Source organism: Haliotis asinina, chromosome 9 (assembly GCF_037392515.1).
Source record: "Haliotis asinina isolate JCU_RB_2024 chromosome 9, JCU_Hal_asi_v2, whole genome shotgun sequence".
In the NCBI taxonomy this organism is placed as follows: domain Eukaryota; kingdom Metazoa; phylum Mollusca; class Gastropoda; order Lepetellida; family Haliotidae; genus Haliotis; species Haliotis asinina.
The window spans coordinates 11,013,904-11,085,992 of record NC_090288.1 but is presented as its reverse complement, the minus strand read 5'-3'; the positions used below and the strand labels follow the sequence as shown (position 1 = coordinate 11,085,992).

The following is a 72,089-nucleotide window of genomic DNA, read 5'->3' as shown; positions in this document are numbered from 1 at the left end:
AATATTTATATAATATATGTATTTAATATTTTAATATTTTTGTTAACAAAACAGATACATGAGGCAATAAAATGTTAGTGCCTAACTGGAAGTGTAACGGTTGTTTTTGTATCAGTATTGAGAGATGAAGAGAGTTAAACGTTCCAAGCCAAAACAAACAAGACGTAAGACACACTTTTGTTATTTTTTTATAAAGAAACAGGAAATTCTTTTAAAACAAAAGCATGCATGCTGATAAATATTTACTCAAACAAACGGCGTAATTATTAACAAAAATGATTTTGAGCGGGGTCAGTTTAGGCTGCCTAAGACATGATGGCACCCTCTTTGACTCGACACCAATCAGCACTCCAGTACAGGTCACAGGTTCCTTATTTCGTGGACACCTACCTGCAGGTGTCTTGTATTTGCTTGGAAATGCACCCATTTTGGATTCAGTCCAGAATCAGTTTCGTTACATCGCCAGAAGTGTTTACAGATCTTGCTCAATCATCTGACAACCCTTTAGTAAAGGATGTATGGGCGTGTAGATGTTAGGAGCTTTGGCTATGATAAATCTAATTATTGTTTAACTAAAGTGCTGTAAACATGCATCGGGGGCTTAGAGCAAATTACGTAAACATCATCATCATCATCATCATCATCATTTTTGAAACTGTGTCTCCTTGAAATCATTTGGATCTCTCTCTCTCTCTCTGTACCGTAAACTCTGTTTTTCATTTTCGATTCTGAAATGTTTTACTCCTCTGTTCAATGAAAACCCGGAAAAGACACGAATTTTTCAGATACATAAACTAACGAGCAAAACAAACCTTACCAAGTCGTAATCACTGATATTACAAAACGACAAACCAACATTGTGAAAAGGTAAAGTGAATTTTGATAACGTCTGTACCGTTTCCTTTCCCGTTAGTTTATTAAAGAGTGAGTGAGCTTAGTTTTACGCCGCACTCAGCAATATTCCAGCTATATGCCGGCGGTCTGTAAATAATCGGGCTTGGACCAGACAGTCCAGTGATCATCATGAGCATCGATCTGCGCAATTGGGAACCGATGACATGTGTCAACCAGCCTGACCAACCGATCCCGTTAGTCGCCTCTTACGACTCTTAAATCAAATTTTACACATACATTGGTTACGCAAACCGGATTCCCGGATAAGTGAGTAATTTTACAACGTTGTGAATTCGTTTTAAGGAATTTTCGGTCGGTGTTTTCCGGATATCTGAGGTGCGGATATGTATTTTAAAAGATTTCAAAGCTTTGATAAAATCTGCTGAGAGGTAACGTTATTTCCTCAGTTCGTTTGAGTAATTTACAATATTTAACATTTGGACTAATCGGAACAGTTTCTTCGCGATTTTTCATCCTCTTTCTATATAGATACATGAAAATAACATTTTGAATTTTGCAAAGTCATCTGCAAGACGGGAATTTCTAGAAAACACGGGTTTTCGGTATTAAATTGTGACGTGCTGTTAGTGAAAATTGATGCGAAAAATCAACCTACCTAGCCTACCGCAGCACCACTGATATTAGAGATACAAGACACACGAGCACGGGTACGGAGTAGAAAACCTATAAGCATAATCTGATATTTGAGATTCTGGTGTAAATAAGGGAGATAACTCGACACAGCGAAATCTTGAGTCTGAGACGGCCGGGTCACTTTTGCCGCAGATTTCTAATCGGGTCATAAAAATATTGTATATTGCCGAGATCCATAAACATCCTCTACGCTCCCAAAATACTGGTTTGAAAGAGGCAAAATGTCGGTTTACGGTTCCTCTGCTTTATCGACTGGCTATGAAAATAAACGAAACTTTCAAGACACCCGTTGAAGAAAGATGTTTTCACAGAGTAGCATCCAGCAGTACATAACAGCCCTTGAGATGTTCTTCATATGATACAACTCGGGCAAACGAGAAAACAAACACTATGTTCCTCAACATCTATGGGGAAAAGGGTATCTGAGCTAGGTTCTTGAATCGCCCCAGTGGCAGCGACAGACACAAGTGTGGCCTATCTTCCTTAACTCTTGTGTTTTTGAAGTCTGGAAATGCCAACGCCCAGCTTCCACAACAGACTTCCACCTGCGGTTCCATTGATGCCAAGGTCGTGTGATGACCTTTCGAAGACGTCGACGTATAATTTGTGGGCCTTACTCGTCAACGCCCGGAGTCCCTTTAATCCCATTGATAAGTACGACACGTAAGCCTGTAGTGATACATCAATGCCCTTTTCGGGAATTTGTTGAAAGATAAAAAAGTGAAATAAAAACTTAATGCTGCAATATTATCGAAAAGCATATTCTTTTCAAAACACATGTAGATAATGATATAAATTTTTACTTCCATGATAGTTTTGAGAATCAACAAAATATGCGGTCGAGATGGCATCACTTGTTTCTCTGAAAAATAATAACCCTGGAAGTGTGTGTACATTATTCAAAATAAGCTAACATACTCAATAAAGGGCGTCTATGTACACGTTCTAAATTGATGTGTCACAAGAGCAGACGACGTCCGGTGGGAAGCAGTGACAGGAAGTGAAGCCATCTTCATCATGGGGAACAATGACGGGGATGTCGCATCGCTGTGACTCACGCCGTGTGCTCTTCAGATCGCGTTCATTCGTCCATTTCAAATCCAAAGGAAACAATAAAAGCGTCGGACCTACAAGGTCATGCAAGTTTTGATACCGACCGTTTAACAAGGTACACTAGGTTTCACAAATTATACTCAAGTCAGGAATCGAACTCGCGTTTTCGGCATGACGAGCGAACACTTCCACCACTGGGCTACCCCAACGCCCCAATGTAGTCAACAGTGAGTGTCTGTGTTCGACCGCTTTCAGTAATATTCCAGCAATATAACGGATGGGAACACAGGAAACTGACATCAGACATCGCCCGATCTTAGAATCGAACCGGGCCATTTGGCGTGACTAAAGAGCACTTCAACCTCTAGGCTACCCAAAAGATATCGACGAAAAAATATATCGATGTAAACGAATTACCGACATGAAGGCTCAACATTAAATGTGGTTGTGTTGGAGAATGTTTATTACAAAGTTAAATGTTGCAGACAAAAACCTTAGCGTGTGTCTCTAAAAATAAACACCCGATTGGCCAGATGCCAACAGATAAAAAAGACGCTAATGAGCGCAATGAAACCCAAGGCACGGAAGGTCCTAAGTTGGTATCGAGTACTTCACACTCCTTTGTGACCTGAGCCTCACACCGCGGTGTCGTATTAATATATCTGTTTATAAACGGATTATGAGATGTAAACATGATTTGAAAACGAATAATCTCAGGAAATATCATATAAACAAGAATTGTGGCAATGCCTTTGCCAATATGGCACAGGAACCAGTCTATTTTACCGCAAAGAAAAAACGTGTGTATCGTGAAATGATTGTTGATACAAAATTATCCACTCAAGAATGGATTCTATGGAGTGAGCGCGAATTTGGCACCGGTGCCAGGTAAAGTGCAGCGCCAGGAACGACTGCAACAACGACTGCTATATAACGGTTCTCCAGCCTCCTGTAATAAATGTGTCAGATTTTTATGAATATGTGTATCTCTGTATATTCTGAAAAGACTAGCGAATAGATTAACGGTTTTGTAGATATCTGACAACTGGTTTATAGTCACACTTGTATCTGTGGTATTTTACGGTTATTTCTTCAACAGCCACGTTCTAGTTAACGTGATTAACGGTCAATTCAATGTCCGTTTTCAACATTTGTTCATGCAAAGACATACATTGTTCCTAGCCCCGTGGAAAAGGCGTGTGCTTCTTATGATGTTCGTGACATGATTTTCATTCGATTTTGGAATATATCAGTTCTCACGTAGATCTCATTTTGCGTTGTAAAAAGACCGGTGAGTGAGTGAGTATTTGGGGAAGATGGGTGGGTGTGGGGAGGAACTGATAGAGGTATTTAAAAGGAAAGTAAAATTTATGTGAGTTTGTCTTGAACGTTCATTACTGGTTTTTAAAGGCAGCTGCACGGGTTGTCAGGCCAGCTCACCATACTTCAATCTCAAGTTGGGCGCGTGCAGAGTGCGTCGTAAAACAAAACTTACTCACTCAAGGTGGATGCCAATTTGACAAACAATTTCAAAACTGTCTAAAAGGGGTATAAAACCTCACTCACAAACTCACCCTCTTACTCACTCTTTCATATTTATTTAGCCTATATATTGTAATGACTAACATCACTTATCATCTCTGGATGAATATTAGCCCAGTGGTCATAGCTTTGCAGCCAAGCGTCAAAAGTACGAGATCGAAACCAGCCAAAACTGTTGTGTAAACCAACCCAAGTACGACTTCTCCCACCAGCCTGTGACGTCCTATCCTCTTTATAAGTCGTCTAATACTCCAAACAAATCTACTTTAACTTCAAGTTTACAAGCAAACTACCGAGGTATTAGTGGTTATTGCTTAGCGATTTGTTACTTGTAATGATCTTGACACACGATTGTGGTCTTTACTAACGGTAAATCTCCAACTCCGAAATACGTGAAATTCACAACGTTCCCAGGCCGCGGCGTCCCACCTCACCTCTCCAGAACTAGGTACGACCTTTCCGGGGCTTGAAGAAGGAGTGAGACAACACTGGGGTTAACATTCCACAAGATTCAACACAAATCCCCGTGTCGGCTCAGGCACCCAGGGCTGTTGACTTCGGAAGTGGATTTCGTGGCGTCTCCCGAGAAAAAATGTCAATCAAAGATTTGTCACGTGATGACTAATGCTTCCTAAAGGTACCACGCAGTTACCTGAGATGTTTAAGGGAGGTCATTTCGGATTTGCTTCTACGGTGTCAGACAGTAAACTGTTGTTTATGAAGACTGTTTACATTTCATTGTGATAATAGGAACTTTTCGTCTTTAATAACATTTTATTCTCATCGAGGGCAGAAAAAGTGATGTTTTCGTTGGCGACGCTGGTACGAAACATGATGTTAACCCACTCAGGCGGAAAGGCGAGAGCGGCAGGTTGTTTTGGTATTTTTTTAAAAAGTCAAATTGTCTCTTTATTTATTTTTTTTATCACAAACGTAAACATTTTTGACTTGAAAGGCATTGTGTCATTTAAGCAAAATTAAAAGTAGTTCCGGTATGGGTGTTATTTCTCCCAAATGGAATCTCGATTTTATGTTTGCAAACAAACATAATATTTCATCCCTAAATACACAACAAATATCGGCTTGCCGATCCTAGTTATAAAACAAACACTCTATGATTTTTTGTCATAACTTCTGTCGCCTCTCAAGGCGTCACTGAATCGACCAGATCATCTTGGTCAAAGGTTATAGACCAGGACTACTTAAGGTGAACGATTCGTTAACTCAATAAAACATAGACTAACGCTTAATCTCTGATTATAATATAATTTTGATTGTAACAAATATACCTATTCAAATTAAAAAGCCCCCGTGATATGGGAGACTGAGATCCTGAGGAAATGTACACTTGCTTCAAATACGGTTTTTACCCGTGAAGGTCACGGGGTAGAATAGGCCTTCAGTAACCCATGCTTGCCATAAAAGGCGACTATGCTTGTCGTAAGAGGCGACTAACGGGATCGGGTTGTCAGGCTCGCTGACTTGGTTGACACATGTCATCGGTTCCCAGTTGCGCAGATCAATGCTCATGTTGTTGATCACTGGATCGTCTGGTCCATACTCGATTATTTACAGATCGCCTCCATATAGCTGGAATATTGTTGAGTGCGGCGTAAAACTAAACTCACTCACTCACTCATATAGGCTTTTAGTAATGTAGGGAAGACCAGGCAGTAGGGCAAATAATGTGGTTCAGGGGCTGTGAGACAGACTACCAGTTACTCTGAACTCCAGATTTCACTGATCAACAAGGTTTTATTGTAAACTTTGAATATATATTGTCCTGTAGAAAGTGGAATATTTTATTGTACCATGCCATGTAATCGTAACACTGAAACCAGAGAAATTTATGGCAAAATACATCTTCATTGATGTCAGTTTGTAACACCATCTGGAGTATCTTCTCTCTCCTTCATCGTGGTGTAAGTTTGTTTTTCGTCTGACTCAGCAAAAATTCAAGCCTTTTGATGGTGGTCTGTAAATAATCGAGGGTCTATCAGACAATCCAGAGACGAACATAATAAACATCGATCTACGCAGTTGGGATACAATGACAGGTGTCAACAAAGTCAGCGAGACTACATCTAATGACAAGAATAGTTTATTGAAGATAAATTCTAACTGAATCTTCGCGTGTCAGTACTCTCCAGATATCCTATATAGCTGGTGATTGACATAAAATGTTCATCTATGCATCTGGGATTTGATAACATGCCATAAAACACACTGCAGCAACGCAACTTCACAACGGCGGCATCCATGTTGACATGGAAACGGCCAAGAAGAGCGATGAGCCGGATATGTCTTCTGACTGAATGACTCTCAGAAGCGTCTAGATTTTATAAAGTACAATATACCTTCAATCGATTCATTGTACCCGTCCCTCATCTCCGACACCCCCTCCCCTCTCTCCCCGTCGCATTCCCTTCATTTTCTCCCAAACTAAAGTTTATCGATGTGGTCTGTAGCTAGAGTCCATCGCACCGGGGTGTTAAATCCAGAGATAGTTGCCCCGTCTTCCCCATAAACAGTGAGTGTATTAGCCCCCGACATCAACCACATCCTTGACAACAGAGACTGGGTACACTGAGTGCCATTTAGAACCGACATGGCAATAAATACCGCCAGAAGGCAAACTTGTGACACTGTCGGTAAAACATTCATAATCAAATGTAACGGTTACACGGTATACGATCAGCAATTCAAAGGTCAAGCTTCTGAAAGAAAGGTTTGCGTTCAAATAGTAAAAGTGTGGTCGGCTTGTAATTAAAATCTTTGACATAATATAAATATTCATAACAAAAGCTTGCACCTTGGAGTGAACGAGTTAGTGAATAGAGGGAGGTCATTAAATTGGTGGCCCCAATACATGCGAATGAGTGAGCGAATATGTTGTTATACTGCTTTTAACATCAATATCACGGCAAGGGACACGAGAAATGGATTTCACACATTCACACTTGAACCCGGGCATTCGGCGTGACGAGCAAACGCTTTAACCACTACGCTACCCCACCGACCTTTCACGGTGGAAGATAACGGCATGCTTCATCAGCCGCCTTACGATCATACACGTCTGAGGGTCCATGTCGATGAGAAGAGTTGTATCCCTTAGGTGTCCCAGAAACCTATGACCGTGTGTTTTGAATACCGTCACGGGGTAATTATGTTTGTAGGTATGTCAGCATCATATAATTGATGGCAGTTTCATCAAGGAGGTGAATGTCTGAGACTTGCTTTACTCCGGTCTTCACTCCCACGTAAATTTAAAGCTAGCATACCGTGATGATGTAGCATATTAATCAAGATGCGTTAAATTCAGTCTGTCACTCTTCCAAACATATTTATTTGGCATTCTGGAATATTTCTGCACGCAAAATTAAAACATCACTCACTCTTTCTCACCCAACCACATACTCACTTGTCAAAAATATCTTTTTGTTGTGGAATATTTCTGCAAGCAGCATTAAAACATCACTCATTCACTCACTCACCCAGCCACCCGCTCACTCACTCTTCAAAACGATTCGTTATTCTGGAATATTTCTGTGAGCACTATCACTCATACACTCACTCATGGACACTTATTAAAAAGTATAATAAAAATTATAATGATTTCAAATATTATTATTATTAATATAGCATAATCACAAACAATGCGTTTCTTCAACAGATGTCTCTGTGCGAGAAATGATCTGTCAGCAATATTACACATAAACGTGCTTCTGTGTTTTGTCACAGTGCCTCCGAAATAACGGTAAACCTTAAAAAACGCTGCTTCTGGCTTCATTGTGGCTTTTCAGACAGTGTGGATTGACCGTAGTTTGAAAACCATTTGAATGTGCTAATAGTCTTTATAGTCTTTTAAGGTCGTATATACTCAGGGCAAGATAATTATGGACAACTGCTTCCTTATTATTCACGCGTTTTACATCTCGCTTTTACTGCATTTCACTTCCCTTCTTGGGGTGAATACGGACGTTATTGTCTCTTCCAGAGCCAGCAGAGCTTTTCATCTTACAGAAAAACAGAGGACGCATGCACCTGCTGTATTCGTGTTTATAGGGCTTAGGATTTCATGTTTCCCTGCCTGCAGAGACGGAAATGAAGGGAGACGGACGTTTGGGTTCATTGAGTGAGCTTGGCTAGTTTTACGCCTCACTCACCAGTATTGCAACTGTACATAGGGGTGGTCTGTAGGTAATCGAGCCTGGACCATAAAGTCAGTCAGCAACAGCGTGAGCATCGATCTGCACAGTTGGGATACGATGACACGTGTCAACTATGTCAGCAAGCCTGAGCACCCGATCCCTTTACTCGCCTCTTACGGAAAACATGGGGTACTGGAGATCAATTCTATCCCGGATCTTCACGGATCGTTTGGGATCATTGATATACATTCATTTGTAGTTGCTAAGGAACACACGTACATGCGTCATCCATACTCATGTACAGGTACCATAGGTGCACGTGTAAAGGTACCGCCCATATCATCTGCACTCATGTTCAAGTGTCCCACGAGCAGATACCATTCGTACACCTGTACAGATGTCATACACACACACAGGTATCGGTATCGTATGTGCATATATTCTGCATAATGTACGCTTATCATGAATATTCATGCATACGTAAGTGAGTGAGCGAGTAAGTATGGTTTTACACCGCTTTTAGCAATATTCCAGACAACAGAAATGGGCTTCAAAGATTGTACCCACGTAGAGAATCGAACCCGGGTCTTCAGTGAGACGAGCGAACACATTAAACAAAAGGCTACCCAAAAATTCCTCGTACCTACCATGCGAACATATGTAAATACTTCATGTTCAAGTACTGCAAGTTCAAGTACTTCATGTTAAGGGGTCTGTCTGTCGACAAAAACAACTGAAAAATACTTCACTGGAAAGCGAATATAAAAACCCGGAAAAAAGATACGAGATCTAAAACGGAGATTTCATCCGAAGTGAGCGCTCTTTGATATAGTCAGAATCCATAACTCCAGTTCTAAACTGTCCTTTTTTAAAAACTTCTTTCCAGCTGTCACTGAAAGCACATCATCTGGAAGTCATCAAACGTTCATCGTAAGCAATAAACAATACACCAGACAACAAACATTTTATATTAAGCTTCTCCATCTTCAAGCATCCCCTTGGGCACAACATCTTCAACCTCAACAGAACACGCAACGACATCCCCACGATGCAGACGCCTAGACGTCGCAGACAGTTGCGTACACTTTTTATCCATGACTATTCATAATGGACTTCTTACTGTAAGAGAGGAGGTGGGTAGCTTAGTGGTTGAAAATCCGGGTTCGATTTCGCACATGGGTATAAATGTGCGAAGCCCATTTCCGGGACTCCAGAAATAAACCTAAACCCGACCCCTTAGCTCTGTGCAGGTAGTGGGTAGTGATGGTTTGTTTGTGTGCGTGCGTGCGTGCGTGCGTGCGTGCGCGCGTGCGTGCGTGTGGTGGTTGTGGTGGTATGGGGTGTGTGGGGGTTTGGGTTAAGGGTATAGCTTAATATTAGCCTATGGTTAAAGCGATGGCTAGTCACCCCGAGGACCTGCGTTCGATTCCACACGTGGTCACGATGGCGGCGTAAAACCATACTCACTCACTCACTCACTTAGCACTATATACACCGCCTCCATGATGTCATTGATAGTGCGACTACCTAGAGAGTGGAAGAGTGGTGGTTCGAGTCCCCGTATTAAAGCACGTTAAAAGATGATACTTGTTCTTACTATGCCTTGAGTGAGTGAGTTTAGGTTTACGCCGCACTCAGCAATATTCCAGCTATATGGCGGCGGTCTGTATATAATCCAGTGATCAAGATCATAAGCACCGATCTTCGCAATTGGGAACACATGACATGTGTCAACCAAGTCAGCAAGCCTGACAACCTGATTAATTTAGTCGCCTCTTACGACATGCATGGGTTGCTGAAGGCCTATTCTACCCCGGGTAGACGTGCACGGCTTTACTATGCCTTGAGCTGTACATTAGGACAATGGCTAGAACAATTGTATCTGGGTGAGATATCCAAGTTTACTGCTGCACGGACTGACACCGTAAAACCGGTGACGAGAAACCAAACGTGACGACACGAGACAAGACTGTATACTCATTTTACACCACCTCCTTCAAGCCGAACATCGCTCCTAATTTGGGGCTTTTCCCTTGCGTGCTAAAAGACTTTGTTTGCTCCCTTAAACCTTATCACCAACAACTTCTCCACTCGCAACAGGTTAGGAGCACTTGAAAGTAGCTTACGCCCTCCTTTGACGGCGTCAAGGTTAAGGCGAAGGGCAACGTCAAGGTAAACAGTTTGCAGACGCTAACAGTTGAATCGTGTGAATATGTACCATTAACTTATACTGACAGAAATGTCCTGTAAAAAGCACAAAAGCACAAAGCCATATTAAAAGAAAAGAGGGCAAAAGAAAATTTCTTTTAAATGTATATGACAAAGAAATTTCTAACGTTTATCAAAGCGCTAACAGACACGGCAAAATAGACAAAACATTCGGCAAAATTCAGGACAATCAACTACAAGATCATCATATAATAGTTAATTATATTTCATATGAAATCATCTGCAAACATTTGTGTTCAAAATGATTTTGACAGCTGATATGGGGACTTAAGTGAAGATCCGGGTTACAAATGGACTTCAACATCCCATGCTTGTCGCAAGAGGCGGCTAACGGGATCAGATGGTCAGGATCGCTGACTTGGTTGATACGTCATCGTATCACGGGCCAGTTATGTATATCGATGTTCATGATGTTGATCACTGGATTGTCTGGTCTAGATTCGATTATTTACAGACCGCCGCCATATCGGTGGAAATGTTTTAGTGTGGCGTTGAATAACAAACGAACAAACAAACGGGGCGGATAATAGACCATAAAAGATCAGCTTACCTTTATAGCCTAGATTCGTAGTCTGCTGAATTAACCGAGGATTGAATGGACTTAGTGTGTGACTTTGGTTGAAACTGTAGTGTCATCTTGACAAGGCCTATCTTGCAGGTAAATGGTTGAACAGATATCTGGCTTTCAATTTATTTTATGGATTTAAGCTTCTATATTCTTGCCTACTCAACGTTTCCGGACCAGCATTAGTACCCATCGAAAGTTTAGACTCACTAGCAGTCTAAGTAAATTTAAACCTCAGTACTTCTCGTTAAACTCCACTACTGGGTCTAACAAAACCTTATGGGAGGTAGGTCGCGTCAGGTAACCTTTGAGACTGATGACGAATCAGAACAGGTAACCAAATCGCGAAAGTGGACATTCGCACATACTCTTTCAACTTTTCATCTCGAAAAGGTTCGTACCCGAACGATTCTGAATTATATTTAGCGTACGATCGCTTCCGGATGATGCACACGGCACACGTGAAGACCATGACAACGGTGAGTAAACAGTCGCTGAAAATAGTGTTTTTGGCAATATTCAAGGATGTCATCTTGCGGAAATATTAGATAATGGTAACCATGTCAACAGAAACCCCAAAACGTATATACTGCATGTCAATTAACTGTGTTATATAATATAAGGATTTTTGTTTGTGGAGAGATATGTGTCAGTGACCTGAATACTTTGTAAGTCCCTCCGATACCTAAATAGTTGCCGTTGTCTGCTTGGTTAAATCTATTTAACCGTCTCGCGTTTGACTGGACGGTCATAGGTCGCTCAAAGGTTACCTGACGCGACCTTCTGCTAGGGTTTGTTAGACTCAGTGGCCAAGTGTAACGAGTAAGACTGAGACTAGTTTTTTACTCAGACTGGACTCACTAGTGAAAACGTAGCCACTTACATCAGTCAGCTGTTCTAAACTAGATGTTCTGTGTGTGTGCTAACATGATATGTAGTCCCTATATTGCGGATCCAAAACAATTGTCTTTGTTTTACTGTTACACTATCTCAAGTGGTTACGTCCCCTTTCACTACAAGCCTCGAAACATCAGTCATAAACCACAGGAAAATAGGGCCGCAAAAGTTAATACAACATTTTATTTAATTTATTACCTAATGCGTGTTTATTTCTTACATGTGTGTTACCTCCACGTAGATTATGTTAAACTGGGCAGACAGTGTTGGTTTCCACGAACGAACCTGTCAGGATACTCAAACTTGAAACAGACCCTTCCATGAGGCAGGGCATGCACTCGACCACCATCACTATCAACGCTATGCCTGTAGTCTATACATCACTATGTGTTGATAACATATCTGCCCATCCCTCCAGACAAGCTTCGTGATGACGTTAATATGACGTTGGGACAAAATGGTCAAAGGAAGATTGATAAAGTGAGTGAATATTGTTTAATGCCCCTGTCCAAGACCAGGAATATCAACAGGGCCTGTAACTCTCGCGAGGCGCGACTTTCGGTACAAACCTGGTTCCCGGCTCCCGTTGTACGCATTAATCTGCGTTATGCAAGACGGCACCCAGCTTACTTCAGGTACGCGATTTCCGGTGACAACCCATCCTGGTTCCCGGGCCTCTCATTAAATACAGAGGATGGTGACCAGGATGGTGACAGCCGTATGTTCAAGAACTAGGCTTAGAGAGGGAGATGAGATTTCAAGGTGAAGGGGTGGGGGTGGGGGTGGGGGTGTCACCCATTGTGTTCTAGTCAGTTGGGGCGTTAGTGGCAGCAATTTTGACTACATGCAGTGTGGGGGTCAGCAATTTTGTCCATGGCATTGTAACACATAAAATGGGTGGGTGGGAGGGTGCGGGGAGGGGGTGTAGTCGTCGTCATTGTATCTGCGTCACCATAACAATCATCATTCCCCTCACTCATCATTCCACTCACTCATCATTCCACTCCTCAAAGTCACTGAAAAAGAGCCCCAGTGAGGAGGAAGATTCAGAGCCTGAGATCTCGTATTGAGACAGACGGGAATGGGAAAATAATGCGGTACGGGGAGGCAGGCTAACAGTCGGTCTGTTAGCTCCAAAGTAAATTGCAAATAGGTCGTAAGTTGGATCGTTGTAATAGCTGATGCCGCGGCGTAAAATAACATTCATGACTGGATTCGCACTTCAACCACGCGAGAGCGACGCGTTGTGCATAGGTTCGCGCAGGAAGCTACTCGACCGCGTGAGGTGAACAAAAACATCCTAGTCTAAAAACAACACGGATTCCAGAGAATATCGCCGGCAAGTATCAAGTTCGAATAATATACGGCTAATTTGATTTCATGACATGAATTTGGGAACGGAAGATCGTTTCCAATGTAAATAAAGACACTTCTGACAATATAGTATCAAAGTGCAGGAGTGTTTATTTTCATCTGCAGTAATGTGTCTTATTTACTTGAACAGAATTCCAAAGCATCAAAGAAAAGATTTGGTCAGGTTCCTGAGAACACCACTGTTTAGGAGACTGGTCTGATTACAATGCAATCATAAGTGACATATACATGGTTTTGGGGCCAAACTGTGCACTGATGGAGATTGGGTGTTGTCACGTGATCTGTCAAACTCACACTTAGCTGGACGGAAACCATAGCGCGTTTCGTTGCCAAACGGATCAGATCGGATTTCTCCTCACGGGACATTGAGAACAGCTCAGAAGAAGCTTAGACTAATGAGTTAATGAGTTTGGTTTTACGCCTTTATTAGCAATATTCTAGCAACGTCACGGCGGGAGATGTCAGACATGGCTTCACACACTGTACCATGTGGAGAATCAAACACGGAAAATGACAATTATGGTTCAGGGACTGTTAGACACATTAAGGTTAGGTCACCCTCTCCAGAGACTACAAACTCCATTGATCTCTGCCGACAACGACCATGTTAAGCCACTGAGTCAGTGACAAAAAATTGGGAGACTCTGTGATACCCACGGTTTAGATCGAGCAAACGCTTTTACCCATGCAGTAGGCTACCCCACCGCTCATCAGTCACAGAAACCTGGATGCCTTTTTTTATTTTTTATAGATTTACAGCAGAAATACAAATAAAATAATTGAAATGAATTGTTTTTGATATATGGTCCAAATGTACTTTTCTAGAGTTTGCAAGAACTCGCATGAACTCGTATACATCATTAAAATAATTTTTTAGAGCATACATCTGGATTCTATCAAACACCATCCCAATGCGATATCATCACTTTTCGTCTCATTAGAAAACATAAAAAATGAAGATTATTTTTTTAAAAAACGGAACTCGGGTTCCGACTCAGCAACGTGAGCTAACTCATACAAGCGCCCCGACAGACCACAGTAGCAGTTACAAACGAGCGTGCCTTGATAATGAGGCGGTCAACTTCAAAGCACAGGTCTGTGTCGAAAACCTCGTGCAAAGCGATCTGCACGTGGGAGGACCTATGAATCATGCTGGATGACATCACGTGGGCGGGATCCTCTAAGCAACGACCTGTTGTGTGGTACTTGTCAGGTTTGAAATATATGTTGATATCTGTCACCGCAGGAGGCGGAAGCAGAACAATAATAGTGATACTACCGATAACAATTGGAGTTTTGGTATATCTTGCTTCTCGTTTTAAGGGCTAATTAGTTAAGTGATCATTTAACAGATTCGTCCATGACCTTTCAACCACTTTAAGCGAAAGACAGAACGGAGAACATTTGCGTAGCCTGAGACTTTACCCTTACAGCTCATCAGCTGAAACAGAGGCTCTGCTTGAAGCAAAATATATATTAGCATTTTCTTCCACACAACAATGACAATTCTGAATCAAATCAAATCTTTCATCTCTGCTGATTTATTAATCTTAATATTATATTTATTTTCTTTTTAGGTTCGTTTGATTTCGCATGATATGCGATATCATAGTGTTTTTGAAAATCAAAAAATAAATCCTGGTTTATACATATGAGTATTGTATTGACTGTATATATTTACTTAGCTGTTCAGTCGTATTATGATATCAGAAGTAACTATGCATCGAACTATCAATTGATTGTTGAGTCTCCGATAGCAATTAATCGATGGTAACGAGAGTAGAAACTATCGATGCTTCGACAGTATGGGTGACTATCGATAGTTTAGTAAACTGACTGGTTCATAAATGCGCAGCGCTCAATACAAGAAGTACCAGGTTTGCAGCTTCTTTGAGTTTATGTTTTAACTGTTTACTTGACCTGGTTTTCAAGTTCCTTGTCAGTTATTACAAGCACTTTTCATGTTTTCATACCACCTAATACATTCACTTTGGAAATGCCTTTAAGTAAGACAGCGATTTTCATGCTATTGACCACTTTCCAAGTTAGATTATTTACCGCCAAACGCCAAACAGAGAGAATAATAGTTGAATAGTTGTGGATTCATATAGTGCTTTAATTAATAAATGCTCAATGCACGTTCTAGCGCACATATGTGAAGGTATTGAGTTAATCTAAAAAGGGACTTTTTGATAAGTCGATTTTTAGCCGTGATTGGAAGGAGGCACGAGGTGAGGACAGAGGTGTCTGAGATTAAGCGCGAGAGTGTTCAATTTCTTTGCTGCAGAATATTGCTGAGTTAACAACTTTAAACAAGAAACGAAAATTGCTCTGCGAGAGCCTGGTGGCAAAGATAGACAGCGAAATGATGGTAGTCAAGGAATAACTGCTAATCCAGATTCACACGATCAGACTCCATGACTTAACGGTGTGGGTGTCATGGCAACCCTATAATCACTGTTCATGCAGTTGACCACTGGCTGGCTTACTAGCTGTAAGCGTGATCACGTAAAGCCTTAGACCTTGAATATTGCTGAACCTATCGATAAATAACTCTCACCTACTCAATCATCAACAGATCGTAAGGGAAAAATGTCTAAAAAATAAGGGCCGCTTTTATCAATGAGAATCCAGTAATATGAAGAACATGTTTCAAATATCTGATCGCCTACCTCACTCGACAGTAAATGATCTTAACGTTGAAAGAGTACATACATAGAGATAAGCTGTCTTGTACGGAATGTCACGTAACACTGTCATGTCCGCCGGACTCGCCGCCGACAAACGCCGGGGTTTCCGACCAGCGTCGGGTACTGTTTATTTTTTTGTTTCACCTTTGGCCCCGAACAAACAAATACATTGTAACTTGAACTTGTCGCATATCACTTTTATTTGCCCAAGATAACCTTATCGAACAATCATCACAAAACTACCGCCGGAAATAACCCACATTTGAGCAAGTCTCGTTACAGCATACTTTTGGCCATATTCGTGACAATTCGGGTAATGCAGGTTCAAGCCGAATGTCAACTGCGAGGTACGGAAAGTACCGAGTTGTGCCGATTGATTATCTGTTTACCTTTCTCGTTGAAGCGGCATGTCCTTGTTGGAACTGATGAGAACTATATCTCTTAACAAAAGGAAATAACACAAATATATTTGTCTGTTTATTGAACAATGTGGGATACGACACAAGCTTTTACATACTATTGTCATGACGACTGATGTTTTGGATGCCTGACCGTGTAACTGTTGGCCTTCAACATTATTCTAATATGTCAAGAACAATGGAACTGAATGCTTGGCCAAATGGATCGCTGACCCTCTCAGAACAATATTTGGAAGGACGAAGTAACAGATCAGTCGTACACACCAGAGATATGCTGTCAATGTTCAATTGGTAGGGCAGGTTTTCAAGCTAAATTTGACTGTCAGTGTCAAATGATATTCCGCCTCGCTAAAGTATAAAAGGGTAAATTACTAAAACTACTAATATCATTTAAACATGTTTTCTATCTGTCTGTTATATAATTTCCTAGTCTCAATTATTTCAGCTTTGTGACGGCTTTCTGTAGATTTAGTACTAAACTGGGCATGTAAAGTCGTCAGTGAAGATGAAGGATGTAATGAGAAGTCATTTGTGCTGACTGGGGATGTTATGTGAAGATATGAGTGATGATTAGAGATGTACAGTGAAGACATCAGTGATGATTGGAGATGTACAGTGAAGACATCAGTGGTGACTCGGGATGTAATGTGATGCCCTGTGAAGTCATGAGTGATGATTAGAGATGTACAGTGAAGACATCAGTGATGATTGGAGATGTACTGTCAAGTCATCAGTGGTGACTCGGGATGTAATGTGATGCCCTGTGAAGTCATGAGTGATGATTAGAGATGTACAGTGAAGACATCAGTGATGAGTGGAGATGTACTGTCAAGTCATCAGTGGTGACTCGGGATGTAATGTGATGCCCTGTGAAGTCATGAGTGATGATTAGAGATGTACAGTGAAGACATCAGTGATGAGTGGAGATGTACTGTCAAGTCATCAGTGGTGACTCGGGATGTAATGTGATGTCCTGTGAAGTCATGAGTGATGATTAGAGATGTACAGTGAAGACATCAGTGATGAGTGGAGATGTACTGTCAAGTCATCAGTGGTGACTCGGGATGTAATGTGATGTCCTGTGAAGTTATGAGCGATGATTGGAGATGTACAGTGAAGACATCAGTGATGCCTGGTTATGTACAATGAAGTCATGAGTGATGATTGGAGATGCAGTGTGAAGTCAGTGATAATTGGGGGATGTACCGTAAAGTCATTAGTGATGACTGGGGATGTGATGTGAAGTCATTAGTGATGACTGGAGATGTACACTGAAGTCATTAGTGATGATTGGGGGATGTAATGTGATGTCATTAGTGATGATTAGGGGATATACAGTGATATCGTTAGTAGTGATTGGGGGATGTACAATAAAGTCATCAGTGATGACTGGGGATGTACATTAAACATAGTAAATCGGTTTCAGCAACCGATGTTTGTCGGTGATGCAGCTAACAGGATCGTGTGGTCGGATAAGCGGACTTTGTTGATGCGTTCTATCGTATCCCAACTGTTGGGTGATGCTCTTGATGTCTGTCATCAGAATGTCTGCCCCATAATTAAGCTGCAACATCGTGGAATGATTTTGCGCTCTTGTTCCTTTAAATTTTGAAAAGAATCTATCTTTTTATATTTCGGGTTTAAATGCAAATTGTGCTGACTTGCAGCTTGGACAATTATCCTTTCTTAGCAGCCGAAGAATAGCCAAATGAGTCCCATGTTGTAGGAAAATTCTTCGAATTAAGCCATTTTATCTCCAGGAATAAAACCGAAATAGACTCCAGATGTGCGGCGTATTTTTAATTAGATGTTCTACATGCGTTGTTACAATCACATGTAATTGTATCAGCTACTGCCTTAAGTAAAATACTTTAAAATGAGACAAGCGTTTCAAAAACAACACAAAAATGAAACAACACTGTCTCAACCGCTGTTGTTTGGGTTGTGGGTATCAGAGCGCTCGCCTCATATACGGCGGCTGATAAGGTTTTTCAAAACCACTATGAAAACAAAAGAACTGTATCGCGCCATCAGCGGTCGTTTGACACGAGTCGAGCCGAGTTGCCTCCCTTATCTGAAATCCCTCCGGCTGTGGTTTATTCCTTCAGCAAGTGCAAAGCAATTTATCTGTGATCTACCCTTTCTGAAATTATTTGCAATGACACATACCAGAACCAGTTATGTTCTATTACTCATATGATAAAATCAAGTAAAATATTATTCTTAATTGCAACACAGGCTGAATGCATCATATGTTTGTTGATTCGTTGTATCAGTGTTTATGATTCAGCTGGCATTTCAAAGCATGCTTTTGTTTTTTTTGCACAACATATTAACACTGTTACCAAATGTATCCGAGTCTCATATACGAGGGTTGTGTTTTAAGGAAATATGTACACGAGCCGAGGTAAGGTTAAAGGGAATCTGGCATTTACGTGTGCTCTTGCGTGAGCGTGTTTGCGTCTGTGACAAGTGAGTGAAGTTTTACGCCGGTTTTAGCAACTCTCGACGACATAACGGCAGGGGGCACCAGAACTGGTCTCCATGCATTACCCATGCGAGGAATCAACATCGGGTTTTCGGCGTGACCAGCGAACGTTTTAACCATGCACTTGACTACCTGAACCTCCGCGTTTGTTTATGAGTATAGCCCCGGACTAGCGCAAGTTTTGTAGTGCTGGCCCACTGAGATACAACTTTGCAGGTGCACATAGATGCTTCACTTACACAAAGGCTACTGATCATGACTCCAAGCGGAACAGCACAAGGCAGGGCAACATCAAATATCATCTTTTAACGTGCGATTAAACGTGCGGTTAAACCAAATGGCGCAGGTAAGGTGTTGATGCATATATGTGGGATTCGAAACCAGGATTATTTGGATTCTGTGCAGTACTGTAACAACACACATGGTTCAAAACACCATATATACTAGTTGAGATGAGACAGGCGATATGTCAGTTTATATTGAACGCCCTGTCGAAGGTTCAGACAAACGTTGTAACAGTGTATATCACACACCATGTGTACTTGTTCAGGTAGGCAATATTGCGGTGTTTATCACACACCATGCTTATTGCCTCAGACAAACGTTGTAGCAGGGTGCATTACACACAGTGGTTACTGGTTCAGACAAACAGTGCGGCACTGTATTACACACAGTGGTTATTGGTTCAGACAAACAGTGCAGCACTGCAATACACACAGTGGTTACTGGTTCAGACAAACAGTGCAGCACTGTATTACATACAATGTTTACTGGTTCAGACAAACATTGCAGCACTGTATTGCACACAGTGGTTACTGGTTCAGACAAACAGTGCAGCACTGTATTACACAGTGGTTACTGGTTCAGACAAACAGTGCGGCACTGTATTACACACAGTGGTTACTGGTTCAGACAAACATTGCAGCACTGTATTACATACAATGTTTACTGGTTCAGACAAACATTGCAGCACTGTATTACACACAGTGGTTACTGGTTCAGACAAACAGTGCAGCACCGTATTACACACAGTGGTCACTGGTTCAGACAAACAGTGCGGCACCGTATTACACACAGTGGTTACTGGTTCAGACAAACAGTGCGGCACTGTATTACACACAGTGGTTACTGGTTCAGACAAACATTGCAGCACTGTATTACACACAGTGGTTACTGGTTCAGACAAACAGTGCGGCACTGTATTACATACAATGGTTATTGGTTCAGACAAACATTGCAGCACTATATTGCACACAGTGGTTACTGGTTCAGACAAACAGTGCAGCACTGTATTACAGTGGTTACTGGTTCAGACAAACAGTGCGGCACTGTATTGCACACAGTGGTTACTGGTTCAGACAAACAGTGCGGCACCGTATTACACAGTGGTTACTGGTTCAGACAAACAGTGCGGCACCGTATTACACACAGTGGTTACTGGTTCAGACAAACAGTGTGGCACCGTATTACACACAGTGGTTACTGGTTCAGACAAACAGTGCGGCACCGTATTACACACAGTGGTTACTGGTTCAGACAAACAGTGCAGCACTATATTACACACAGTGGCTGCTGGTTCAGACGAAACAATCGGAACCTGCACATGGCATGAAATAAAAATCCCACTAATTGGGTAATACAAGCCAGATGTCCCTTCCTCCATGGAAACCACAGACTGTGTGAGAGGAAATGAGAACTCCCCAAGTCATTCCTAAACAGTTTCCTTAATTCATATTCATATTCACAGCCTCACATTCCCCTAACACCCATCCTAGCTAAATAACTAGCGCACCGATTGAAGATGTCATTCTACACCTTTGCAGAAACATAACCCTGTTATCCACAAAGCCGTTAACAATTGTCTGGGGTCAAACGAAACTCGTTCAAAATCTTATTTTCAAATTTTGGGCGTGGTGGCGTAAAAGTATAGAGACAATTATCGCCACAAAATTGATACAGAGGTTGTTTCTGAACATAGCTTCATCTTTTTCATAGCAAGCCGCTGTAACGTCGATATGCTATGCTTAACAAATCAGTTTTACAAAGATGACAATGGCACTAATCAGCCTCTTAACTAAGGACAGTGTAAGCAGGCAAAAAAACGATACCAAGTCGAAATCATTCATATTAAAAACTAACTAGCACCATTGTGAAAAAGAACAGTGGATTTTAATAACAGGTGTATGAATAATATGCACACAGTCATTTCATTGGAGAAGCCAAAATAACAATAACATCTCCATTGGGTAACTGTATAGATGCAGGAATGGAGTAAAACATTTCAGATTAAATTTGGCATGGTAACTTTTGCCCGTTCGTTTATGTGTTGTCAAACTCGCTTGGAAATTAACAAGATGTATTTATCTCCACAGGGATTCGCATTTTGTCCCCATGGATTATATGCAACCCCCCTTCTCCAAAACATTGGATCCACCCCAGCTCATGTATCTTGCGAGACTCGGACGCGATTCGCGCTTCGAATTTTGATTTTGGGATAGTTTGATATTTCCGTTATTTCATGGAAAATGAAAAATATTGTCAGCATGACGAAACCACAGGAATCTCTTCACTAGTGATATGCAAACTTCAAGTGATGGGCGGTTACGGGACATAGCGATATATTTTGAAAACCTCTTCTTTTTCCGCCCAAAAGGCGTGCATTATGCACCTGTACTTTTAACATCTCTAGTTACTCCCACGAAAAGACTTTCAATACTCAGTGCAGATAAGATATGTTTGAGTGTCGCATGTCATTGAAACTTCAACCCCCTTGCAACGCTTAACAAGCTAAATGCGAACAAATGGGCTTTAAACAGAGTTGTTGAGCAAATAGTCCATTTCCCACCCTCTTCTAAAGCTATCGACACTTAACAAGTAATACGGATTATGATACTGATATCGCACCTTGTTAGTGAACGGATTAAGGTTTAAATGCAAGGTTTATGATTAGGATTCGTTTTTTAAATTATTATTTAAACTTGATAATCCACATTGAAAACATTTCCTTGTACAGTGTAACTGAAAAGGTGAATGATATATATAAAATAAAATTAAATCTCTGAAAATATGAAATTGTGAGTATATTTGTGGTGTGTGTTTCGTGAATGACGTGATAGAAATATAGGTAGGTCAAGTCAAATATGTTCTTACCTCAAAACGGCTACATCCAACCACTAGAGCTGTTCTGTTGATAAACAGCGCCCAGTTGCTTTCCCCTGCTCCTCCCAAGCTCCGAACATTGATGTCACGTGCACCGATTCAGACAGGAGGCCCGAATAAGTCACACAGTCACAGGTCACGTATCGCGCAATGAGTAACAGTGAGTTTATGTGTGATTTATAATGGGTTATGTCTGCGTCACATTATGCATGAATTCTTGTCGTTGTCAATCATCAGTCATGATTGTTAACATACGTTGTTTTCTTCATGAAGTTGATATACGTATGTGAAAGTGATTTACTCGTTTTTAGCAATAAAGCATCCATTTTACATTTTAGTCAAGGCATTTCTCATTTTAACACATTTCTCTAACGGAAAAGTCGAACCCTGATTTTCCGACATTACTGGCAAACGGTTCAATTGCTTGGACACATATAACTTTAACGCTCTGTGTAACTATTAGTTCGAGATAAGTTTTTTTGTTATTATTTTTAAGTAAAAGTGAGGTGAGGTGATATTGTCATCCTGAAATATTGACATGTGTATTGACATGCCAGGATGTTCGTTCGCGTGCGCATGACTTGTGGCTAGTGCCTACTAGTCTGACCTAAGTCAGTTCTGTCTGTGTTAGAGCGCTAGCCAACTGGGACAACAGTATCATCACTCTTTGTTTTAATCCTTAAATGGAGACCAAAAGGCAGGGCAACAACAAGTAACATCATTTAACGTGCTTTGGTGTTATGTGGCCGGGCTCAAACTGCCAACTCTCCACTTGAACAACCACTGACAGCATGTACATGTTATAGTTAAGAACATCCGAACTACACTAAATCGATAAATGATTTAAGACGAAGTAAACCGACTTATCCAAATTGTTTCGGTGTGATGGACACTCGATGCTTATCTCGAAGCACGGTTAACTCGAATAAATCTGATTTCCCTTTCATTTGTATGCAAGAAAGAGGAACTTAACTAATTTATACACTGTTTAGTTTAAAAAGGAAAACTCTTTCCAAATCTGTTCATTTTTATCCTGTTCTGTGTAATTAATGGTACAATGTGTGACAACACCCACAGCAAGTTCATTAAAGTGGAAACCACAGATTCTATAATACAACACCCCTCGGACATGAAAGACTTAACATCGCAAAGGACGTTATGTGACTTTAATGAACATTTAGCACATTCAGTGCAGTTTATTAATATTTCCTCATTCAGCTTGGCTCAAAGTGTTGGTTCGTCTATTCTTAGATCTTAAACGTGTTAAGAAACCGCAATGTTTTTATCATAAACGCATAATATCATATCATAACGCTGAGCAAAGGTCTGACACCAAGCTTGTATAAGTCTCTTAGGTAAAAAATAATAGTGTCTGTTATAATTTCTAAAAATAACAGCGTTCGCTTATCTAGATTTGCCTCTTCGAGGATAGATTATATTTACTTTTCATTCGTGGGTTCAGCATTCAGTACAGACTTTGAGCAAGGCTCGTCGGACACAAAACCCTTAAAACAGACGCGTTAAGCTGAATAGTTGTGCAAGGGGAGGTAATTACTTCGGACTGAAATGTAATTCAATTTCAACAGCTGTATCACCGTTAGATTCTGACCAACCATTTCGCTGTCCCACCCACGGACGCTAAGCGAACAGATCACTTTCCCTGCTCCAATTTCTGTCAACCTGCAAAAACCGCTTTCAGCCTTTTATTTCCAGTCACACATTATTTAGTTGCGTCATATGGGATAACTGGGCCCAAGTTGAAAAAACTGTCCTCTCGACAATAGACTCACTGTGTGCCTGTATTTCTACACTCTAGGTCTCTCTGTTAAATTATCTAGTTTCGTATTGTGTTGATTCTGTTGGCAAGTCTTGATTACATTATCTTTGAGACGCTTGTGGACTATTGGTAACCCAATCAAGAAATCAAATACAAGCAATTTATTCTTTACTGTTATATTTTATGAACTTCAAATGTACTTTAGGAGTTGACGCCCGTATACCAGTGAGTGAGTTTAGTTTTACGCCGCAGTCAGCATTATTCCAGCTATATGGCGGTTGTTAATAACAATCGAGTCTCGACCAGACAATCCAGTGATCAACAGCAACAGCAACGATCTACGCAGCTGGAATAGGATGAAATGTTAATCAAATCAATGAACAAGACCACCCGATTCCGATATATTCTCCTATTACGACATGCATGGGGTACTGAAGATCAATTCTAACATGGATCTTCACGGATCCCGTCAGTGTGTAAACTTACAGATTATTAATAACCCTGTTCGCATTGCATATGTGAGTATCGTACCATTGACGTTACTCAGACAGCATGTCAGCATGTCCTTTATATTTCGCTATCAACTCCATGGGGAGTCTACACGAAAATTTTATGGCGCGTATGGCTGCTTGACATATGTTGTCATGGCTCTGTAATGCCCGGATGCTGGAATATGACATGGTTTTCAATGTATGTCAGCAATGTACAGGAGTAACATGTATCTGTACAGGTGTTAATGAATGGATCTACTCACATATATGTAGGGACTGTGAGTGCAGCACGCAGTGAGTAAAAGCAACGAGGAACTTAAACTTTGTTTGACAAAACCGTCTGACAATATCATATAGAAACAATCTTTTAATGGCATACTGTCGCCTGACCACGCACACACTTTTATGCAGCGGCATGACAATACCACCGCTTTGATGCAATTCTTGACATTGTTGTGCAGAAGATATTCCCCTTTGTTCATTCCACACGGAGTGTCTCCAGTTTCAAGCAAGTCTGGACCCTATTATACTGAATCAATGTAGTATACACAGTGTCCGGACTGTGAAGCAATTTACCGTTAATCTTAATGACTGGTTTAGCTTCCGGTTCCGGAAACTGATTATCGAGGCAAATTAAATAGGCATATACGTCAGTGGTAACAAGGTGGCATCTTTCGGGAGGCATCCGAATTATCGGGGTCCGGACTAACGGGGCTTCACTGTAATCGTATGTTCACAGAGGGCGATGTGGATGGCTTAGCGGTTAAAGCGTTCACGCCGAAGACCCGGGTTCGATTCACGACATATGTGAGGCTCATCTCTGGTGTCCCCCGCCGTGATAATGTTGGAATATTGCTAAAACCGCGCTAAAAACCATACTCGCTCCCTCCCTCCTTCTTCTGTATGGAAGAGAAACTATGCTCAGGACCACACACACACACACACACACACACACACACACACACACACACACACACAGAGAGAGAGAGAGAGAGAGAGAGAGAGACAGAGAGACAGACAGACAGACAGACCACCACCTTCCCTTCACTTGCGATCAGATAAAAGTACACATTGACAGCGTGTGTAAATTCTAGAATTGCGAAGTGACTGAAATCTCACAATTGATGATGGGAAAAATGGCTAGCGACATTTTTCAAATTTACCTATACAGGTTGTTATTGCAGGCAAGTATAACATGATGCAACTTCCTGCTTTAAAGTGATGCCTGATATATCATGAACTCAAACTTCCAAGAGTCTACATAACATTTTCAGTCATGATGTATGAGTAAAAGAAGAGTGTATTCTAAGAATAGAACATGTTTTCAGGCTTTGACAACGTCGAAGATATGTTCCATATTCATATGTCCCAAAAACTAACTAAGCAGTTCCAAAATTATTTGAGTTCGATCATGAGAAAATGTGATCGAATGTTTGGTCGTCTGGTCACTGTTACCAATATTTAATTATTTCAATTAATCGGATCACCACTAGTAAATTCAGAGTACCTTAAATCTTCAAAGAAAATACAACGTTGCTCACAACTATAAGCATTCGAGTTTGGACCAGACGAACCATTTACTAAAATCGTCAGTATCGATCCCGACCATTCTGCCAAGCGTCCGAAGGAGGAGAAACCTAAGTTCCTCAACAGCTTTAAAACAAGGGACGCCTAGAAAACTAAACTTTCCTTCCACGGCCACGTGGGTGTTCATAGTTAAACAATTTTGTTTGGGAAAAAACAACATGAGTCATCTTATCAAAGTGAATTGTATATACAAGGGATATTAAACAACGGGCGCTCCTTTCATCTGACATGTGAAGAAACAGAAGCAACGGCATCGCCACTGACATCGGATTGCAGATCACGTGCACCTACGGCCGTGCATGACACTGTTGATTTTGAACAATGGGGTCTATTCAATGTTTTTATTGTATCGTTTTTCAGCATTGGAGATTTACGACAGCTTAAGGCAGAAACATCCTAAAATGCATTGCCGACAATGACAGATTACGCGATAACAATTTTTTATTTGGTGCTTTAGAAACAATTAAATGCTGAATAATAAAAAAACCGTACTTTTCGGTTTGGATGTTGGGGGCAAAGACATTATTTCCAACGAAAATTTGAAACTTAAAATTGGCTGTTATCAGATACAGAGAGGAAATTGTTGTTCCTACTCTTCGCGACCTGGTTCTCTTCTTCAGGAGACCCGTGAAGGTCCGGGGTAGAATAGGTCTTCAGCAATCCATGCTTGCCATAAAAGGCGACTATGCTTGACTTTAAGAGGCGACTAACGGGATCGGGTGGTCAGGTTCGCTGACTTGGTTGACACGTGTCATCGGTTCCCAAGTGCGCATATCGATGTTCATGTTGTTGATCACTGGATCGTCTGGTCCAGACTCGATTATTTACAGACCGCCTCCATATAGCTGGAATATTGTTGAGTGCGGCGTGAAACTAAACTCGCTCGCTCACTCTTCTTCAGGATGATATGCTTGGTCACATCGGGCCAGACTTGTGAATGGTATTTCTCAATCAAAACGGCATTGTGAGAATGGCCTGGCCTGCATACGCTCCTGATATGCACCGATTGAGTAAGCCTGGAACGCGTTGGGCAGGTGGGTGAGAAAAAATAATCATCAATCTGGTAATCTTCAAAACTTGGTCTTCAGGCAGAATTTCAGGCTATCCCACAGACGTTTTTTCGTCTTCGTCTCGTTCGTCAACGATGTGCTGCGTGTTCAGGAGCATACCCATTGGTTCCATAATCGATGAATTTTCAGAGGATGATTACAGTCATTGAGTTTCCATGGAACATACGATCTGCTCGCAGTGCTAAGCTTTAAGACCGAAGAAATCATTTCTAACCATATTTGTGCTTGGAAATTGCCTTATATATGGTTGCTATGCATAATTAAATGTCACACTGATATCTATAGTTGACTTTTTAATGATCAATCGTTTGGGCAACATTCCAGTAATATCACGGCGGGGGACACCAGAAATGGGCTCCACACATTTTGCCGATGTGGGGAATCAAACCCGCGTCTTCGGTGAACACTTTAACCACGAGGCTACCCCACCGCCAATTTAACTTTATAAAGGTAAAGCATCCGACTCACACATATGGCAATGTCATGGCCGACATTTCAACATCTGTACCACATGCATGTACATGGCATGCACTGGGTCGATGGTTCAAATAGGAGACGTTTCCGCCGTTTTATATCAAGCGTCGTATTCGTAAGCCACATTTATGACAACTTCGTAAGCTGAACAGACGGAGTCTGTTCACCACGGTGTAGCGGTTCATTCATATTGATGGCAAGAGAAGGAGTCGGCGGCACTGTGAGTCATCGCGACTGTACACCAGCGTTGCAAACTCATGTCAACATGAAGGGGTTGGGGGAGGGGAGGACTGGGGGGAGGCTCTCGTGTACATCTACATTCACATGTCGCCAGACGCCGAGAGGACATTGCAGACAGGAAGTTGGTGGCTACGCCAGCCTTGTTTCCAGACATTCAAAGAAAGCACAGGCGTGTTGTTCTAACGATTATTTATCCTCACCGACATTTTGCTTTGACGGAATATATGTCATTGCCCCGTGCATGTTTACATGTCAGTTGACTTCCTCCCAGAGTGAGTGAGTGAGTGAGTGAAGTCAGTGAGTGAAGTCAGTGAGTGAGTCAGTCAGTCGCTAATGTCAGTCAGTACAAAGTACAAATCAATCAGTCAGTCAGTGAAATACGTCAATGAAGAGAGCCAGACAGTCAGACACAGTACAAGTCACTCAGTCAGTGAAGTCAGTCAGTCACAGTACAAGACACTCAGTCAGTGAAGTCAGTCAGTCACAGTACAAGTCACTCAGTCAGTGAAGTCAGTCAGTCACAGTACAAGTCACTCAGTCCGTGAAGTCAGTCAGTCACAGTACAAGTCACTCAGTCAGTGAAGTCCGTCAGTCACAGTACAAGTCACTCAGTCAGTGGAGTCCGAAAATGAAGAAAGCCAGGCAGTCAGTCACAGTACTATTTAGTCAGTGAAGTCAGTCAGTCACAGTACAAGTTACTCAGTCAGTGAAGTCAGTCAGTCACAGTACAAGTCACTCAGACAGTCAAGTCAGTCAGTCACAGTACAAATCACTCAGTCAATGAAGTCAGAAAATGAAGAAAGCCAGGCAGTCAGTCACAGTACTATTCAGTCAGTGAGGTCAGTCAGACACAGCACTACTCAGTCAGTCAGTGAAGTAACTCAGTTAGTCACAGTACAAGTCAGTCAGTAAAGTCAGTAAATGAAGAAAGCCAGGCAGTCAGTCACAGTACTATTCAGTCAGTGAAGTCAGTCAGACACAGCACTACTCAGTCAGTCAGTGAAGTAACTCAATCACAGTACAAGTCAGTCAGTAAAGTCAGTAAATGAAGAAAGCCAGGCAGTCAGTCACGGTACTATTTAGTCAGTGAAGTCAGTCAGTCACAGTACAAATCACTCAGTCAATGAAGTCAGAAAATGAAGAAAGCCAGACAGTCAGTCACAGTACTATTCAGTCAGTGAGGTCAGTCAGACACAGCACTACTCATTCAGTCAGTGAAGTAACTCAGTCACAGTACAAGTCTGTCAGTAAAGTCAGTAAATGAAGACAGCCAGGCAGTCAGTCACAGTACTATTTAGTCAGTGAAGTCAGTCAGACACAGCACTATTCAGTCAGTGAAGTCAGTCAGTCACAGTACAAGTCTGTCAGTAAAGTCAGTAAATGAAGACAGCCAGGCAGTCTATTCTGTTCCCTTTATTCAGACTGAGTACAAAGTTATGGGCCATCGGCCAAATGTACAACATGGTCCATACAATATACAGAAACGTATAAACACAGCAAGGCTATATGACGATGTTGCTGAATATCTATACATATATGTTCAGCAGGAGAGATACTACCAATAATGCTTAATTTTACACTATATAGTAAATATGCATAAGTTTTAAGACAGAGCCCACTCTACAAGATGGTCACGAGAACTTATACAAGTACAACAAGGTTGTGTACAATATCATCGGTTATGCAGAATGTTTGTACAGGTGTGTCCAGGCCTCAGAGACGCAATATTCCACGAACAATGATGCATAAGTTTACATTACAGGATAGATATACAAAAAAATTAAGGGAAAGGCTGCAGTCCCAGGGGATATAACAGACCATATAAAATACTACCAGTTACAATGTTACCGTACAGGGAAGCAAGATATGAAATATAAAACGGTTCACAACCTGTATTGCATGGGTTTAACAAGGTGTTCATGACACATAGGTAATACTTTTATACGTTATATAACAAGTCCCCGACGCATGGAGGATATACTCAGACCACTGTCAATGAAATGAATATATTTTACTGAAACAATTTCATAGTAAAAATATAATACAATGAAATTAATCCCTGAGACTTTCTTCATTCCTGAAGCTAAAGAAAGCTAGACTTGCCACATTTTCTAGACTTGCGTAGGCTTTCTTGGATATATTTGCTTCGGGGTCTGTACGACAGAATCTACTGGACATGAACCTATGATTTTCCACGTCTTGATGACTTGTATGGGTGCTGTTGTAACAGGTAACATTGGAAATGGTCTGTCATGTCTTCTAGGACTTGATTCTTTGTGTTAAATTGTTTCTATATCTACTTTGTAACCGTTACGTAAAAACAAGCATGACTGATCGTGATATTATGTTTTTTTACTATAAACTAGTTCATTTCAGAGACCAGTTGTTAGTCTAATATCCAGTAATGCACGGGTTTATCGAAGTACAGATTATCGTGGTACGCATATATTGATATTATACGATATACGTATATAAACAAGTGCTTGTACTTTGCCGCACATGTATGGAAGAGAAAGTATGCTCAGGCCACCATCAAGCCAAGACCTAACCTAGCACATCAAGGGACAAGGATAATATTTCTGACCATGGTCGATTTTACATAACGAAGTCGATATACAAAAAATTTAAGGCAAAGCCAAGCAGTCAGACACAGTACTGTTTAGGTAGTGAGTTAGGTTTTACTCAAGTTTCAACAGATCACCAGTCATATCGGGTTGTGCTTCGAAATTTTAGAGGAAAGCCCGACGCCATGTCAGTCTCAGACGCCCACCACTTCGGTGAAAATCGCAAGTACGAGTATGGTGCAGTTTCATTCTCGTCGTTTCATACTTGGAAAAAAACATATTGATTTCTAATCAGGGGATGAGTCAGTTGCTTTTTCAGCTTTATTCAGTCACTTTATTTTGAGCTTCTGTGTCTATGCATTACCAGTTTCGTTCTGAAATACCTTGTGCGACGAATACTTTGTGCGTCCGACTGGGCCGAGCTCTATGCGTTGCACACAGTGATACCGTATGCAGCATATGAAATATTCATAAAACACTTTTTAGATACGGTTTATCATGCTAAAAATGTCTTTAGTTAGATACTGTTTATACGTTTTAGGGTTCATTATGGGATGCACTTCTGGGGTTCGCTGTTAGGAATATTATCTGATGCATATTTAGGTTTATTGTGAGAAGACCCGTGAAGGTCCGGGGTAGAACAGGCCTTCAGCAACCCATGCTTGCCATAAAATGCGACTATGCTTGTCGTAAGAGGGGACTAACGGGATCGGGTTTTCTGGATCACTGACTTGGTTGGCACATGTCATCGGTTCCCATTTGTGCAGATCGATGTTCAGGCCGTTGATGACTGGATTGTGTGGTCCAGACTCGATTATTTACAGACCACCGCCATATAACGCAATATTGCTGGGTGCGGCGTAAAACTAAACTCGCTTAATCACTCATTGTGAGAAGACCTGAGGTACAATGTAAATTGTACTACGTGAGCTACAAACATGACTCACTGTATTGTCAGGTACATTGTACCATGCGTTCAACTGTACGTTCGGTCGTGCATTACATAATAACATCGTGTTCGCTGTTAATTCATTGTTAAGTACGCACCACATTTACGGTTAACTGTACGGGGCTTGTGACTGTGTCCTTTACACACATCAGAGAGTGAAGACAAATCAGTTACAATAGAGAAACATGGCTATGAAACCAGGAATCTGCGTTCATGTCAAACTAACCAGTGAGACAAGTCAGTCCCCGAGACCAACAACCTTGACATCGAATCGAGCCTACACGGACATTTTTAAGTGTGAGAAACGACAACAACATTTAGACTTGTTTTGTCTGAAACTGAAGCAAAATAATGTTTATTGCAGTTTTTAACCTATTTCTTGCTGCAAAAACTTTATTCTATGATTAATATCATTGGAATAAACTGGTCGGACTTCATGTGCCAGATTTGTTACTAAACTCTAACAAGAGAACGTAAAAAAGTTGGAGAAACGAAAAGCACGTTCTTTAAAATTGGACTAAAACACAAAATAACGAAAGTTTACATATCACATTGTTACTAGGTAGAGAGTTACCGCAACCTGTGACCTTAAAATATAAGTCCAACACGGCTGTTTAACCGCATCATTCCATTTAAACATTCCTGACTCTTGTTTTTTTTCTACCATTAAACATCAATTAAGATTTTAGTTGTTGCAAGAATTATTACTATAACACACTGCGAAAAATTGGGAACACTTTCGTATATCAGCGGGCAGCCGGTTTGTGTATAAACAAAATTGTATTGGAAAATCTGGGCCCTTCTTCACCAAGGTTTGTTTGTATCTTCGTTGTTTAACGTGACACTCCGCAATACTCCAGCTATATTGGGGCCGAGTGTATAAAATAAATCAGACAATCCAGTGGTCAACATCATGAGCATCGTTTTACGAAGTTACGCAGTAGTGATCGAGCACGGGTGCACTCACGTATACCGACCGGAAATTGAACTCGAGTTGCACCTCTGAGTCAAAACAACAGGCAACAGCTGAAAAGAAAAAAAAGCACCAATAAACAGACTAGAATTATCTGTTGTATTCAAATCTCCGCAGATGTAACAAACACATTGATTTCAAGTTTATTTCATCTTGATTTCCAATCCCATCGCAAACGCAAACGAAGTGGTTGTTTTCAATTCAGTGATTGCTTCTGTTGGGAATTTAATCACAGAGATTCTCAAAAGTTTACACTGAAAATATAATAACTACAAATTGAGTTAATGTCCCTCAGCAACGCAACATCGACAACTAACACTGCCCACACAAGTTTTAGTGAACGGTAACAAAACACACGGAGAGTCCTGGTAACCAAGGTGTTTTCTAATCTTTTGTCGGCGAGCGAGATCGCCCGCAGGGGTTCTGGACTGTTTCTACGTTGTAAACATTCCTGTTTGGTATAGCGGTTAGTTAATGTGGCATGTTGATGAATCTATGGAAGAGAGGATGCATTTGGTTAATGGTCGAGCTAATGTTCATTGGTATTTACATACAGAGCTCATACTTTGTGAGATCGGTGTAATGGATCGGTGTGCATGTTTTTTCTTACATTTGTTAATAAGACAGCTGTTCGGCCAGATTCGGGTCCAGGCTAAATTTGGATAAAGTTGTGGATAATTTATAAGGTCTGTAAAGTTTGGGTCTTCGCGTTGTTTTTAAGAAACTGAAAGCATGTAAATATTTGTGAAACGTCCTTCCGTTTTAGGTTTTGAATTAAACATTGTGCTGATATTTCTCATTAGGTTTTGAGTAGGGTTATAATGTTGCCCGTAATGTTTGCCAGAGGCGACTTATAGGATTGGGTAATGGCGATGGTCATGATGTCTGTCACTAGCTTATCTGTTCAGAACCGATTTTTGACAGGCCGACATCGTTGTGTTGGAATATTATCGAGTGTCGCAATAATTCTTACATGAAGCTAACACGGGATTCTACGCTACCCAGTGTTGTTTTTTCTCTGTCAAGTCAGCCATAGTTTGCTTTTAGTGATGCAGTCCCTTTTCTGTCAAAATTCATGTGGTGTGTTAACTAGCTCTTTCTTTGCTCGTCTGTTTTGCACTATTGGTTGACAGTTTACCTCTCTGATGACTTTCTTGGGAGTTGTGTATATAATGTCCAAAAAATTAGACCGAACATTTAACCCTGGCGCAAACCAGTACCATCCAGTGTCTGTGCTGTCTGTGATCCAGATCTAACATTTCTAAAGTTTGACCAAACATTTGGTCTAAACCTGTAGTGATTGTTATGGAGGGCGAGACGAAGGTTTTCCATGGTCAGATTTGACTATGCTGCCTATAACTGGACAAATAGTCCATCTCCTGCAGTTAATTTTAGGGCATTTACATAAGGCCATCCATTCAAGGTCGTGTATTTGACCCGCTCTGTATTACGTTGGCTATTTTTCAAGTAGTTTATTTTGCAGTAAATTATTTCCCCGTCTAACATTTCTACTAAGGGTGAGTTCTCGAGTTTTATGTTGTACCGAAATCCTCTTGACCGCAGGAATGTCTTGAGACAACGTGACGCCTCACCACCGGGCGTTGGTCCATGTTCTAGTGACAGACGCCATCCTTGACTTGTTTTTTTTCGTGGCCATATCATGACGTGTGAGCTGGGTTCTGTCTTGCCTATTACAATATACGATTGGGCGCGCATATATAGGGAGCAGGAACCATATTAATTACATGACGTGCAACGTGCTGTTCAAATAACGGTGCAGTAAGCATAAGCGACAATGCTCTAACAGCAAATATTTCCATGGTACAATTCCGAATACAACCATGTTTATTATTTACCGTTTATTATGAATTATCTGTCAGTTACTGATGACAACAGTAGTGCCCCCAAACATTTAGCATATCCTGGCTCACCGGGGCAACTGTTACAAACACATGTAAAGGCGAGGCAAGTGCCACGGAAACCGCGTGCGAAATAATTACTGACTCGCTAGACCGCGGCCAGTAAAAGAAGAGTTGGGCCAGTAAATCTCCACATTAACTGCCCCGACGGGCTAGTGAAGCATCACTCTTTCCGATCTGTTATCAATTAATACACTTAATAATTGATACATACAATTAAGACACTTTTAAATCATACAATTAATACACTTTTCAATCGTACAATTAATATAATTAATACACTTTTAAATCATACAATTAATACAATTAATACACTTTTCAATCACACAAAGACACTAGCCTGATAACCAGCCTAATAATTTCTTCTTTCAAATTTCGGGGTAGTGATTTGTTTGTGGGCTTGTTACATTCAGGCCTGGCAACAGTGCAAGGAAATATTTGAAACAAGTATAACTAATAAACTGTCTCGAACATCATATTTCTTTCACAATAAGTCAAATGGAAAACGTCCAACATATTTATGTCCACCATAATTTTAGAGGTGTCCTTAACGCTGTGACCTTCCGGGAAAGACCATGTTCGATTGTAAACAAAAAGGTGAAACATAGACATCAAAGGTCGCATATCCTTGAATGTTGCTCGACAGAAAGGGAAAGTTGTCTCTTAAAGTCTTGTCATCCCTCATGTCATGTAATTTTGTGAACTGTTTGTTGCCAGGCTGAATCTTTACACATAGATGAATGTCCCGCCCACTAAACATGCGTTACCCCGCGCACAGTAGGATACCGAAATATACATTACAGAAGCGCTTCCGTAAAAAACAGTCCATGGTCTGTCTGAAACAGTCGCTACTGTATTCATATGAACCAGTTTCTTGTTTACTGTTAAAATCGGTACTTAGTACTAGTTCAGCTGCTTCCAAACAAGGATAAGTTGAGCACAGACCTGACAATAGACCGGTGGTAATAGCACGGTTGAGTGCCTACCACTGGCGCTTGCCGCGGTGAGCATCGTCATGCACTGAACGTGCACTAGCCTACACCTGCAATCCCAAACAAAAAAAATATCTAGCAGTCCCGGGTTCGTTTCCCAACATGGGTACAATTTCTTGTGTGCCCCGTTGTGATAGTGCTGGAATATTGCTAAACCCGGCTTAAAACTAAACTCATTTACTCACTCAGGTACCTCGAGTGAGCTAACACTATAACACCCCATTAGTCCGAACCATAGAACAGACAGCATACGTGAATGAAAGTATTCCCCATTTACATCACGTCACCTGTGTTACGTTATCTTTTGGCAACGTAAATATTATTTTACACGAAGGGATGAAATTAAAGACGCGACACAGACATAATATTGAATTTGTAAGAAATCAAACCTTGAGACGACTCTCGAGACATACGACCTTCACCTTCAGATCTGTTGATTTTTTAAGATTAAATTTCCGGGATTTGCTCATTCTACGATTGCACATCGCGAGCTGTGATGATTTTCATTGAGCCAAATGTCACGTGGATTAGAAATGTCAATATATGACCAATAAGAACATATTGGGTAATCTCTCCAGTTTCACTAACCCAGCCAAGATGGCGGCTTGACTGAAGGATTAAATATTTTGTGTAAACATGAAGCCGCACTGCAGACATGCGGCGAGAAATAGATTAGAAATCTAAACTGCTTTTCACTCAACTTATGAAAAAGTTCGTAAAACACTTAAGGGGCAGTTAAAAGGATGTAATCTTTGTAATCTAAACTGTAAACATCCGCTCTCTTTTTAAAACATAAACATACATGTTTCTTTGGGTTTTGTAGAGTTGCTTGCTGCAGTGGTCATCATTATTTGTTCAAAATTTGGGAGAGACAAAATTAGAAAACGGACAGTTTGGTTGAAAACAACCAAGGATCACAACTGCAATACGTCTGGGATTCGAAGAGATGATCTACTGAGCATGATGCAGCTAAGGCACACAACTTACAACAGTTTAGAAACGCATTAACACAAACACAGGGCGTTATCCTAACACTTAACGAATGCATATGTGGCCCCTTCATTGGTTGCATCAGCAATACGGGATTTCTCACCAATGTTGACTGAATCTATAAAGGAGATATTGTGTTAGTTGCATATTCATTTTCACACAGGATGTTACTGTTAGTTATATGTATTTAAAGGATGAATAGCTTCGCAGACTGTGACATCGATATGCTTAATTCAAATCAGCAATATTTACCTTATGAGACATTACTGAAACTGCGGCCAAAGAGAACCAAACTTATGCCACAAGCCATCGTTACACGTAGCATGGTGTACTGCTTCGCTGAAACTTTCCTTTTTGCTATGTCTGGTGTATTGTTTTACGCCGCACTCAGCAATATTTCAGATAAATGGCGGTATAGTCCGTAATTGGCCGAATCTGGGCTATACAATCAATTAATCAACATCATGAGCATCGGTCTACGCAATTGGAAAACGATATATTCGGATCGTGTCAGAGAACTTGACCCCACGATACCGTTTTTCGCCTATTACGACAATCAGTGGTAGCTGAAGACCAGTCCTAAACCAAATCATTTCAGGTGTCGTTTGAAGGTCACATATTTGTTATGAATATCAGTTTTACACTGAATCTGAAATAGTGTTACGGCGACTGCTTTCAGTCTTGCATCACTGACAACTTTTGTAACTGTTCAGTCAAATCAGTTTTCAAGTGGTTATATTACTTCTTTCGAAATTCACATAAAAGATAAATAATAAATTCAGAATAATTCAATCCGGCAAGTTGTCAACATCGGCGTAAAATCTCAGCCCCGTCCGTGACCAGTTCATTTATCATCAGCTCTACAAACCGGCTCGTTGTTAATTCTGGATTATTTCCCCGGTCTCGAGGACTGCTGGTTTAGATAGCTTCCATTGTACATACAAATGAATCGCCAAAGAAAATACAAGGAGCCTGCCGTCCGAAGTTCCACGATTCGCTTGTGTGCAGAATTCAGTCCCTTTGTAGTGCAGGATCCAATGATCAAGGATTCTAACCGGATTATGATTCTCGGTTACATAAGTAGTGTTGGTGAAGGCCGACGTGTTATTGCTTTTGTATTGTCATTTAGAACAAACAAACAAAAAAGATGTGTAACACAATCTCAAAACAGGATACAAGGCTGTATCTATATAAGTAGAAAGGGGCGGTGGGGTAGCAGTGTGGTTAAAGTATTCGCTCGTCACGCAGAAGACCCCGGTTCGATTCCTCACGGGATACAATGAGTGAAGGCCATTTCTGGTGTCCCTTGCCGTGATGTTGTTGTTATATTGGTAAAAAACGGTGTAAAACTAAATTCACTCACTCACTCAGGCACTGAAAGTAGCTAAACATTTTCGAACAATAAACCAACTGGTAAATTATGACTGGCTTGAACCTCATACACCCCAGAACCAGCTAGTATTTACTGAATCGTTACACTTGTCACGGTTACACACGACATCGCCCCACGTGGTCACAATAACCTGCTCTCATTGGACTAGGGGGAAAACTCTAAATACTGTTGATGTTGCTTGTTTAACGAAGCAAAATGTTGTATATATTTTGAATTTTTTTTAACGCAGGATACCAGTATGTTACCCCTCCCACACTTAGCTGCCCATGCGTGTAAGAGGAACCGAATATCATATTGTACATAAACATAGCCCTTCCTTTTCGGAACTTGCAGGGCGGTGTGGTCTTCTCAATGTTTTGACAGCTAAAGGCGTTAGGCTGCGACAGGGTTGATACGCGGGGGGATGGCCGTGTTCAAGTATGTCAATGGTGGACCACGCCCTTCAAGTGCACTTCTCAACAATTGTTGTATTAACCTTGTATATCGTAGTGTGTAATTGTGTATATTAAGTAGAACATAATTAGATTTTCTCCCAGATTTAAAAAAGAAAAACGCGAGGTGGGAGGATTTGTTTGGATCTTTTTTATAAACGATCTTAAGGTATCTGTGAGCTCTAACTGTTGACTGATGTGATTCACATGGTATATGAACGCCGATGGCATTGCTATTTGTTATCTACTACATGTAGTCACTGCAAATACGAGGAAGTAACACTGTTGCAGTTAGTTGGACAAGGAATTAAGGGCTTGACTGAGTGGTGAATTTGAGTGAACGAGTGGACTAAACACGTCAGTGAGTTGGAAAGGAAAAGTAGTTAAGTGTATTGGAAGGATGGGTGAGTGTATTGCGAAAAAGGGTGTGTTTCAAAAGTTGGTGAAAATGTTGAAAAGTTGGTGGGTGCGTTACAAAAGTGATCGAGTGTATTTGAAAAAAATGAGTGTTTGAAAAGTTGGTGAGTATGTTTGGAGAGGCGAGTGAGTTCGTTGGAAAGGTGAGTTAGTGCGTTGGGAAAGTTTGAAAAGTTGGTGAATATATTTGAAGAGTGGGTGAGTATGTTGGAAAAGTGGGTGAGTGCGTTGGAAACGCTGGTGAGTTATTTTGGAAAAGTTGAGCGTGTTAAATAATTGGGTGAGAAAAAGTACATTCGAAAAGTGAATGTTTTGGAAAAAGGTGTGTGTGTATGGGTGGCGGGAGGGGGGAGATGTGGTAGACAATTGTGTGATAAAGTGTGTTGGAAAAGTATGTGAGTGGGTCGGATAACTGGGAAAGTGTGTTTGAAAAGTGGGTGGGTGTGTTGGATAATTGGGAATGTGTGTTTGAAACGTGGGTGAGATTGTTGGGGTGGGTGTGTTACATAATTGAGTGAGAAAGTGTGTCGAACATTTGAGTGAACGAGTGTGATGGACGATTAAGCTTGTTTGTTGATGTTTTAACTCCGCACTCAGCAATATTTCAGCTGCAAGGCGTCGGTCTGTAAATAACCGAGTCTGGACCAGACAATTCAGTGATCAACAGCGTGAACATCGACCTACAAAAGTGGGATACGATAACATGTGTCAACCAAGTCAGCACCTCTTGCTAAAAGCAATAGTTGTTGAATACAAATTCAAAACGAATCGATAATTAAGTAAGTGACTTTGCTAGAAAATTGAGTGAGTTGCAAATGTAAATGAGCTGAAAGAGTAGGTGAGTGTTTGAAAAGGTAATTGAATTAGTTCGAGGTAGTTGGGAGAGTAAGATGGACATTTGTGTGAGATAAACAACTGAGTGAGTGAGCTGGATAAAGGGAGGACTGGCAACCGATATAACCCAGGAGAGGTGCAGTAACTTTCTACCGTTTGTGCACTTCAATCTATATAATCGACTGCACCCAGTTCAATACATTGTTCCTCATACCATATCGGAACCAGCTCGTTGACCATCATGGGACACCAGTGCTTCAGCCCATCACGAAGTAGTGAAGCTTAACCGATGCAGACCGGGGCGTGCCCCACGGCTCTTGATAACAATTCAGTTACACGGGATGTGTTTTCAGTAAACTGACCCGTGACAGTAGTCACATACTGTAAATGCCATGTTGGACAAAATCCGAAAAGAGGTCTGGTTGCACGAAATTGTTAGTAAAAAGTGTCTAATGTGATGAAAAAGATTTTAGTGTAGAAGCTTCTCAGCTTCATTTGTTAAAAATGTTAAATAAAATTACGGTTGTTATGCAAAGCATTTTGGTGAAACAGACGAGGAGGGGACAGTCAGTGAGAATGGTTTTATTCCGCTTTTAGCAATATTCCAGCAATATTAAGGCGGTGGACACCAGACATGGGCTCCACGGAGCTGGGGAAAGTTCTGATAAACCATTGCAAGAATTAATATTGACAGCACAACCCATCGAACCAAAGACCAGCGACTCCAGACACTGTTTGAGACGAAACCCATTGGGTCTGAAAGCTCTTGATCACCCTGACCTTCCAATAGCCTTGGAAACGACCGGGTTCCCATTTAAGATGGAAGAAAAGCAAACATTATATATATGTTTTTCCTCTCAAAATCTGCCGACAACGACAGACTTACTAAAGAAAAAAAGTCATATTTCCAAACACAGCACATCACGGAAACTGCCCCAAACAGGGTGCGCTGGGGCAGATGCTTTCGGTCACAACTGAATGGTTGCGTCCTAGAACATTATGACATAGTTCTGTGGTAGTTGTGTCATTTTAAATTTTGTTAATCTGCGCGGCTATTTCTATTTTGTACTTAGAGAATACTTATTCTGTAATTCTCGAGACCCCGACCTCAGCTGTGCAAGGCTACTGGCATACACTAAAACATCTATACACATGATAAACTGTAACTCGAAATCAGATTGTATGTATTTTGGGGGGGTTATTTTAAACATATTTCTACCTATGATTTTGTTAGGTATTTGGCAGCATTTCAAACATCAAAGTTAAAATGTAGAAAGTGAAAAATGAAACTGTGAAACTGTCGGGTTGCCATTTTAGAAGGATGAAAGCAAACATGATATAGATTGTGTTTTTGTCCTCCCAAAATAAAGTAAACTCGTCACATTTCCACGGTAAATTACGATAAAATATAAAAAGTTAAAATAAAAGAGTAATTAACTCGTTACTAGATGAAACCTTTCCTAATTAAATTATACTTGAGAAAATTAGGTATTGGTATTTTTTATGATCGCTATTTTATCAGTGTGTCAATGAATAAATAAGTCATTATTCAAAATTTCAAAATTCGCATACATCCATTACTATTTTTGTCCAGTATATATTAACACATACGTACATGTAAGAGCCATCAGCGTACGTGAACGTATCTTCGACGTATGCTACGTATATTAGAACTACGTACTCACAAGTCCACCTCCTCTCATAACCAGTGATATTCGAACCCGTGCGTACGAAGTGTTGAGTTTGAGTATGGGGGACAGAGCAACACGGTTTGATATTTAGGGCCATGTTGCCAAATATTACAAACAATACATGTTTTCATAGTGTTTCAACTCAGTAAAATATCTTCGTGGCATATAGGGCACCTAGCGACGGTTAGTTTTGGTTGTGGCACACGGATATAAATTAACAGAATGTTTCTTTTCCACGTTTCGAAAATGTCTGCATCTAAAAGTTGATTTGACGTAATAAAGATGCCAATATGAAAAAAATCAAAGGCATTTCTAACTGGATATAAAATCCATACCTTTTTGTATGGAGGTTTACCAGCTTAAAACTTCAGAAAAATGTTATATATTTTTTTATTAAATCTCCAGAATAAAGATAAAAAGACTATTCCAGTAATGGAATTAATAAAAAAGAGTACACTGCCTAAGAATAACATGCTGTTGGAAGAATTTTTTGTATGTCGAATGAATAACCCCATCTTCATTTAATATTTCATTGAAAAGATATTTTTTATACATTACCCGCTTTTTCCACTAAAGAATACACGTCCACGGATATATTTATACATGGGTGTAACTGCACATGAAAAAAGGTTGTTAAAAAAACACGGCACGCATTTGTTCACACAATGGATCTTGAGGTTTGTTTGAAATAGCATTCATCACAATGCAACTATGATTCTTACAAAAACATAATGAAGAATCTGAAATTGGACGTGGAATGTATCTGTGAATAGATGAACTGTCTACGGACATAATTTAATTGACGCTTCAAGACGTGGGCGTCATAAATTTCCTTCAAATATCTACAGCAAAACAGCTTGATCTGCACTACTGTGCATCAACATTTCGTATACAAAAAAAATAAATAAAAAAAATATAAAAAAACAAAACAAAAAAGACACACAAAAAACAAAAAAAAACATCAAAAAACAAAACAAAACAAAAACAAACAAACAAAAAGCAAAAAAAAACAACAAAGAACAAAGTGACATTTTTTCAAAGCATAAATGTTTCGTGTTTCTGCATTGTCATCTCATCTAAAATGTCTGTGCGCTTAGAATGTATTACAACGCGACAGTCCACATGACCTTGGATACTGTTGTAAGAGTGAGTGAGACAGTTTAGTCTTACGCCGCACTCAGCAATATTCCAGCAATATGGCGGCGGTCTGTAAATAATCGAGTCTAGACCAAACAATCCAGTCATCAACAACTTGAGCATCGATCTGTGCAACTGGGAACCGATGACATGTGCCAACCGAGTCAGCAAGCCTGACCACCCGAAGCCGTTAGTCGCGTCTTACGACATGACAAGCAAGCATGTGTTGCTGAAGGTCTTTTCTACCCCGGACCTCCAGGGGTCTGTTGTTAGAGTTTACGTCAATGCGATAATTGGACAAACATTGTCGCGTCTTGGGTAGTCTATTGTCAGATTTTAGTTGGTTTTGAAAGGGTGACGATGCACACACACGTACGCACGCACGCACCCGCACGCACGCACACACAAAAACACTTGCATAGTGACTTGCATAATGTTTTAACTACTACCACGAGTAGGTTCACGTGCCTATAAGCCTAAAATCTTGACATTTTTTCTCACAGCTGCAAACTGAATATGTCCGCACGTTTGTAACCAAAGATCATGTTCTTTCTCCGATAATTTGTTGAATAAAACAGGCTTGGGTCTACGTCTTGTTGATAACATTCTCCTCCATATTCTTTTAGACGTTCCATATTCCCTCTGCCATATTACCTCTGGCAAAGTACAGTTTTATGTGACAGCTAGCCATGGCAGCATTAACTAGTAATGTGGATTCCAAATGGAATGCTGTGTCGGTGAAGTAGGCTACATGATGATACTCTTGGTGCGGCATAAAATAACATATCTCACAACAGGGACCATTAAGGAACAATCCGACATGTTTACATATCGCATGTATATAATATCATAATCATACAAAGCACCCTGATGGTTAAGTCATGTGATCAGTGATATTATGTCGCATAATATTTCACGGGTCAGCCGTGAAACGCTTGTTGTGGGAAGGGAGGCAACTCTATTCTGGAACTATGGCCGCTGTTTCGCGTGCCTCCCTGGTTGTGGCGTCGAAGGTCCGTGATTTAGCTGCGACAGTGAGGCATTTATTACCACAGGTCGATGTAATTAACATGGAATTAGATGATGCAGGTACGTTGAAATCGGAATATGTTACCACGTTAAACGAGCTATTTTTAACTTGTTCTGCTGGGCAGATATAAAGGATCACTTGACATGGTTTCTTTATGTCAAGGTCGGAAGAAGCCAAGGCGAAAAGAGGGCGAACGTTGTCTCGATTAAGTGTGCATACTGTGAAGTTTAACTGACCACACCGGCTGGTAGAAAAATAAAATGGTCCCACAGATTCAACATCGGCTTTGGCCGGTTCTTCTTTCGAGATTACAATGATTTCGATCTAACGAAATACCCAGCGAGAGATGGTTGACTGGTTTGCCTTTCCTAGAGCCGTTGTGCTCCATGCCGCACATTCTGCAGTTGAAGACAGTGCACTTAATCTAGTACCCGGCATCCTTTCCGCGCGCCACCTTGCGATATGCAAGACGGGGCCCAGCTAAACAGTGCAACAGCCTCATTGAAGTAAGATAGGCCATGAGGAGTTACTCCCCTTGGTTACACTTTGAAAAAAACACTTTACAAACATTTCAATCATGTGTACTTTTGTTTGGTGAAAAACTGTTGAAAAAGTCAAAATCTCTGACGCACATATAATTTGTCAGCTGATTAAAATGAAAGAAACAAGATGGTGCAAGTCCATGCACTACACATGGTGCTGCTATGTGATGCCAGGAGCAGGTGACCAATTGGATTGTGTATCTCATATAGACATGTGAGGTATGGTATCAAAGTGCTAGCACTATAAAACTGACATAGGTCAGAAGTGGTGAAAGTGTTCCAGCAACACTTGGCAGGAATATTGCTGTAAGTTAAATCATCTTGAATGGTTCACCCATCCTCACAAATGACTTGTGTATCTTACCCAAGATATCACATTTGAGTTGGCCTTAACTGAAAAAAAAAGAGTAAAATTTGAAATGTGAAGTGTGACAACAATATTTGTGACAACCATATTTTCATATCTGTCGGACGTTTTAGAATTATTCATCTGACAATTCTCACTTCAGCCAATAATCATTATCGCTGTCATTAGATTATCCTGTGTCCACATATTCATGACTCTTTTTATTTGAGTTCAGTTCATCACCAACCTTTCCACAGCCAGCCAGTATTTATACTCAAAACATCAAAACGTACCCTTCTCACATAAGTTAAAGTTGGGTACCCCTGTTTGTGAGCTTTTTGGGATGTGACAGCTGGATCATATGCCTGTTACCTTTATGTTATGCAATTGCTTCCCTTTGTCTTGCTTTTAACCATACTTCATATTATGGCCACACAAGCATTTATCCTGAGGTATACTTGTTCAAGAGTTATCTCCCCTTGTCAAATATAATTTGGGTATTTGGGTAATTAATCTCCATTAATTGGAGATAATGTTGATACCATCTGTTAAAACATGTTTTTCATTTCTGAATATTAATCTAGTGCGAATTTCTGTATGGAAATTCATGTAAAGACATCTTCTTGATATAAAAATCTCATTTTGGTTTGATGAATCAATATTTTTTAAAATTCCGTTTTTTTAGAAGTGTATTGATGTTTCAATCCTACATACTCTCTTGAAATTTGATTTTCCAGCTTTACTTCATATCAATGCTGAAATATCTTTATAATAATGCATTCTGATTAATTAAAGTAAACATTTTTCTTTTAAGACACCTTTTATTGACATATTACTTTCAACAGATGGTGTAACAAATGCAATGGTGACTTGCTATTTATTGCTTAATAAGATTCAAGACACATTATTCTATAAAATGATGCCAAATTTAGCAATTTCTGGGCATTTTGATATTTTGTATCCAACCGCTTTAAGATAGATGGACCAACATCTAGGGACAACAAATATTTCTCACTTTTCTTTAGATGTTTAAAATCTCTGTGTAATCACCAGGTTTGGTCCCAGAGAGCAGCCTGCATCAAATCAGCGGTGTGGTCCTCTGTGACCCACAGGTGGTGGTGCAACTGGCCAAACAGAGTGATCTCCCTTTGAAGTGGGTTCACTCAACATGGGCAGGTAAGTATTGTTTTTACAACACAAATAAGTATGGTTAATTTATATCAAATTCAAAATGGCAGGTTATCTCTAGCACTCTATTGTCGTGACCATCTTCTCAAAAACAAATGGGACTATTGATAATGATATATCGAGTGAATCGGTTCATGAAAAGTGTACCGCTAAATATCGCATTGTGAACTTGGAATTGCAGTATACCGGTTAACAAGTATTACCGCTCAACCCTAATGCAGAATGACAGATCGTTCTGATATGTCCCATACTGAATGTCCTCATATCATGGTCGAATTTTGCAATTATTAAACATGACTGTCAATGCTTTTTGCTTTTGTGAAGTGTCTATCTTTGGTAACATTTTAGATTTATTAAACTACAAGACCTTAAGTATTTTTTATTTTAAATGAATGATGAGCCGGCGTATAGATGCTTACCTCTTCATCTGCTGAATCTAAAACAATTTTCCATTTGATATGTGTCTTTCAAATGCAAATGCAAGTTTCAAGTTTGTTAAATTATTTCCAGGGGTTGAGGGTATCATGTCTGTTGTTCGAGAAAAACAGGTACTTATGTCGTTTATACCCCAAATCATTTTAAACAGTTAAATAATTTCTCTTCCACAATGCTCCTTTATAAGTACATCATTAAGTTTCATCACAAAATTAATTTTGCTTTTATAATGAGGGTTTCACCACAATGATCCAGCATCGCTTTGTGCTTACATCCATCGACAAACCATCATGCTATTTTCTAAATCTGAAGTACTGTTTAATACCAAACGCAGTGTTAAAAGTTGTTCTGCATATTTGGGACAGTACAATTTTGGTTTTCTTCTTTCAGATGCAGCCCAAATTTCTCTTCTCTCGAACTGGTGATGGCTATGGTCAGCTTATAGGGGAATATGTAATTGCTCATGTGATAGCTTATGAGAGAAGATTCAAACAAATGTTCAAAGGCAATGAATCAAGAATCTGGGATGCGTGAGTATTATGATCATAACAGACGAAGATACTGAATTCTGGTCCCAACCCTAATTTAAAGTGGTATGAATAGAATAAGCTTTCACATACCATTGTTTTTTGTCCTAGCACTGACAGACATCATTATTCTGATGCAATGGCTTGATTAAATAAACAAGTATACATTAATAAATTAGTTATTAGTTTTTAATTTACTAGTCATTAAATGTAAGAAAAATTCCTACCCACCCTAAATTTTGAGGAGGTGTAATTGGAACCACAATGACATTTTTATTTGGCCATAGGGTCATTGTGTGGTCAATTGTGACATTGTTATGGCTGCTATCAAAGGGGAACTGTTCTTTGTCGAGACAAATCGCTTGCTTTCCTGGAGACAGATACAGGCTCTTTAGTTGATACTGATGTTACAGTCTTGTAAAGATGAATTTTAATTACTGTAGTTGGTATTCAGAATGTTATAAAGACTTGAAATTTGCAAATTATGTGTTGGAAGAATATTTTTGCAGTTACTTGTGACATGCGATCTCTCCATTTCATATGAGGTGTGGAAACAGGGTGCAGTTAACTTTACGATGCTGTCTGTGGTGAGGGATGTGTCCAGCTGGTCAGTGTGAGTCTGTAACTTGCTGTTTAGGATTTGGAGGTCTTCCTGCAGTGGTATCTTGGTAAAAAGGTGACATGATAACTGACCATGTGACCATCTTTAACTTTGTTGACAAAGGTACTGTAATCACTGATGGAGGATTTTCCTTCTTTTCCCAGTGGTGGTAGTAGTTTGGCAAGATTCGGGGCTGTATTGTGAAAAACTGAGCCCATGGAACAAACAAGTATTCTGATTTTGACCGGATATTTTTCCGTGGTGGCATGTGATCCTGTGCACAAATTTCAGGTCATGAATCAGTTGAACTTTGAAAATGTGGAGCTTGGACAGTCCTTGGATGGGTGACCATGTTTGGCAGCTTTACTCCTGAGAGTTTCTAGGACTTCAGTCCTGCCTCACAGTGAAGCACATGACATGTGGTCTCACTGTAGGCAACTGAGTTTGTTCAAATTTGCCTCTGTTCACACAGCAGGAAATGGGTACCCGATGGGATAAGTCTTGTAACCACTAACCTTCTAGCCCCTGACAGGCTTGGTGGGTTCTTGTACGGATGGTCCACTAACTGCATGGATTCCTCTGTCTCCATGATGACAACTAGTTTGCCCTTATACGCCTCTGTGATGGTGATGATCTCATCATGTTTTTATTTGGCTATGGCTATTGTCTCATCCCTGTTCACCCGATGAAGGAGCAAGAATTGGCTCTGGAATGTCATGTGGACAATGAAAAGAAGTTGTTATCCATAGAATGTGTCATGTAATCATGTTCTTCAGCTTCTAAATGCCTTTCAAAAATTTCATTCTCCATTTTGTGTCAGTGTAGTTTGACTCAATAGTTGCAAAGTGATTGGCGTTGTTCCTCCGTAAGATGTTCAGAATGTGTAAATGTGTTTTTGTGTAAAATCACATATGTGATAATCCTGAGGTTGCAGTTTACACCAGGACTAAAGGTGCACCATAGTGCAACTGATACAACATGGTTGCAGCGAATTCACTGTTAGGAGATTGTGATGCATGAATATACAATGATTTTTAGAAAGTTGTGAAATGTAACATGTGTTATATATTATTCAAGAAATGGGAGATATTCCATTTGGCAAGCATACCACTAGCCAATTCCAAAACATATGAGAAAGTGTAATATATATCCATACAGATGAAATGTTTCCAAAGCAATGGAATAAATTGTCTTCATCTGCATCTGCCTTGGCTTCATCATTTGGATTTTATCAATCTCGTAAATCCAATATCCCCTACCTATTATAAATGGCATATTTTGGATTACACAGATTGTAAGCAGATTATATCACTTTCTGTCATCCAAATTTCCAAATCTAGTGACTTTTGCGTACCTTCCGATTGAGAAGCTCTGGTCTTGTGTTTGTTTATAGGTTGTCAGTATGTTTTCTCCTTTTTTGAAGAACGGTGTATTTTCTTTCACAGAAGTTACAAGTATTTTCGCTCTTTGCCGAGTTTGACCATTGGGGTACTGGGTCTTGGCCAGATTGGGACAGAAAGTATGTACATATATAGATATTTTTATCTCATTGAGTGATGTGTTGTGGTGTGCATGGATTGAAGTGTATGTGTGGGGTTGGTGAAGGTGATAATGGTGCTGCATGATTTGTGTTGTGGTAGATATTTTGTGAATGTTGTAAAATAAAGGGCATGCCTGTGTTATAGCCTGTGCACCAAACTTCACCAGACACTTGCATACCAGCCCCTCACACAAGCCCAGAATACCATCTCATCTTGCCAACTTCCTCATACCAGCCAATTTTATTTGATCCTCCTTATACCAGACCTGCATACCAGCCTGTTTCATTTGAACCCTCTTATGTCAGACCTGCATACCAGTCTGTTTTGCTTTATCAATCTTATACCAGACCTGGATATCAGCCTATTTTATGTCATTCCCCTTATATCAGATCTCCATACCAGCCCATTCTATTTGATCTCCCTAATACCAAACCTGCATAGCAGGCTGTTGTATTTTATCCCCCTTTATCAGACCTGCATAGCGGCCTGTTTTATCATCCCCCACTGTGTATTTAGCTGAAGTGAGGGATATAGTATTATACTCTGTCCATCTGTGGGTACGTACAAATTGAAATAAGACCCGTTGACTAGATTCTTTTCGTATTTGGTTCCTAGGTTCATCCTGGTATGGGAAAGGTGGCAGTCAGGTTTAGTGAAAATGATCATCATTTCAAGGTCATGGAGGCACTTTGAAGATTTCAGTGTGTTAACCTGCATGTTAAGATTGTTAGTTGGATATCTCAAGAACCAAAGAGCAGGGCCCAGTCGATATTGGTGACATGTTTAAGGTCACTTCACTTCAAGTTGAGACAGCTTGAAGATTTCAGCATATTAAACTGCAGGTTAAGATTGTCAGTAAGATATCTCAAGAATGGTTCACTGGGTTTTGTTCACTTTTCACAGTCTTTCACGTCTTCCCTTGAATGTTTTTCAGTAAGCAATTTCTTTATTACTATTTTTGTGTATTTCATACACTAGGACATTGTCAAGGTCAAAGTGAGTCTTGAAAATATTTGTGTGTTTGGACAACTACAGAGCATGATATCAACAGAGGTTGACATGTTTTTGTTGACATTTAACTTCATCTTAAACTATGACCTTTACTTTCATTACTTTCTTCCCAACTGGCACGGATAGGCAGCATATCTTGATAAATTACACAAATATTTGTGCAAAAATACAATTCCTATTGAGTCTGTTTTTCGTAATGAAAGATTTGGTCTTATATGAGTATACTAAGAAATGTGCATTTTTAGCTTTCCCTAATAACTGAGGTATATTTAGCAGGGATGAGAAATTTCCGCGGATCCGCGGAAATCCGCGTTTTTTTACATCCCCAGGGTCATTTTTCTGAAACGTCTAAATATATATACAGTGTTAATATTGATTTTAGAAGCTATATTTAGTGTGTAAAATGCCAAAATCCCAGGAGCTTCCGGGGGGCTTCGCCCCCCTGGGCCCCCGACCAGGCTCCGCCCTGGACCTGGCTGGGGGCCAGTTGCCCCCAAACCTCCGACTAGTTTTCAGCTGTAAATGAAAATTTCCATTCTCATCCCTGATTTAGAGATTCTGTTTCAACATGTGAACCTGGCAACTTTCAGTCGTTTTTATTGTGTCTCATATTACAGATCAGTTATGAAAGACAAACACGTGAACCAACTTTTATGCTTTATCATAATTTTACAAAATAACCAACTGAGTTTTAGTGAGGTGGGTAATGAACACAAGAGAGCACACAATTCAGTGACCCAAAATGTTATCTGTATCTTTTGTTCTCATATAGGGTTTGCACAGCACGTGCTTCATACCACCTGTTATATATAATCCTCACATATATCCTCAGATATGCATCCCAGCATCCTCATACCAGATTCTCCCCCTTACACTCACATGATCATGTGACAGTGTTCTCACCCTCATGTAATCAGCCTCTTGCTCCCATCCCTGCCACACCCTCATTTGCATATTCTAAGAAACAGACAAATCTACTGAACAGCATTAGCAACACAAGTTTAAAAAACAAAATCTCATAAAAGTAAGCGTTCATGTTTATGTCTTCTATTTAAAAACTTGACAAAAAGCCAGAGTTGCATTTCATTTGGTGGTCAGTATATTTGATTAATCTGAATTTTGTCATGACACTTTGACAGCACAGAGCTGAATGTATACTGGTGATGTGTTGGGTCAACTACTGATTACTTCCATATATGATAAGGTTAATACCATAAATATGACTTTTTCCAATGTAGCCCATTTGTTATATGTAGCTGTAGCACTTCTTTAACATTCATATTCAGTATTCTCTCATATTCCATTGGCCTTGTGTCTGTCATGTGACTCTGTGACAGAAGCAGGTATGGACTCCGTGTTCAGGGGTTAAAAAATCCCATTGCCTGATGCCCAGGATATGTCACTTTTCATTTTGGGCAATCAAATAATGGTATCTTAATTTTCTGTGGGCTACTAGATAATTTCCACTTATGGTTTCAAAAAACAAATAAACCTGGATTTTATTTCGTATCTGCTCAAAATGTAGACATTTAATTTCACTGTGATATTAAAGTAGAGTTTGTCTTTCAATGTGGTTTATCACTTATCGTGTAGTCTAGTAAACATTAACATCAAATACCATGTTGATTTATTCTTGCATAATTACATCATTATAATGTCAGGGCAAGTGAAAAATTAGTCAGGACAAGCTACTTGCTTAAAGTCACTTGCCCTATAGCTTTTAAAAAACATTTTGAACCTGTGATGTTATGAGTGATGATTTATGATTATATCTTCATTTACAATGAGTATAATTGGACTTTAAGAGAGTCATTCCAAATTATGTTAATCAATTTCTCCATTTGTTGGAACTTGATATTTTTCTAGCTAAGAGTTTTATATGTTGCAGCTGATATTGTCTCTGCTCTGCATTTTAGAATAACAGAATTTTAGATTTACATGATTAATATTGTTATCAGAGATCTGAAATAATTAATACCAAGTTCACACTTTTGTATGTCATTTAACCTGAATGTGAAGATCTGGATTAGAATCTTTAGCAGCTATGGGATCGTTTTTTCAGGCTCAGTGATTTGGCTGTATCCCAGTTGCTCATGCTGTCCATCACTGGATCGTCTGGTCCAAGCTCGATTATGTCCAAACTGCTGACATATAGCTGGATTATTGCTGTGTTTAACAATAAAGAAATAACTTGTAGAAAAGCATGAGCGATTGCCATTAACCAAAGCCATGTTTTAACCAACATTTCTTTCCAGTTTCCCGAATGTGTAAGGCAATGGGAATGACGGTATGGGGGATGGCTACAGGGCAGAAGAAAACTTACCAGTACATCGATGAATTCAGGTATGTCGTCTACAGGAACATATATTTGTTTAAGTGGTTAGCATGTTTATTCAATCCACATAGGCCCAGAGCGGATAATGTAGAGTCACCCCTTGCAGTAACATGGGTCATGGGGTCACCTGCGTTATGAGACACCTGCGATATAGTAACTTTTACATAGCACAGAATAAAGGCCAAGTAAAATCGTATTTTCCATGGACGTAAGCGAACTGCTATTGTGTATATTGTGTATAATATATTTGGTGAGTTACTTAACTGGGCAGCTCTTTGCAAGCAGTCGGTCAGCAACATCACATGAACTTACAATGACTCTCGGGAGGCAGATGCGTTCTGGTTTGGAGATAGTTTTGTGGTAGAGTGTCAAATGCTGCTTTATCCATATACCTGTTAAATTTGATCAAAAATTCATGTTTTTGCTTTAATGGAGTGGAAATGTATAAAGACGGTATAGGTATAGCCTCTACTGTCATGTACACAGTTAATATTCAGTCTGAAAATATATAACGTTGCTAGAAACAACACACAACAAATAAGACTGTTCAATTTGTAAAGGCGTGTGAGCGAGCTCAGAGATTCGGAAAGAATTCTAGATTTGTTTCATTTTGGGTTTTCACTTTGCAGAAGGGACTGGGTGAAAGGGGAGGTAATGTTGTTCAGGACAGTGAGAGACTTGATATGCACAGCATACATACTGGTGTTTATGTGATGACGATGTTCAATGTCATCAATCACTGGTATACTAACTTTAGAATGTGTTCCATTTCCAGGTGTCCAGATGACCTCTCTGATCTGCTATCTCACTGTGACTACATCTGCAACATCCTCCCCAGCACCCCACTCACCCGGAACCTTCTGTCAGGCAAGGTCCTTGAGTGTTGTGCCCCAAGGGTAAGTCTTGTTGCAACTTTTGCTTCACTCACCCAGAACCTTCTGTCTGGGGAGGTCCTGATGTGTTGTGCCCAGAGGGTAAGTCATGTAACTGTTGCCCCACTTACCCGGAATCTTCTGTCTGGGGAGGTGTGATGTGTTGCACCAAGAGAGTGAGTCATGTAACTGTTGCCCTCTCACCCTGAACCTTCTGGCTGGGGAGGTCTTGATGTGTTGGGCCTAGAGGGTGAGTAATGTAACTGTTGCCCCACTCACCTGGAATCTCATGTCTGGGGAGGTATGATGTGTGCTGTCGCAGCCAGTTTTTAAAGCTGCTGTCTGAAGACCAACATATCTTGTCTGTAGCTCCTAAGTTGTGTAAATAATTAAATTCAAGTGACTGTTTCAGTAAGCTGTTTTTTTCTAGAAATGATGCTATTTGCATGTTGGGCAAATGTGCAGCAATCCTTGACATCTCCAGGGTATGTGTTCTGATAAGTCTCCACTATACCCTGGATGCATCTATGGCCCAATAAATTTATTACCTCCTTTGGCTAGCTTTTTATCCAATCAGGTGTCTACACTGGGAAGTTGAGAGTACCAATCACAATTCACTTTTGCTTTTCAATTTTCCAACCGATTAAACTTGGCAACACAAATCATGCAGAGGTTCTCTGAAAGAAGTAGAAGGAGTTCTTGCATATATTTTTTAAAAGTTTCAGACCTGATTTTACCCGAATCTGAGTTGCACTCCGATCAAACATTTGGAGTTGCAACCACTATCATTGTTGAAACTGTCAAACTTGGTTGTAACTGTGGCTTTGCTGATTGACTACTGTGAGAATGTGGAGCCAGCCAAGGGAATTAATATGGTAAAATCATGACCAGTAGATGCATCCAGGGTATAGTGGAGATTCATCGGAACGTATTCCCTCAAGATATTGAAGACGGTGTGCAGCAACTATATGCTGTTGTCAATGTGTTTAGTTATTATTAATGTAGATTAATTTTTTGCTTCTATTTTAAGCATTAATTTTTCTGTAAAATTGTAACAGAAAAGTGTCCTCATCAACGTGGGTCGTGGTGACATCATAGACGAAGATAGTCTCATCAATGCTCTCAACCAAGGTTGGCTCAGCGGAGCAGTACTGGACGTGTTTGTTAAAGAACCTCTTCCTGAAGGTAGTCCACTGTGGACTATGCCAAACGTAACTGTCTCCCCTCACGTCTCTGGTCCAAGTCTAGACACACAGGTATGGTTGACCTTGTAGATCTGGATTAGACTGAGTGAGGTTTTATGATCATTTCAGCAATATTCCAGCAACATTACTGCGGGGGTAGATATGGATTATAACTTGTTTCCAACAATCCATGCTTGTCTGAAAAGGTATCTTGCTGTTAGTCGATGTTTTGTCTGTCTGCCCATCCATAATTATTTTGTTTTCCGAAGCATAACACAAAAACCAATAAATATTTTTCAACAAATATTGGTAGATACATAAGACAGAATCTAAAGTGGTGCCTTTTGCTATTTACAGAGTTTGGTCATATTTATTACTTTGATGTGCATGGAAATGGTTTTCAGTTGGCCGCAAAAGAAAGGGATGGGCTTTGTTTCAGGAGTACAACTAGAAAAGGATGGAAAGACAGACGAGGCTTCAACTGTATCCCCACACATTACATGATAGATCCAGAGTATATTTTTGTACTGCTTCTCTCAGAATGAACATGCAGTTTCATAAAAAGATATACCCCCAAACTTTTGATGATCCAGACTAGTAGATCAAGATATATGTTAACCTACTTATGTTGTTTTTCAGATAGCAGAAGGATTTGTCCAGAACTATCAACTGTTTAGTGAGGGAAGTCCCTTAAAATACCAGGTTGACTGGAATAAAGGATATTGACTTCAATCATTGACAGGAAATACCAGTAATTTGAATGTTTTCAAATACTAAATATTAGGATATATTTTATTTGTTTTGATGTAGAGTGTAAAGAAAGAAATTGTTCTGAATATTTACACAGACATTTCAGCAAATGATGTTTTCCTTGATTGACAAAAGGACTGAAATATGGATTTGGGAAATAATTTTATTTTCCTTGTATCCCTGGCAACCAGATAATACCAACTGATAAGGTTGTCTTGGTCATCATTTCAGTAAAGTTTGCATGTACTATCAGTGACCCAGTCCACAAAGAGTTTGTAGCATTATCTGACTGCCGATCAAGGTGTATTGGTGAAAGCATCTGTCTGGAGAGGGGAAGGTCTTGGGTTTGATCTCCGGTCGCATCATACCAAAAGACATTGAATGTGGTACTTGTTGGTCCCTGCCTGGCGCTCAGCATTAATGGGTTCAACAAAGACTGGGCTGTTTGGAGTCAGTGTAATGTGCCTGAGGGGGTATTCATGCTTATGGTATCACAGTAAGCTAAAACTGTAAACCCAGCTTACGTCTGGGCTTGTACAAGCAGCCACACACAGAGACTTGGACCTGGTCATATGGTCTCTGGTCATATGAACAAAATAGCTATTGTAATTGTCAAGTTTATTTATGATAGGATAATGAAGTAGTGCTCCAAATGCTTTGTGGATCTAGCAGCAGCATCACACTTGATGTCCCAGTGCTGCAGTATAATATCTTCCACAATAAAACCAGACTATGGATTTATGTTTAAACAGAATGGCTATCTCCTACTTAGCTACTCGGAATATTGAACCAGATTTTTATGTGTTAAGTTTGTTATTGGACTATATTTTACTAATAAAATCATACCAGATAGGACTGATGTGGATTTTGACTTTTGTTGTGATTGGTGCATTAAACGTTTCCTCTGAATGACCCCTTTGTTGGAGCTGGTTTTCAACTTTCTCCCTCATAGGGACCTCCAGCCATATGTGTGCTGCCATGTGTGTGCTACCATCGCTCAGTCTTTGTTGATATTTTCAGGCTCAGATCCTCAGCCAGGACCAGAAGAGTGAGTGAGTTTAGTTTTACACTGTTTTGGCAATATTCCAGCAATATCATGGCGGGATTATCAGAAATGGACTTCACACCACACAATAGAGATGGACGGGTGGTTCTTAATGTGGATTTTGATGATGATGATGATTTTGATGATGATGATGATGATGATGAGTGTCGATGGCCATGCAGATTAAAGTAAAGTAAACTTAGTCTCTGGAGTATCCGTGTGGTTAAGGCGTTCTCCCCCGTCATGCAGAGGCCACGGGTTCGATTCCTCATATGGGTATCTCGTCGCGATGTTGCTGGACTGTAGGTAAAAGCGGGGTAAAACTGAACTTGCTCTGACCCACCAACCACGCTGCGCTATCGGAATTCTAGAACTGACTGAAACGGCTGTAAAATATATTCAGCCTTGCCCACAAAAGTTTTATCAGTAAGCATTGGAAAGTGGAGAAAGTCTCTGTAACTGGACGTAAAAGATATAGCGGTTTTTTTTCTAAAATCGTATGTTCATTGGCAGTTATATGTACACCATCCGACTTGAAATTGAGTATTCTACATCTCTGCCTAATTTTCAGATAGTTTGGTCCAGAGCCGTGTGAGCTCAATTCTCACACAGCGTTAACTTTGTAGAACTTGTGAAATTGCGAACCATTTTAATACGTTTCGTTTAACCTTATATAGATGTACGTCTGTGCGATAATCTCAGTATCCAACCTATCATAGGCGCCTTATAGTCCCTGAAAAAACGCGATGTTCATTTCTACCTAACACCTTTCGTAATGCAAACACCCGAAATAAAGTATCTCTAGATCTGCAGAGTTTCTGAATCTCTCAGCTCACTGTGACTCTTCAATTCAGAGATAATACTTTCTAGCAAAAGTGATAAATTTTTTTTTCATATTGACCGTTTGTCTGTGTATCATTGTAAAGTAAATTTAATTACTCTAATATACATGATATTTATTTCAAAATGAGTTTAATATTCCGATTACATTTGCCAGTATTTTTTTTCACACCAAAACAAATGTTACAGAAGTAGTTGCCATCAGTTGATGATTGATCATAGAAAATAATACAATAAGAATGGAATTTTGAAAATTGATCATGATGGGAAAAGACGGCAACGTCCAAAAAGGTCCATGATCAAACCCTACTTTTGTTTATGCATTGGTGTGTGTAAACCGATGGACAGAACATTTTAATTTAAAATAAAGTATAAAACCATTTCCTGAGGAGGCACTAAGTATAGGAATTAATAAAATGAATAGATATTCCGCCCGTTTCTCCCCTTTCTGTGAACGAAAGTTCAGAATGGGAAATAAACTAGGTCCCGTCTCTCATACGTTAATATAATAACCTTTGCGTAGGTTGACGCGCTAAGGGAGCTTGCAACCAGTTGAAATGGTAAGGGCCTCGTCAGTGACGTCACGATATTATGACGTCATGTTATTGTCTCGTCCAGATTCGTGGAGACTGGCCGTGCATGTTATAAAGGCCATAGATTATTGTTTAAAATGGGTTGCAAACAGACCAAGGTTATTCCTATCAAGCAGACATCTCCCGAGGAGGCTCTGACAGGCAAGATAAACTGTCCTCACGAGCTGTACTACGCCAAGAGTCAGGTGACACGGCCCACACCCCGTCTGTCAGGGGAGGAGATTCTCCAACAGCTCCGAGATGAGGGTTTGGTCCCCGACCGTCAGTCCAGCGGAGTGGCCTTCTCTGTCCCCGCTGTGGACGGGGTTGTTCCCCGTGGCAAAGCTCCCCGACGTCTGGAGCAAATCCCAGTGCGATGCTTCTATACAGCTGAGAGGAGGAGACAGAAGGCTGATCAGTTCCGAATGAACAGGTAACATATTTGTGACGAAAGGTCTAAAAATACTAAAGGACACTTATATTGCTCTTGATATTGATCTAACTTCTGTATGCTTTGTTTACAGGTTAGTGGATCAAGTCCAGAGGAAACAACTGGACAGAGAAATCAAGCATAAAGCTGTCAAGGACGAGAAGAAACGTCGCCTGTTCCTGAAGAAAATGAGGGCGGAACATCAGCTCCAGATGAGGGAGGAGAAACTGAAGAAGCTGGAGGAAGATCGGGCGGCGAAGAGGAAGAAGCCAGTGGAGAAGTAGACGAAGGGGAGAGCTTTGATGATGGTGGCTGGGATGAAAATGCGGGTAATGCAAATATGAATGAATAGATAACAAGTAAAAAGCAGCATTACCCGAAAAAAGAAGATAATGAACAAAAAGAGAAGCACCAGGCCAAGCGAAACAGGGAGCCAGAAGATGGGGCTGAAATTAATATTCCTTGGAATGATGACGTCTAAAAATACTTTAGTTTTCTATCAATGTATTTACGAGGCCTCTTTACGATGGTCTATGCGATGGTCGTATGAGAGAGGGACACATATATATAAACTTTTAGAATAACCTTTAAATACTTTCTACATTTTTAATGTCGTTAATATTGAATGCAATAGCTGTTTTCTTTATGTTTATAATAAAATGGCATCTAAAGTCCATATCTTGTGTGTCTGTATTGTTTCATGCCACATTACTGTTATGTGACATCGTTTTAAACAAATTGGAGTCGACCTGAAAGTTGGATACTTTTTCGGGACATCAGCAGTAAAATCACTCGAGGAACGTGTCGAAGTCCCTTGCTAAACGTGCAAATAGTCTAGAGATTAGCTCCGGCCTGATTTATTAGGACTCCCTGACTCTCACAGCAGACATTGTATAATAAATACTGTTTGTAAATACTGTTGTAATCGAATCTGGACCAGACAATCCAATGACTGACATCGTGACATCGATCACCATTTTCCACTCCTCCCTCGTACGAAATAGTGAATTGTGTCCAACTTTTAATGATAATGTATTACAAAACTTTTTTATTTTTACGACATGAACTTTTTAAATACCTCACAGCGTTGGTCTGATGTTTTGATTATGATCAGTATTTCATTGAGCATTATGTATTGTCAGTTTTTGAGTCGTTTGCAATTCGTCGGCACGCTGTTGAACCAAACGCACTATAACGGAAAGTCAGCTTGAGCCGGACACGGTAGACCATAGAAACCATAGAGTTTCCGGCAAAAGCAAAGCGGCGTAACTCTGCAAAGCAACTTGGAGCGGTGTTGGACAGACCGGAAACTGACATATTAAAGCGGCCTTAAATTGCCTCTTTCTTCAGAGTCATGATTTCTTACATTCACATCCTATAGTCTCGGAGGGTTAATGAAACATAGAAATGGAATCAATGAATATAATTTGAACTAAATTTGTGTGGAGTTGAAATGACGGTTGTGATATACACTGATGTAGTTACGTGGACGCGTACATGGCTTTGTGCGTGTGCATGTGCGTGTGCGTCTGTGCTTGTACCAGGATGTACCATCACATTCAGGCTCGGTGTACTGCCCGAGTCGACAAGATCTTGTTGCATTGTCAAGTACGAAGCAGTGTAACAACAAGTGCAGACGGACTTTTTGCATGGTGTTGGTCCGGCTTCCAATTATCGACCTTCCTTTCTCTATTTCACACTATGCCCAAGACGACAGAGGTGGTACTGTGTGATCGTGTATATTATCAGTGTCGCCTCCATGATGTACACACCTGTTGTTGAGTGGATGAGCCGGGTTTTGCGCGGCTTTAGCAATATTACAGATATACCACGGCTTGGGACACCAGAAATGGGCTCGACATCCTGCACCCATATAGGGAATCGAACCCGAACCTTAGGCGTGATGATCGAAAGTTTTAACCAATAGGCTACCCCCACTGCCACTGTTACACTTGAGGACTCTACTGATACAGTAGACAATGGTAAGCATGAGAAATCGTTGTATCAGAAAGACTGTTTCCTACGTTTGGCAGTTACACTTTAACATTCTGCCGTAACAAGTGAATCCACTCTTATAATTACGATTTATTTAAGTGCTAAGAAAGACCGACGTATGGCGTAATCCCAAAGAAAATCTCCTGGCACGAATATTGACATTTACAAGCAGATACGATGGCCAGTGTCTAACATTCTTGGGTCATACTTTGCATGTAGGCACGACCTTTCCTATAGCCCGAAATGAAAGCAGATCCCGCTTGGTGACCTCATATGACCTTTTTTCTGACCCAAGTTAATGGTATTTATCCATCAACATAAACACTGTTGTGTCGAACGGATGGTTTTCTTGAAGCTTGGCCTCTGAGCCATCAATTTACGGCTGTGTCCAACCACACACATCCCGATGTATTCACGCGGGTCCATTCAACTTCGACACACAGCTTGTTTGACAGGTTCGATATAAGTGGTGGTATCTGAAACACTCAAAGTAAGACAGCAGGAGCAGCAGAGGTAGCCATAAATTTTTTTGCTTCCTGTATTAACTGTCATTAGACATGATGCAACAGTGAATTAAACCTAGAGTTGCTCCGACAACATGACTTCGTTTGAAAGAAACCAATGTTAATTGGCATGAAAAACCGAAAGACAATTAACATTAATTAAATGTTAAACATTTGTTTACACTGTGTGCAGAAATAAGAATGTTGTACACTTTATACAGTGTACAGGTTTTGGAATGTGACCTTGTCAAAGAGCAGGAGAGTCACCCTTTTTTCCAAATATATTATAACAAGTGGCTTAGTCACGTCGTGGCATTGTCCAACAATTCATATCGTTGTAAGTACTTCTTACGGCGATAGGCTAACGTTTTGTTCAGGATATACATTCATTGTCGAAGTGTTCGAACAATAATGCCGATTAGTCTATTATTACCATATGTAAACTTGACGCACTTAAGTCTTTAAAGGGCATTTAGAAGTGAAATACATAAGAATGAAGATTTTATGGATATCATCTTATTATGGGAACACAACGTTCCGGAGTTAATGTTTACTCCTTCATCAAGTGGTGAAGGAGGGAACACAACATTCCGGAGTTAATGTTTACTCCTTCATCAAGTGGTGAAGGAGGGAACACAACGTTCCGGAGTTAATGTTTACTCCTTCATCAAGTGGTGAAGGAGGGAACACAACGTTCCGGAGTTAATGTTTACTCCTTCATCAGGTGGTGAAGGAGGGAACACAACGTTCCGGAGTTAATGCTTACTAGTAGGAGAAAAGTAATCCGTTTAGCACAGACAATAGCATTCCTAAGAGAACAAAAGCATTCCAGACGAATACAATAGCATTCCAGACGCATACAATAGACATTCCACAGGATTACTCCTTAAAATCCTTAAACTATTCAGGATTGATCCTCCCACAATGCATTCCAGAGCTCAATAACATTCCTGAGCACGCCTCCCTATGAGCACAAAGCATTCCAGAGCACAATAACATTCCTGAGCACAAGACGTCACGGGTGAACAAACATTCCAGAGGAATGAGTCAAAGCATTCAATAGAATACAAAAACATTCCAGAAGACACGAATAAGCATTCTAGTGACGTGTTTCTTAAAGCTTCTGAAAGCATTTAATCTATTGATGTCACGGTGAACAAACATGAATAAAATATTCCACTGATGTAGAGGGTCAACCAACCAAACTGCATGCGCACTACTCTACATCCAATCAGCGCCTACACGCACCTTTAGTATAAGACATTTCAAATCAGTTTCATCGTCATTATCAAGCGAACAAGTTTCAGAAAAACACCTCCGCTCACAATCCATATGGCACAGAAGATGTTTCACCTTCAACATGTGGACTTTTCAACAGAGCAGTTGCTCTCGAGTATGTTTCAAGAAATGAAGGATATTCTTAACACTCAGCTCCATTTGCACGAAACGATGATGCGAACAAGTGAGTTGTATAAAACCACATACACAGAGATGTTCCAGAGAATGAAGACTCTAGAACAGAAATTCCCCTCGCTATCGCCACCTCTCATGAGCTTGATGCTGGATTATTCAAAAATTGCTGCCACCTCTGAGGATAGAAATTCAAGTAACAGAAAACGTCAATCACCCAACAAACGTCTTGCTAAGGCTAAGAAGCCAAGGAAAGTGAAGGAACAGAAAAGAGGTCAGAAGCAGAAATCCACTCCTATGCAACCAAAGTAAGCGAATAGTTTATCACTGTGAATATCATTTGGAATAGCTTTTCATTTATGTATATACGTGTTACTGTGTTTGCAGTTCTACATTCTCCAATCTTATTTGTCATGTTCAGGAACAGGGGAGAAGATCATGAAGCAGTGTCAACTCCATCCCTCACGAATCAGTCCATAACACCTACCACAGAACCTACCACAGAACCTACTATAGATGACTGGTGGTTGGATTACACTCAACTCATGGAGGACATAGAACGAAAAGAGAAACAAACCACAGACATAACAGCTGTTGATTCATCCAGTGGAATCACGGACGATCTCTATCAGGAAGACAAACTTACTCCTCTTCAGAAACGTTGCAGTGTATGCCGTTACAACAATAGGTTGCGTTACATGAGCTGTAATAGTGGACAAATTCAGTGTCATGTGTGTTGTATGGATCTCATGAACTGTATGTGCTACTACGATGAAGAGGGAATGATGGAAGACATGGTATCACAGGACTTTGAAGGTCATATTCTATCAGTGTAAAATACAGTAGTGCTTTCATCATGACAGTTATCATTATGTATCGTAACAAACTTTAGTGAATGTTCAAATAAAATGAATAAACCAATGCTGTTTCATGTTATATATTTCTTAGCCAGCCACAGTTTCCACAGTGCAACATGAGTTCGCAGAAGAAGAACAGCATGTTAAAGCAAGAAAAAGCCATAGAAAAGTATTATTTCAATGCTGAAAATCCTGGAGCCTATTTTGGTCCATCAAAACTACGTGATGAATTGAAGAAAAACAGAAAACAACAACATATCAGGTTGAGGAATGTGAAACGATTTGTGAAGAATCAAGACGCCTATAGTTTACATAGACCAGTCAAGCATAGATTTAAAAGGTTAAAAGTAAGGGTGAATTATATGAATGAAATGTTTGATGTGGATCTGGCCGACCTCTCTCGTTATAGCAAAGAGAATGATGGTGTCAGATATTTGCTGGTGGCTATTGATATCTTGAGCAGATATGCTTTTGTGCTACCTTTAGAAAACAAGAAACCTGAATCAGTGTTGAAAGCCTTCAAAGAAATACTGAAAACTAGACAACCAAAGAAGGTTCGCACAGATGCTGGATCAGAATTTCGAGCAGGCTTTGAGTCATATTTGAAAAAGAAAAACATCACTCACACCATTACGCGGAATGAAAACATCAAAAGTAATTATGTAGAACGTTTCAACAGAACACTAAAATCATTGATTACACGCTACATGACTCACAACAATACCAAACATTACATCAATGTTTTACCTAAACTTGTGCACAACTACAATCATACGTTGCATTCCTCTCTACCTAATTTATCACCTGCACAAGTGAATAAGGACAATGAATTGAAAGTTTGGCAACATGTGTATGTCAAACCTTTGTTGAAACACCTCAAAAGCCTGCACCCTAGGAAGAAGTTCAAATATAAAGTAGGAGATCTTGTTCGCATTCCATATCTGAAGAGACCTTTCAACAAAGAACTTGACTTGAAGTGGACACAAGAACTGTTCAAAATAGCTCATCGTTTTAAAAGACAGGAAATTCCACTGTACAAAGTCAAAGATTTTCATGATGAAATGATCCAAGGTACTTTTTATACCAGTGAATTGCAGAAGGTCAGTAAAGCAGAAGATATTGAGTGGCAGGTGGAAAAGATCTTAAAGAAGAAACGTATGAATGGAAAGACTTATGCTTTGGTTCGATGGTTAGGACGGCCCAGTTCCTTTGATTCTTATGTGGAGGAAAGTCAATTGAAAAATCTGTAATGGAGACCTATGTGTTTCTGAAGTCTTCAGACTCGAGGAAAGATTACTTCAAAGGCAACACCCCGTATCATTTTCGTGTGAAACTGAATCAAAGGTTGGTGTTTGATGGCTTCTGGGTAGTCAGCTTGACAGAATTAAACTTTGGAAAGGTGGATCTCACTCATATGAATGATCCTTACATAGATGTGTTGTGTAACCTATGCGATAGTTCATTGGTAGGACAGACTCAATTACCATTGTTGAGACGCATAGACCTGAGGGAGGGACCTAACTTTACATTTGCTAATGAATACAATATCCATGTGATGGTGAAAGAATCTCCTGACATAGAAATTAGTATAAAAGCAAGCGATGGAACTTCACTGTCATTCTTGAAAGAGGAGACTCACCTAACACTTCACTTCAGACGTTACCCTTTTGTTGCCTAAGATGGAGACGTTACCTTTGTATGTACCCGATTACAACAAATGGCAGATTTTTTTCAAAAAACACATGGCAGGTAGTTCTCAACTGGTGAATGGAAAACCACAACCTAAGCTCATTTCATCTGATCAACCTGAGGAAGCATCAAAAGAAGTTAAAGTCAAACTGCAGGTCACTTCTGAACCTCAAAGTGTGGTGGAAAGAGCAGATGCTAAAGAGAAGAGACAGAAATCATTAAAAAGAGCTGCAGGGGAACGCGTGGTCACAACCAAGAGGATACGTCTAACAAGCAACACCCCCTCCAAGACAGCACGTGTGTTCAAGAGCACACCAGTGAACGAAAACGATATCTTTGGTTAACACCATGTCGCTGCTCACCAGTAAACACTTCGATGAGATAATTCCAGAATCCCTGAATTTGTTCTCACTGCCACCATTTCAGACATGTGTTCAACAACATTACTATGAAAATGTACGTCCAGTGAGTCAAATCAACGACGAAGCGCCTTTGGAATTCAGTATTTCTAACACAGGCAGTGACTACCTTGATTTGAAGAGGACAAGATTGCACGTGAAACTCAAGGTCACTCACAATGATGGGAGCATATTGCTTTCCAAGGAACACGTGGCTCCAGTCAACTTGTTTCTTCAGTCGCTTTTTAGTCAGGTTTCAGTTTATTTGAATGACACACTGGTCTCTTCCACAAACAATCATTATGCGTACAAGAGCATGATGAAAGCCTTACTGAATTTTGGAGCCGATGCAAAGACAACTCAGTTAACCTCTCAGTTGTTTTATAAAGATGTAGGACAATCGAACAGTGATATAGAATCAACGGATACAGAAACAGGAAGCAACACGGGCTTGATGGCACGAGGACAGTTCATTAAATTGAGTCAAGAGATGACCATGTCTGGAAACTTATTTGAAGATGTGTTTGAGATGAATAGATACATGATTAATGGTGTACCTATGACTTTGAAATTGTACAGATCCTCTCCTACCTTCTGTCTCATGAGAACAACAAAAAATTCACTATAACCCTTCTGGATGCTTATCTCAAAGTCTGCAGACTGAATGTCAACCCAGCCCTGATTATAGCTCACAATACCTTGTTTGAGAACAACTCTAATGCCCTCTATCCATTCGTCAAGTCTGAGGTGAAGGTCACTAGCATTCCCGTCTCTCAGTTAACACATACCATTGACAATGTCTCCAATCCCATTGCTAATCGATATATCGTAGCATTTGTTGATAGCGGCAGTTTTAATGGGAAATATGATGGGAATCCTTTCAACTTTCAATCGGGTATGATTAAAACGATCAACCTGTATGTGAACGGAGTCAGTGTCCCAGGGAGAGCTACAAGTGCAGACGATGCAGACACCTATCTCAACCTGTTTGATAGCCAGAAACTTTGGTGTCAAAACCAGGGCAATGGTATTTCAAGAAAGGACTTTTTGCTTGGCAGTGCTCTTTTTGTTTACCAACTGGATGAAGTAGATGTCGATTATCTCAATCTTGTGAAATCGGGAAATGTGAGACTTGAAATTGAATTCAAATCTGCTTTGACTAAGACATTGAGTTGTGTTATCATGAGTGAAAGAAATTCCATCATAGAAATTGATAAAGCGCGAAATGTGTACATCAAGTAAAACATGAAAGCTTCGGAATTGAAGTGCTCCATACAGTGCGATCCTGTCTTACAGTGTCACGTCCTGGGAGTGTATGCTAAAGACACTTTGCCTGTACTGACATCTTCCATGATAAGAAGGGGAGTTGGACTAATTGTAAATACAGACTGTAGTCAAAAGAAAGGTCGTCACTGGGTTGCTATGTATTTCAAAGGAAATAGAGCAGAATTGTTTGACAGCCTATCAGAACCCATTGATGCTGTATTTGATAGGTACCTAAAATCCTATGTTAGATCTTACTTGCACAACAGTGAACAGATACAATCTGTAGATACCAATGTGTGTGGGTTCTATTGTTTGTATTATCTGTTATGTACATTGAAAGCTCACTGGAGTTTTCAGCGTATTGTTCATCAATTTGATGTAAGGAACTTCCTATGGAATGATACTTTTGTATCACAGTATATATGCAACTATTTCAAATACTGTACTCCTTCCTGTTTTAATTGACAATGATGTACAATGTTTTTTTCCATGTAGAATAAAAAATAAATAAATAAATAATTAGATTTAGTTCAAATGATGTTTTGTTATGTATAAATACCCTCTGTGTTGGTGAGTAAGTTCAGTTTCATACTGAACAGCAGACCAAGATACATCATGGATGAAAGTGCTTGTCTGTTGCCTTTTAAAACGCCTACAACCATATCCGTAATAGGTGGATCGTCAAGTGGTAAAACCTTTTGGGTTTCACATCTGTTAAGACATGCCAATGTCATGTTTGATCCTGCACCCAAATTGATTATTTACTGCTATGCTGTGTGGCAGGATGTCTATAGTGAACTCAAGAGAATCATTCCCAATATTCGTTTTCAAGATGTCCTTCCCACAGAACAGGAGTTAAATTCATATTCTTTAGAATCGGATAAACATTGTCTCCTGGTAGTAGATGACTTCATGCAACAAGTGTGTAAAAGTCAGCTGTTTTTACACCTATATACCACATTATCCCACCATCTGGGAATTTCTGTTATCAACATTCTACAATCAGCGTATCCAAAGGGGGAATGTAACAGAACTATGTCACTGAACACACATTATTTTGTGTTATTGTCTAACCCTCGTTCGGCACATGAGTATAAAATTTTAGCATCACAAATATTTCCAGGACAGGCTAAATATTTCACCGAATCTTTTCAAGATGCTGTAAGTAGAAAGAAATATGGTTATCTGGTCATGGATACCTCGCCCTATGCAGATGAACAGTATGGTCGTTTGCGTACAGGTATATTCTCTGATGAGGTGTGTACAGTGTATCTGCCACAGATATAGAGTGACATAACTAAGGTAATATACAGCCACGTCTCATCCTTTTCACTTTCATACCGAACAGAGCCATGGATGTGTGCGGACCGTTTGATAACCTAGTGGCAGACTGTATTGAAATACCATGCAATAATATTAGGTTTGGACAAAAGTTTAGTGACAGACTGAAGTCTTTCAACAGTTGGCCAGTACAAATGAAGCAGCCACCAAAAGTCATGGCAGAAGCAGGATTTATCTATACGGGACAATCTGACAAGGTCTACAGTTTCCAATGCGCACTGAGAGTACATTCGTGGATAGCCGAAGATGATCCATTAGCAGAACATTTTATTGTGCTTATATCCACATGGTGTCTGAACCCAAAACCAACAAGGAAGGTTAGAACACATACAACTTTGAATTAATTTATATAGTCAATATAACAGTCAGTTCACTTCACTTCACTCATTCTACAGTCAGCTCTCTTTGAACGTGGAACAGCTACCCTACAACATCAACATGAGCGGTCTGCTGCAAAAGCATTGGGCTTTTCTTATGATGTTAGAACAAGCTAATTCTGCACAGAGAAAAGCTATGTTGACGCATGCTTCATCTGAACAGTTTAAGTCAGTGATTACACTGGTGTATAATATCCTTGTTGGAAAGATACCACTCACACCAGGTGACAAAAACCGTCTGTCACGTCATAAGTCTGTCATTCGAATCTTAGGCAGTAAGAGTGTCAGCAGACACAGGAAACGTGAGCTCATCGCTGCCTACCATTCAATTGTACCTATTTGCATAAGGAACTACCAAGCCTACTTGTCCTCAGTTCAAAATGAGCAAGCCCATGATTCTTCTGACGAGAGAGAATTATCAGAGGTTGATGTCCAAACAAGAAGAAAAAGAAAAGACAGCCCAACAGACAGCTCATCAGACAGCTCTTCAGACAGCTCAGTCACAGAAAGTGAATGAGATAGTTGATGATGATGATGATTCACAAGGGATAGCTAACTCGGAACAACCGGCTGATAATCCTGTATGCAACAAGAAGACAGAACTCCTGTTTCAAGTTCCCGACCAGTTAATCAAGGACATTTCTTCTACCAAAACCATTGGGAAATTGATGTCAATGTGGCTGTTTGTGAAAAACAACATTAAAAAAGGACAATTGTGTGTAGATGAACATTTACAACTTGTGGGAAACAATAATAATGTGCTGCAAAACTCAAACATTGTCAACTTGATTCGTTTTTTTATCCTGTCACCGCGAAGTAGGCGTTCACCAGTGGGTTATAAACAGTTTCTTAAACTATTAAAACGTTTACATTTGCCCAAACATTTCAGGAAATGTATTGGAAGAAAAAAGAAAGACAAAACCAAGATACATAGAAATGTTTTATTTGTGAAACGTAAAGCTGCCAAAGGTGTTCCAGGGTTGGCAACATTAGAATCGTTTTATTGAAACCTCAAACTCTATGTACTCTATGTATAGTTTGTGACAATAAACAATGTGAGCACAATAGTGTTTATGTTTGTTCTCCTTTTAGTCTTGAAGCAGTCACACATTGTGTTCACTTTGTAGTCTTGAAGCAGTCACACATAGTGTTCACTTTGTAGTCTTGAAGCAGTCACACATAGTGTTCACTTTGTAGTCTTGAAGTAACCACTCATAGTGTTCATGTTTTGCTCTTGCAGCAAAACATAGGATACATTCAGCTAGTCGAAACATAGGATACATTCAGCCAGTCGCTGTCTTGTCAAGTGTAAGTTTGACTTCTGTTAGTCATTATGATGAGTCATTATGATGAATCTTCCCACAAGTGCAAGCATGGGCTGTCTTCAGTTTTGCCTTCCTGACCACACATTTGCCAGTATGCGTCAGGAACCTATGATACGTATATTTTAATTTGGTACCACAGTATACGCAGGTAAAGAGACCCGATCGGTCTTCACCATTTGCGTCCACAGGTAGAAAGCCATCGCAGCTTGTACACATGTAGGCTGGTTTGCTCATCCTGTAAAAATAAATAGAAAATAAATAAAATCAAACACGTCTAGTATTAAAACAAACATAATGACATGACTATACATTTTAAATTTCAATGCGATTCTAAATTTTAATAAAAAATTTTTTTTTCATAATAATCATATAGCTTACCTGTTAGGACTTGTAAAAATCCATATTTCGTGCAGATGCAGTGAGTGAGTAACTATACAGTTGATGAATAACCATAAGGTACACTATGAATCCCATCCTCTAGCACATAACGCTTGTTGTCTATAGAGGTCAAAGCCACTTTGTTTTGTTTCTGTGTGTACAAGACGTTATTGAAAGAGCGAATGAGATGAAAAGAACATGACACAGCTGTTTTGTCAAAAAGACACTCCCTAAACATCTTATGTCTGAGAAATTTCTTGATGACTGTTTTTTTAATACCTTTGGCTGTCTTTTTCTCAATAAGATCCTTATCCGTTTTCATCAAGAAGGAATACATTTTACTTTTTAGTCCACGGAATTCAAGTATGATGTTTCCACCTGCTTCATCCTTCATCTTGCCTGTCACCTTCCTGTTTTGATCGGAATAGAGCCCCTTTGGGTCATTGGGAGCATAATTGGAAGTGTCAAATAAATGGAGATTCTGTTTCATAAACACATAGGGGTCCTGGAGGGGTTTATGTGGAGGGGCATGGACTTGCATAAAGAGACTGTCAGTGTCTGTCATGAGCAAATCTAAATGTTCATGTCCATATTCCTTTTGCATCACATTGTAGTAAAAGTCATAAATTTCATATTTAGCCAAATCCAAAATGCTAAAACCGACAGCAATGGGTTGATCTAAATGCACACTTAAATTTTCCAATTCAACCGCAACCACGTCTTTTGAATAAATTTTAACCTGTTTGAAATTGGTTTTTGAGGCCAGTTTTTGAAGTTTGGGTCTGTGTGTCACCAAGTGTACTCTTATGTGTTTGCGTTTATTCATACAGAAACGACCAAACACACAGTTGTTCATCAATTTGTAACGGTCTTTGTCACAATCATCCTTTGCATTTTTGCGATTTTTCAAGTTGAGTTCCACATAGGATTTTAACCACGGACCCTGGCTAAACTTTAGCACTCTGTGTATGCGATTCAACACTAAACCATGTTTCAAATACAACTGCAAGGTTTTAAAATGAACCACATAATGCGTACGATCTTTCAAGGTACAAAAAAGTTTTCTACCGGATGATTTCTTTGGAAGTTTATCTATGGGTCGATTGTTAAAATGAGCGAGAAGCTCTTTGTGTGTAGGGGATAACTCCTCAAATGGGATATCATCATGCGTTGGAGCCATAGGGAAAGCTGCATGAACGTGGTGCAAATGACTGGGATATAACAAATCGACTTCCAGAATGTACCCATACTCTCCCCCTACCTCGATGCTTGTCCAGTCTATGGTGGTGAACTCTGCAGGTTCAATGAAGTGATAATTTCCTATAGGAAGCGGTTGTAACATGACAGTAGCATACAGCGAGTTCACATCAAAGTAGAGTAGAGTGGACGTGTCTTTCTCTGGAGCAAAGTCACTCATATGTTCATTGTTGCTTTCTGCATATTTTTTACCAATGACAGACACACCACCACGAATAGAATGTTCAATAAAATTGTAAGTGTCTACATCTGTGAATAGGTCCAATTTAGCCCCTGTGATTTTCATAGCAGCATCCAAACAGAAACCAGGCATGGAATAAAGGTTCTAAAGGTTTCAATAACATCAGTTAACAGCAACACATCTACTGTCACATACAATCTCATGAAGTCGCTCATGGATTGGCATTGAAATGTTTGCCATAACTGATGGGCAAATGCATAGTCATCCTCACTAACACCCTGCTCAGTCAAGGAACTGTAGAATGCTTCCTTTGAAGGCAAACATGTCTCGCTTAGCGTTTCCCAGGAATCCATATGTTCATAGGGAAATGGTAGTTTTCGTGTTAACAAATCTACATGCTGAGGAAATTGCTCTTTCAAATACACAAAAGAATCCGCACCTTTTTTCAACAGATTTTGTGTCAGTGCATCCAAAGAACTTTGTAAAAATTTGTAGGAATCCAAAAACACTAATCTATGGTCTACTGTGAAGGACAGAAATTGCTCAGTGGTATGAGGTATCACTGTGATCTCACGATCGTCAAACTGTTGTGCTACTTCTAACAAAAGATGAGCATCATAATGTTCTAGATTGTGAAACATCACAACTACCTTCTTGCTGAACTGAAAATTTAGGTTACATTTGTTATGCAAGACTTGACGGAACTTCCCCGACAAGTGGTCATGATCCAATACACTGTCTGTTCCTAAGGGCTTTCCACACAACCCACAATGTTCTGTATTAGCTATGACAATTTTATCTTGGTTAGTGAGTTGCATGGGTTTGACAGAATCAAACAGGCACATGATGGCATCATATTCTTTCAAAATGCTGTTGATGAAATGTTCTGCTGCGTTTTCACCTTTATAGGTTTGAATGGGTTTGGAATACTGTTCATCGGTACACACCACCTTGTAGGCATAGCCGCATGGGACATGGCGGTTTAAACGTGAAGAATCACCATCTTCAGTCACTAACAAGCTTTCAAAATCGGCTACAATCAAAAACTTGGCTCTTTCAGTTTTGCTTTGTGATCTTAAACCGAATTCATACACTGCTTCCTCTGGTTTAGGTAAAATGACTCTTTGTGCTTTCTTAAAACAATAGTCTTTGTGAGCTTCCAACCTTTCCCGAGATGAGTAAGACCACAAACATTTTCTACAAACAAAACACATGTTTGTGTTACCTTTTCTGTTTCTAACTAATCTGTTCAAGTTGTTAATGAGACAATAATGTGTGTTGGGTATCTTGTCTACATCCATGGCTTCCTCGTGATCTTCTAACCCCAAGACTCCCTCAAAATCATCTGGTTGACTTTCTTGTAACAATAACAATAAATCTACGCACCTATGTTCCTCCACGTTCGACTCATTACTGATGTACATAGGGTACAAGGTACCATCTTCAAAACCGTACACATTGATGCTCAACTGGTTAAGCCGTTCAAAACGAGGAATGTGTTTCAATGTCATAGGAAAAGAAAACCCTTCTAAATTGAGCCTATTCAAATAGGGGAGGTAATGTGTTTCTCTTTCCTTGTTTGATGTGGCTGGGTACAATTTGGCAAGAATGGAGAGAGCAAAACATAAATCATTGTCATTGTTTTGAATATTTAAAATACAGTGCGCATGTTTAGCCAGAGCTGGAGGAAGTGGAATGTAAGTACCACCGTTCAATGGAGCGAACTTCACCACAGTCAGTTTCAAAAGGACAATGTCAGAAACATTTAATCCTGAATGAACCCCTTCATAATCGTCTAGTGTTTGCAACATTTTGTTCA

The 72,089-nt window shown here is 40.1% G+C and overlaps 2 protein-coding genes across 2 annotated transcripts; both read left to right on the top strand.

The window, feature by feature from the left end:
* The first annotated feature begins 42,994 nt into the window (after positions 1–42,994).
* Positions 42,995–55,311, top strand: LOC137295883 (glyoxylate/hydroxypyruvate reductase A-like). Its single transcript, XM_067827445.1, has 9 exons — positions 42,995–43,133; positions 45,016–45,138; positions 45,661–45,698; positions 45,976–46,115; positions 48,159–48,232; positions 51,521–51,608; positions 52,376–52,496; positions 53,531–53,728; positions 54,296–55,311. Exons 1-9 carry the CDS (start codon positions 43,016–43,018, stop codon positions 54,380–54,382), a joined length of 987 nt encoding a protein of 328 aa, XP_067683546.1. The 5' UTR covers positions 42,995–43,015; the 3' UTR covers positions 54,383–55,311.
* A 1,650-nt stretch (positions 55,312–56,961) lies between these two features.
* LOC137296929 (uncharacterized) lies at positions 56,962–57,577 on the top strand. Its single transcript, XM_067828829.1, has 2 exons — positions 56,962–57,296; positions 57,388–57,577. Exons 1-2 carry the CDS (start codon positions 56,962–56,964, stop codon positions 57,575–57,577), a joined length of 525 nt encoding a protein of 174 aa, XP_067684930.1.
* Positions 57,578–72,089: the final 14,512 nt, after the last annotated feature.

Excerpts from the sequence above, each read along its gene's own strand:
- LOC137295883 (XM_067827445.1), top strand. The coding sequence starts at position 43,016 with ATGGCCGCTGTTTCGCGTGCCTCCCTGGTTGTGGCGTCGAAGGTCCGT. Across the intron at positions 43,134-45,015 it reads CATGGAATTAGATGATGCAG|GTTTGGTCCCAGAGAGCAGC; the intron begins GTACGTTGAAAT and ends TGTAATCACCAG. Across the intron at positions 48,233-51,520 it reads TGGCCAGATTGGGACAGAAA|TTTCCCGAATGTGTAAGGCA; the intron begins GTATGTACATAT and ends ATTTCTTTCCAG.
- LOC137296929 (XM_067828829.1), top strand. The coding sequence starts at position 56,962 with ATGGGTTGCAAACAGACCAAGGTTATTCCTATCAAGCAGACATCTCCC. Across the intron at positions 57,297-57,387 it reads GATCAGTTCCGAATGAACAG|GTTAGTGGATCAAGTCCAGA; the intron begins GTAACATATTTG and ends CTTTGTTTACAG.